The following is a 72,089-nucleotide window of genomic DNA, read 5'->3' as shown; positions in this document are numbered from 1 at the left end:
TCAGCCGTACTTATGCATAGATCATTTATCTAGAATAGGGCTCCGAGCCGATGAGTGTGAGTTACAAACAGACAACAAGCCGTGGACATGATGGGATCAAATAGGGCCTAGGATTTACATTGTTATTTGGGTGGGACTGTGCGGGAAGGAAACATTTTTTGCAACACTTTTTTTAGTTATCCATGGTAAGATGGCATTAGGTATAATATTTTTTCCGCGATTTAATGTTCAGTCAATGTAGGTTGGTATCATATGCGTGTGAAAAATTTACTTACCAAACACGACATAACGTGGATCAAACTGTCTGCCACTAGCTTTTATTATAGCGGATAGCGGTCGATGCAATTATGATTCAAACCAGGTTTTGACCTTTAGCTTTAAATTTCTATTCGCTACTATTACTCGGTAGCATTCATGAGTCAGCACATTCAAGACCAGTGAACATCAATACGTGGGGTATTGATGTTCACTGTGTGATGTGACTAGCTGGTAATCGAACTCGATACCTTTGGCACCGCTGTCATCCACAGTATCTTTACCACTTAGCATAGACGAGCTTCAGTTTCATGATTTCAGCCAGTGTACAAAGGGGCAGCAATAAAACTACAATATATGTATTATTACAGCAAGTAAGCAGACGTGGTCGTCAGTATTGGGGGTGTCGCCATTCGATTTGTTTTACTCGCGTCTGCTGACCACGCCGCCGCCGCCGCCTAGACGTGCCGCGGTTGCGAAACTAAGCTTGTTTTACTTTAAAATTGGATCTTATTTTATTGATATCCCTTCGTAGGATTTGATTTGGTATTCAAACTTGTCAAAATCTTGTTTTATCGAATTTTCATAAAATTATTTATTGGGTTTGAATTTGAAATGTCTATGGCTTTTATTGTGCTAAATCACCTACAATAGGTAGGTACCTTAAGCACATCGCTTGAAATCAGTACCTATACTAGTCTTATGTTTTACCTAAAACAATGTAGCAAAAAATCGTCGCCTCCAGTAAATCCCTTCAGGGAGGCTGGGGAGGCACTAAGTGGCTCTACATTTCCGCCGCCGCTTTCCCGCCCTTACATTTTTATTTATTTTTCATCGCCAGAGGGAGCCTCGATATTATATCGGCCATTTTATTATGATGTAGCAACAAATGCACCTATTACTTTTTATAGAATACAAAATGAAGATGTGTTGCGGTGGGTTGTGGTTTATTAGCGTGTTGTTCAGTTAGCGGTTTTTGGCTTTTGATTTTCTTTTGTGTTTATGCATAGATATACTTGCTACTAAGTTGGTAAGTTTGTAGCAAATGAAATAAGTATAGTTCTTAGGAAGGTAGGTACCTACCTATAATTTTAAGCATTCAATGATACGTACAAGTACCCATGTTATCAAAAGCTCCGAGTTCCTTAACAGTAATCATGAGCGCAAATAAATCCAGATTTCCTTGAAGCTTTTGTTCCATTGACACGTCATACCAACTTTCCCGCTTGTTTCCCGCTTGCCGCCATCTTTGTTGACATTCTGATTGCATTCGGAACTTGAACAAGTTTCAACAACTGATTCAAATTGGATTGTATTATTTATGACGCCGGCGCTTGGCGTCTTGGGAGCGGGAGAAGATGCATGCGTCTTTTGTGCTACGAACACGGAATGTACCATCCGTGTAAGTAGTTTTAGAACTAAAATAATATATGGCTAGTACCTACCTAGTTCATAAATAAGGACTTCTACAAATAAATATGATAGGTATGCGGTATGACATCGTACTAAGGCAACTGATTTCAATTCCGAGAATAAGTTGACGTATGACGTTGGTTACTCTCGCTCGAGTAAATAGAAGACATACTTTCGGAATAGCCTTTGCTTTTCAATGGTAAAATCGGGCCTAGGTAAGTACCTAATATGTATGACAACTTTATAACCACTAGGTAGTAAGTAAGTAAGTAGATGTTTTAAAATTGTTCTCCTTCAACTATAACCCTTGATTTATGACGTGTGTAGGTCGGACCCTCGCCATGTTTACAGCAGATAAGGGCAGAGTACATTATTATGGCAGATGCGTCAATTACAATACTATAACTCGGCGTCGATTGCGGCAGACTACTAACATTATCGCACCATCTTTAACTGTTTAAATTATTACAATGCATTCATTGAATTGATTTACCACCGGTTACGCAAGAACATTACTAGTTTTCTGCGAGCTGATGAATATAAAAAAGCATAGATTAAGCGCGGTGAATGGAAGTACTGCGAGTAAAGTGTCGGATGACAGACATATCTCGAATACAACCGAAATAAAGATAGGAGATAAGAATAATTGAAACATGTGTCGCGGGCGTCAGCGGCTGACATGTCGGCATTGTTTACGGCTCTTTCAGCGGTTGGCGAAGTCTGTAAATGTTATCTCTATTTAATATAATAAAAGCTGTTAGTGGGCATTAAAAGGACACCTGTCATTTATAATATTTGGCCATTTTTGGTGCTTATCTTTGAACTGGCAATTTAGGGTTGAGAGCGGCGGAGTGTATCATAAAATGATGTGACGATAAACCTTGATGGATCGCTCGTAAAATTTTGTTTAGACATCATTTCTATGCATTAAATTTGCAGATTAAATACACATTATAAAATTTGTATGCTGATTTATTTATAGATTAAAATTATGGTCTGTAAATTTCCTACTACTATGCTTCTTTAATGTTAACTGAGAATCTTTAACATAACTTTAGCCTGAATGACTATTAAGAAATGTTTTATTTTCAACTCATCAATCTAGCCATTGTTTGTTTTATAAAGTTTCCTAATATGAAAGAAGCGTTGCACTACCTCCGACCCGACACTTCACATTATAATACACTTTTCACGACCATTAAGTAGGTACTGATAGAAAGCAATACCCCGAGCCGCCCAAATCACGCATTTTCGCCGCAAAGTCATCAATAAATGCACAAACTAATCACAGTGCTATCTCCTATAACGACTCCGGTCCGTCAGCGGAGCCCTAGGGCTTCGCCTCCCCGAGGCGCGCCTCCCTAGTGCCTCGTAACCTTAACTACTGCAGCTGTGCACTTTTAACTCCATTCTATTAGGACCTCGCGCACCCCTACGTCGAACTCAAAGTTATCAGCAAAAGAGAGGTCTATTTACACCGGTTTTTACAAAGTTTCGTAGGTAGCTAGTTGTTGTAAGATGGACGTCGGTTTGTGATTATAAAAAGTGAATGTTCGGGAAGTATTGCTCGCCAGGGTGTCCTAATTGAAAATGTATGAAGTGTCTGTGCAGATATTTCGTTGATGCGTTGTGCTTTGTGATTTTTATGGCTTTTGAAATGGGAGGGGTTGGTAAAAATGTTGGTGCAGTGATTAATTCACCTTTTATTTATTTATACAATATATGCATGCTGTGGAGGGGAAAGCCTTTCTGACAAACTTCTTAAAGATCCTACCGTAATGACAAGTTATGAAACTGAAGATTATCTTTTAGTCCTTAATATTTAATACCTACCTAAGTCTGAGCATTTTTACAAGATCTAAATTAATTAATTTATCAATAACTAAACTAGGAGCTAAACAACCAACGTTTTTGTTGGTTGTTTAGCATCGTCAGTACATCGTCATACTAAACAGAATTACAGAAAAGATTTCCCTCGAATCCAAAACAAACGCAGCGTCCGCAAAAGCTACGGAATAAAAATCGCTTCTTACAACCACTTATCACTCATTGACAGTAAAAACGTTCCACTACAGACTTCTGGAGCTTCGCCCACACCCCCTCCCCTCTCCCTTCCCCTGGGGGAGGGAGAAGCTATTAAGCCAAGCCAAAACTAATTTAAATTAAATCCTAGTGAATTACCAGAGGAGGAAATTGTCGAGAGCACCCTCCAGCTCGGAGAAGGGACTGGCGGGCGCGCAAGTGTCTTTAAACGAATTCGGTGGGCATTTATAAAAAGTGGATTGGTTTGATTTTTTGGTTCCTGTTATCAACGTGGACGTTTTTAATGAGAACTAAACATTAAAAGCAAATTTTATGCTTTGCACTCTGTAGAGCGTTACTTTTGGGGGGCGTAAAAAATAAAAAAAATATAATATTTGTCAACTAAATAAAACAATTTAGAAGTTTTAATTTAGAAAGAGATACCTATATAATTTCAAATAAAATATAAATATATCTCTCCAAAGCTCCAACAACTTTTCACCTAGACAGTACCCCCTATATTGCGAGAGGCGGCGGTGGGGGCGTCGTTACATGTACCATTTGAATATTATCTAACTTTGTCCCCCCCCCTACCGGGCTAATACTCGAGTAGGTGTGGAGTTAGGCTCTCCAGGTTTACTCTCGCAACTACTGCCATATGTGAGGATTTCTCTTAAGGAGTTCTAAAAGAGTGGTTGTTAGTACGTGTAGCTACTGGTGAAAAAAATATTTTTTTCGGTTAATAAATATAGCAATACGTATTTAGTATTACTTTTAGTAAATCAAAGTTTTTTTAAAGAGTGTAATGCCGGATTGTGCAACCGGCACACGCGAGAAGACCGCGAGCAAAAATAACCCAGCTTAGCTCGTTCTAGTTTAGTTTCGCTTAGCTAGCATAGTTTAGCTATAAATCAGCTTAGCTGGTGGTGTACTGCACTGGTAAAAATCAACCCTATCATGAAAGTTCAATAGATTAATGCTTACGAGAATACGTAATCGCAATTTCACAAAAATAATAATATTCCACTCAGTCCAAACATGAAGTCAAACGCGTCCTCGCCCGCGAAAGCTCTTAATTAATGCAAATTTGAGTGCTAACAAGATTATGAAGCATCTTCCTTTTTGAGCGCGCATATTTGAGCAGACAACTTTCCACTAAGTGGGGTTTGTCGCAAGTGTTTCTGCGGTGTAGGTAAATTGCTTTCATGTTATAAGTCCGCTCCCGCTTTAGGTACTCAAGGGATGTTATGTAGGTTCTCTGAGTATGTTATTTAAGTTGCTAGGCAATGTTGAGACTACTTTATGTGTTTAGTTACATTAGGTAGCATAATTGCTAGAAGTATGGTTGAATATTAATGTATTAGATGTATTGTAATTTTAAATAATATTTGACGTTTATCTGTGAATATCAGCAAAAAAAACGCCTCCACTACTAGAAAAAATCCTATCCAGATCCAAAATTACTCGATCATAAACCAACCAGGCTTCTTCATTTATTATTACCGGCTACTTAAGGTCTTCGGTCTAGCCTAGCAGCCTACGCAACGTTTCCCTATCAGGGAACGCGAAAATTGCAAATTTCCACACGGGAACTCCAACAAAGAGAGCCCTGGCGTGAGCCCTACGGAAGTTGGGGCGTGACTGCGACGCACATCCATCATCGACGTAATCATTGTCATCAAGTGTTGGGAGCATTAGCCAGAAGCACCTATTCAGGGTTAAAGAACGTTTGCAAAACTATTGTAATCGTTGATCGTCGATATGTTATGTTCGTCTTGTGATGAAAGAGCGCTCGACGTTGGTCTTCTTGAAGAAATAATAAATCAATATTTTACATGATTTGTAAATACCAAATTATCAAAAGGCGCTACATGGACAAGCTTAGGTGAAGGATGCAGCTATGACGCAAAATTCCAGACTTCGTTATGCCCTTTTGTTCTTTAATTTTCAGACTGTATAGTGAGTGACATTTTCATATCTGTAGATTCCAGAAGATGGTTTATTAACAGACTGTACCAATATACTGTAATGTACTGTATTAATTAGCTGTGAGTAGAAATAGAGTCACTACGTTGTCCTGAATAGCCTCTCGGCTATAATATGAAGCAAAGAACAGCTAATGAGAGTTGTGGATTGCGAATTTTCTTAGGTGTGACGAATCATAGCTTATTTGTGAAAATATTCTTATCATCTATACGTAGTTACTGTAATGGCGTGCATATAATTATGAACTAATCATTGCGAGGTATTAGTTGAAAAAATCATAACTTAATCATTGCCTGTTTTGCAGCTAATGACATACCACTGATTTTCAAGTTGTCTATTGTAGTAATTACTTATACTATTTTTAATTTAAACCTTAAAAATAAAGACGATAACGAAAATGCATTATGCAGTCCTAATGCTACTTCCGCAGGCATTTTGGAATTTTGACACGGATCAGTTAAACTGATTTCAGATAGCTGGATATGCGAATAGTTTCCATTCGAGAGAGTTCCAGGTGCATGTATTTACACCCCCACAAATAATAGGATAGAACCCTTTAGCTGCTAATCCCGAGTAGGTGCTATACTCGGACTCTTAACCCTATTTTAGTTTTTTGTACAGTATTACAGCTTAAGGGTTAACCCCATCATGCACCAGTGAGTCTCGCTACGGAACCCGGGGCGTGAGTCGCGAGTGTCAACTCCATCATCAATCATTGGAAGTATTCGATTTAATTTTAAATCAATTGGAGTCGGCCGCGTGTCCACCATCCATCTTTTGTTATCAAATGTTTATTTGTGTATTATAGTGATTGAGATTTGATAAGGAGCGGGTTAGCGGCATAGAAGAGATTTTGATTGAATTTCTAAGTTATTTTCGACAAAGAGCAAGACGTGTAGGGTGGTGATATTTTGTTTTTCTTATGTTTAATTATTCTAATAAATTTAATTAATTAACTGTTCATATATTCAAGAAGGTTTGATAGATGTTTTTTTTGCAATATATTTTGTAAATAATGACAAAGTATACCTAGGTTAGGTAAGTAAGTATAGAAACAAAAAATACCCGAAACCATCTAATCAATCGATTAATATGAAACACATAATCTTATTTAATATCCGCCTTTGTAAGTAGGTAGGTACTTTGTGTTTAACAACGACAAAATTCAAGCACGGTAGACGAAAAAAAAACAAAAACCCCACCAAGGAGGCCGACACAGCGGAGTATGCAAACATTTTCCCATTTGCAGCCTCATTACGGCTTCATTTTAGAAAAGCTGGCAACATTTTTTGCTGTCAGTTTGTGAAACAAAGCACGGCGGCGCTGCAGCATGACTGGGCAGCTCATCCATCACCCCCCCGCGGCCTGCGGGGCGGCGGGGCGGCGGAGGGAGGGGGGAGGTGCACCCGTGCCGTGCTGACAGACTGAAAATGTTACTTTGCTCATGGTTTTAGGTGCAACCGCGTGCGACTTAGTAAATAGTTACAGTTAGGTGTAGGTACCAACTTAACTGATTCGGTATACCAACGGCAGCCGCAGAGGTATGATTTTGTGGCTTATGAGGATCATTCAGTTATCTGTCGATGGCCGGACAGTTACACCGTAGCTAGAATAGTAGATGTTAATTGTGAGCATGATCGCGGTTGACTTATATTATTATTATTGCTCTCTTCTTCTCTAGTTCTTAGTGATGTTTGTAATCAATAACTGAAGCTATGGTATCTATTCAATTCGTATTCGCCACATGCAAAACATTGGTGATTGGATACGAATGATGAATTAGTGTAGCATTTTGATATTTTGAGATAGTAAGTATTTTCTATCCATAAAAATATAGCTATTATTCATCATAGATATGAGTATGGAGCTATTTTTACTGATAACCTAAAGTTATAAAGTAGAGTAGAGCCCACGTCCCACAGCAGGCCATCAAAAAATAATATCCAAAAACAAATGACAACATAAAGACGCACACACCCCGTTTTTGCTTAAACCATGATCTTGTTCATATTTTCCGTCCTTTTCTTTCTTCAGTTTTTCAGTGTTTGTGTCCTTCTCTTAGCATTAGGCGGGCGGTACACGATCGAACAGTTATTCACAATTACGTGAGCGAACGCCGTGAATGTGTTATGTATGTGAGTTGTGCCTCGTCTGTTGTAGCATGTGTCACTGTGTGTGTGCTTCGACTGAAAAATTTCACGTACCTACTAAATGTTCTGACAGCGCTTTGGGAGAGCAGTGATAGCTTCTACTTATATCAATTTGTAAGAAGAAGGCTTTTAAATTTGCTACAGTTGCAGGATGATTATGTTGAAAGATAGTCAGAAAACCTGAAAACCTATTAAGCCAGACATGGGCGTACAGTTGTAAACTATCACTACAATTTGTTGCAAAACAATGAATTTAAGAATGTGCGTCGTCGAAAATCAATGAAAATGTTTATTCTTCGTTGTATAATAACATAATTCTTAACAAAAGTTGTTCAGTCATACCACAAGGTAGCTACTTTACATAGGCTGAATGATGTGCCTACGTAGTTATGTATGTACTTATATTATTTAGGTATGTATGTAGGTATAGGTGCAGACATTGACTATACTTATGTACCTAAATGATATAATTTACCTTCCACATGGAACTCATGGAGGGTTGGCAAATTGTTCCGCCAAAATGGCTTCTTTTGTTTTGCGACTTAGAAATTACCATATTTATGTAAATGAGACATGACGGTTGACTTGTCATTGGGCTGTCTCTTGTATGGTTGGGTAGAGCTTAGCTAAATATATGGAAGCCATTTTAAAGCTGGTTTGTATGTACAAAATGCTACATAGAGTAAAAAAATATGTGAATCGGCTGTACGTATAAAAGGTGTTGCAAATGTGGCATACCTACTAAGCCTTGCATTTCAAACTTGACTTGGTTCACAAGTTGGGAAACGGTCGAGTCTTTGCTAATTGACTAGTTACCTTCAAAGTTTCACTACCGCATCTTAGCTGCCTTGTACCAGGTACCTATCGTACCTATCTACTGTACCGCGTACGTAGGAGGTACAATAATAAGAGAAACAGTTTATAGTCAGAAAGATTTTATAAGCGCTCGCGTGGTACGTATTCGCCATCAATGAAAAAGTTTTTGAAAATTAAATTAAAACATCAACCTAAATCAAAATTATAGGGTATCAAAAGTGTGCTAAATACTGAAATATATTTAAAAACGTTTTAATAAAATTCACAGTTATTGCCACCAGTATACAGTAGGTGAGACAATTCGTGAAAATGTATTAAGCTTTCTTTTTTACAACATTGTGAGTATGGATACCGTATACCGATACGCTTTATACGGATACGGTATGCTGATACTGTATACGGATACTGTATTCTGTATAATGTCCTCCTAGCCGAATTTCGACTACGGCGGCCAATCTCAATTGAGATCAGCCATCTACGCAGGAGTAGATTATAGTGCCCAAGTGTGTGCGCAGTACACAGGAGCACTCTCTGTTCCATCACTCTCATAGCCCAATGGGACGGATTGACCGACACGACTGGAGAGAGCTAGGCGCAGGACCGACTGCTTTACATGCCCATCCGACAGCATGGATCGTTTCACTGTTTCGGACATCAGGTGATCAGCCTTCTATGTCCTAACCAAACTCAGAACCACAATTTAGAAACACAAATTGATGGTCCCACCCGGGAATCGAACCCGGGACCTCTGGGTCATGAAGCGAAGCTTCTACCACTAGACCACAGAGGCAGTTAGTGTATTCTGTATATTGATACGTTGTACTGGTATGTACATTGATACTCTATACTGATGTTGATACAGTACACTGATACTGATACAGATACTGTATAAGCGCAGATACTGTATGCCGACACTGTATATTATACGGTACCTAATGTACCTATACTGTGAACTGTTACCATTACGACCTTTTATGCCCTATAATTATGGTTTTGATTTTTTTAATATCGGAAGATATCTGTTTATATATTTTTTTTTTTGGGTAATACTTAATTAAAAAAAGTCGGTCCATTCTTACGAACATTCTGTAGTTACCTATATGATCTAGTACTAATTATGGTAATTATCGGAACATGGAATCTAAGAAAAACCAAATAGGTATCGGAGACGGCCCGACTACCTGAGCTCCCTGTGGTTAATCCCATGAGGCTTCTTACTGGATAATCTAGATTACTCTTGGGCTCATCATATAAGACTGTTCCTCACGGCGCACTGATATTTAAACTATCCATCTTACAACACCTACCTAACCTCCATCATAGCTCATCTAACCCATGTATTATTAACGCACACACATCAAGAAATCAAAAGCATGACTTTAACACACACCAATAAATTTATAAAAGACAGGAAAACAGAAGCTTGAAAGGTTACTTAGCTTTGGACTCGCTGTATCTACTGCCTGAGCCGAGCCATCACGTCGGCCACGCTCCTTGACCGTCTCAGCTCACCACAGCACACCACTGGATCCCTCGTACTCACAAAGTCACAACACAACACTGCATCAGTCTGTTGACTATCTCAGTCAGCCCAGACTTGCGACCACGCGGTGCTTGCTTACGTGGATATTTAGTTCTACCCGCAACTTGACAATATTAATATAATAAGGACCGTCTACACTCTCAATTTTTTTTCCGATTAGGCTGAGCTTAGTGACCACGTGGGCGCACGACAACCTGAGGTAGACCGCTTGATGGCAAAACTATATATATATATATATATATATATATATATATATATATACAGTTCAGTTCAGATATTCTTTTGAGAGTTTCGTGCTCTTTTAATGCACTTAGTGTGGACTTTTCGGATTTAGTCATTTTTTAACCAATAAGTTTGGTTCATAATTTTGTTTTGTGTTTAGTCACGTGTTTAGCTAATGCTACATTTAGAATTTGTAATATTCCGTTGGTAATAAGTGAAAACTTGTAATGGGCTTTCAACTAGATACTTGTAGCATAAGTTTTCAGTAAGTAGATATACAGGGTGTTGCAAAAAGGGTATATCAAGCCGAAACCAGCATGTGCAGCATGTTAAATCTAAGCCCGGGAAAGAAGTCAGAATCTCAAAATACGGTACCGTTTTTGAGTAATTAACGTCCAAAGTTTTACTCGAAAACTGGGTACCAACAACCCTGACGTGACACAGTGACCTACATATCAACGAGTGTCAACGACCTTATAAAATCACGTACCAATTTTGCAACACCCTGTATATTGACTACACTCGACTGTGGTCGGCTGCAGCTGCGATCAAGACTGCATGAAGTCGAACCTACAACTGCGCGCGGTTCAATTTAACGACCGGTCGCTTCGATGCAGTCCGTCTGATTTCAGCCTTATTTATTAGCCAACGATCGATCCAACAACTCATAAAAAAAATAATAGATGGCGCTCACAATCAAGTTTTTTTGTAGCAGTTCTATTAAATTTATGCACATGAATTCTATGATTTAGTATTTTTTTTTTACTTAATGAGATGTCAGAAAAGGGTAAGTAATACGAGGTATAAAAACGAATGGTATAACATTCACAAGGTATACGCCCATATGATATAAATTTATTAAGTATAACGATCACTGTGCATAACAAACGAAAGGCATAATTACTAAATACATAATTTCGTAAAGAATAACGTTCAAAAAGTATAATTTCAATTGATATAACGATTAAAATGCATAACGTTTATAATATATAATAACGTTTATAACATATATTCTACAACGGATATAATTATCATAATGTATAATACACAAAAAGTATAAAAGATTGTCGTATCGTATTTTCATTATTATTGATGTTATGTGGGGGGAACGCTCCGCTCCGCTTTGGTTTCGACGAACATGTGCACCTAACACGCTCCTCCTCGCTTTGCTCGTCGTCGCACCTATCTTTAGGTTTTGGTGCTAAGGGGTTTTGACATTATTATTATTATTGACGCTATGTGGGGAGACGCTCCGCTCCGCTTCGCTGCGCTCCGCTTTGGTTTCGACGAACATGTGCACCTAACACGCTCCTCCTCGCTTCGCTCGTCGTCGCACCTATCTTTAGGTTTTGGTGCTAAGGGGTTTTGTCATTATTATTATTATTGACGCTATGTGGGGAGACGCTCCGCTCCGCTTCGCTGCGCTCCGCTTTGGTTTCGACGAACATGTGCACCTAACACGCTCCTCCTCGCTTCGCTCGTCGTCGCACCTATCTTTAGGTTTTGGTGCTAAGGGGTTTGACGGTGTTGGGTAATTAAACACAGATTATTTTATTGTATGTTAGTATGTTTTATGAACTTTATACTAAATGATAGTATATATTTTAAACGATATCCGTAATGTATGTTATACGAATTGATATTAGTCCTCGTAAGTATTATATATTTTGATATTATATAAAATGTACGTTATACCAATTGAATCTTATACCTTATGAAAATATAAATTTTGTTGTTATACGTAACGTTCATTATATGTTGTGAACGTTATTAATGTGAAATTATACATTTCGTTTTTATACGTCGCAATACGCACCCGTCAGAAAATCTGCCGCATAAAGTAACACTCATCCTATCTAATATACGGAGACATAATATACCTACACGTACTCGTACCTTACAAATTAAATCTTTTTATTTTATTTCTATAAAAAAATATATTATTCATTCGTCATCAGTATGCAAATTGTTCACCGCCTACTAAATTAGTAGGTTCCTATAGGAAACGGTTAGGTTAAAATCAACGCTAGTTTGTGTGGTATGGGATGGGTCAGAGCTAGTGCAGCGCATGTACCGCTAGGTGGCGACACTGCCGCGCCATATAATAAGAAAAACTCACATTGTAAAAGCAAAATAACTTTGTTCAGTATAAATTAATACATAATGCTAAAAATATAAATACCTACACTAACTATAAAACATGGTACATATTTTTAAAACATGGTTCATATTTTTTTATTTTTATTTTAAATAAAATAAAATAAAAATAAAAATAAAATAAAACATCGTATCTACATAATCTACATCAAGTTAACAATCAGAAGCCAGACAAATAAAATTATGAATGAACCTAGTTGAACCTACCTACTGACTGAATAAATTATGATTTACGCACAAAGGGTTCTGTTAGATACATAAAATGCCAATTGATGCTAAAAAAAACCAGGGAAAGACAAGAATGGAAACATGTTAAAGTATGTACCTAACCTACATACAAAAAAAAGGTAAGTAAATACAGTGCTCCAAAATTGATAATGCGCATAGAAATCTTTGACAGATCGGTTGTTTCCGATTATGTGACACATGATATTGACTCCTATTTCTTTCGAACAAGGTGCAAAATGCAAGTGTTGTTTTTAAGGCTCATACGATTTAATGATTCTTGTGTGAAGATCTGCATGTGCAATTGTGCATTATTAATTTTGGACAAGTGTACATTAGGTACATAATTTTAAATTTACCTACCACATGGAACTCATGGAGGCAAATTGTTCCACCAAAATGGCTTCTTTTGTTTTGCGACTTAGAAATTACCATATTTATGTAAATGAGGCGTGACGGTTGACTTGTCACTAGGGCATGCAATACCGTAATACCGGTATTGCTAATACCGGGATCCCGGACAAAATCCACGCTTTTTTCAATACCGGTATTGAAAGTTAATACCGGTATTGAAGTAATACCGGAATCGGTCATTTTTTAGGCTATAAATCAAACGATTAAGATATAGTTGGCCTTGTGCTCCCATATACTATGAAAGTGCACTTGTTTTCTAGCGTTACATGTGGTTTTTGGCCTTTGGAAACCTACTTATTGGCCATGCGTTCTAAAATTTTACTTCTAATACTCAATTCTCGTAAAAAAAATTACATAATACAGAATTTGATTGCTTTTTCTTGTTGTATTTTGCCCTATACGACTTTTAAACAAAATATATGCCATTTATAACAAGGAAGTCTAATACCGGTATTAATACCGGGATCCCGGTATTGAGTTCTAATACCGGAACTCAATACCGGTATTTAAAATATTACCGGTATTGCATGCCCTACTTGTCACATTGGGCTGTCTGTCTCTTGTGTGTTGTGTGGTTGGTTGGGTAGAGCTTAGCCTTAGCTAAATAAATGGAAGCCATTTTAAAGCTGGGTTTTTTGTTATATGTACAAATCTACAAATGCTATATAGGGTCTAATACAGGTGTTGAAAATGTGGTATACTAAGTCGACAGGGGGTGACTCTGATGGGGGTCATTCTTTTCAAAAGTGGTAGAACACAAGTAGTTCAGAATGACTACCAGAGTCGTGCCTGTTTGGCTTTGTTTACAGGGTGTTGCAAAAAAGGTATACATACTAAGCAAAAATTCAAAATTCGCTGTTCAATTAAGTATATTTCATTTTCCATAGAAACTATGTTTGAGTCGTGACTTATTAAAGAAAGTTTGTACCTTTTAAAGAAAGTTTGTACCTTACCATGTAGGTTTCGGCTTAGAATACCCTTATTGCAACATCATGTATACCACTTTTGCAACTCCCTATGAGTACCTATAGGTACAGGGTGTTGCGAAGTAAAGTATCCGTTGCTATAAAATTAATTGATAGAAAAGAGAGTTGCCGGCAGATAAACAGATTTGCAGTCCTCACTCCAAGAAGTCGCAACTCTGAGCTATCCAATCTCAATACAAAACGTTCCCCAGGTCAACATATCGAACATACCCACCCACTCTCCCTAGGTACCAAATATAGAGTCGGAAAAACCGAAACCCACCCGAAGCGAAGTCGCAAACTCTCATTACCCTCGCACTAATTAAAAACTAATTTAATACGTGAGAGAAAAAGAGACCGCGACACTTAACTGATACTAATAAGATCGTCAAACAATTACGGCCGGCTCATCCGCCGACAGAAAGAGACATGCACATACAAACCTCTCTTTCACCCTACACTCTCTATTTAACTTTTAATTTATACTCATTCCTTTATATCTTTTATTGCTTCGCCCATCGCGACTCCTAATGCGCCTGAGGTGCCGCTCACTCTAATTAAATTCATGCAACACTAAGCTTTCTGAACACCCCCTGTAGGAGGCCCCGCCCCCTCCCCCCTCCCCGGCCGCTCGGCCAATCAGAGCGCGGGACTGCCGCGAGGGGACGTCCGGCCACTACGGCACTCGTACACTCAGTACCAGATTCCTGATAGAGCTGTCACGTCGCGTCGCTCGTTACGCCGTCTTGACATATTTATTATTATTTATGTCAATTAGGTTATTACTTTTTTGTTTAATGGAATAAAGAATTGGTTGTGAAATTGATTGCCTTTCGGTCGCTTATGATTCATCACTGTCAAAAACATAATCTGAAACGTGTTTGATATGATTGATTATTCGTCCATCGCTGTTATTAGATGTTGGATTGCGGCTGTAATCTAGTTTAGCTATGGCCATTGTCTATTGCAACACATCATTGTCTATGATGAAGCATCCCGCTGATTGCCTATCAGCTGTCAAATTACTCCACTAATGGAACCTTCAGTATAAAATCTTGGATATTCTAATTTAGAGATGAACTTTTGTAATTATCTCTGAGAATCAAATGAAGTCATATTAAAAGCCTACCTTCCGGAGGCACAACTATTGATAAATGTACCTATTTGAGATTAGTCAAGTCGATAAACACCATTAGGTACCTACTTAGATTAGCAACAGGCAACCAAATTAATAAGATGATAGAAGAGGATTATAGAAGACTGTCAAACTTATACTAACATAATATTTAAAAAAAAAGTTTAAAATTAATTTGCCATAATTTTTTTACAAATTTTTACAAAATATGTTTTTTATATATAAAAACATCAGGTGATACTACTATATTATATTTATTACCTAAGTAAGTAATAATACATAATTTTTAATCTCCTTGAATTTAAATTGATTATTTTTTTCTGGTAAACTTAAATCACACATGTTTTGAAATAACACCTAGGTATAATTATTTTGGTTAGAATATACCAAGATGTTTCAGAACGTTCTAAAATATTGTTGTTTTCATCTCTATTCGTCTCTATTTGCGGTGAAGCTGCGGCGGCTCAACAAGATTATGACATTCCCGTAGCGCCGACTGTAACAAACGACGAGCTTATAAATCCAACATTACCGCAGCCACTCGCTAAAATAAACCTTATCACTTTCCACAACGGTCTACTTCCCCTCGCCACCGAGCATCTTAAACGTTGTCGCTTATTCAATGTATTCCGAGCGGTAACTTAGCCGCCATAACTCCATTATAGACTTTGGCTTACAAACATATGGTCGAAAATCGTTTAGTTGTTGCGCCGTGTGGAATAAATCTATAATATGAAAGGGGCGGGCGGCGTGTTGCGTCGGAGGTGGGGGTAGGGGGGGCGCCCCGCCTTGCCGCCCCGAGCCGCGCCATGCCAGTGCCGGGCCTGGAGCCACGCGTGACGAGTCGAGTTGCCGCGAGATATGTGTTTGTGGCCAGTGGATTCGACTTTGGTTGTGTTGTGAGATGACTCGGTGTTGATTGTGGACAAGATAGCGAGGATGGTGCTGGAGGGAGGGCTGCCGGCGCCGCTGCAGCTGTACGCGGCGGCGGCGGCGGGGCTGGGCCCGCGCCCGGCCTGGCCGCCGTTCCTGCCCTTCTTCGGGGTGCCTCCGCCGTTCCTCACGCGGCCGCGGCTTCCGCACCCCATGCCGGGCCGCGCGCCGCACGGGCCGCCCAGCGAGGACTCCAATGAGGATGGAGGCAGTAGTAAAGGTAAACAGATTGGCTGGTAGGATTCTAATTTGATTCTGAGGGCAGAAGGATTTGATATAGGAAAATGAGAGAGTGTATAATTATGTATTATGTAAGGACAATGATAACGTAACCGCATCCTATTTTTTCCCCTGATAGGTAGGCACCTGATAGGTATTTTATGCATTGCGTTTGTGACTGTTTTATACATAATTAATAATAATATTTTAGGTTTTCTTCTAAATTAAAAAAAACAATAATATTTTCTTTTAATTACTCATCGTACCTATAAGTCAATTAATATATTTTTATAATAATAAAAAAAAATGAACTATTTGTTTGAGCGTTGAGTGTTTTTACGTCCGACGCAACGCACAACGCAAGTCGACGGCGGCGACGGACGACGACTGTCATTTTCCTAATTGCCTTTATGCCAGTTTACCCCGACTTCCTCTCAACCATTTCAATCGAAAAATCTACTTCGGTAGGTTATTATAATAGATAGTTAGGTAGTACAATATAGGTATTTTTTATTTCTTAATCTAATTCTCAGGCTTATGCTAAGTAGGTAGCAATATATTTGTTAGATTGATATTATTTAATTACCTAGGACATAGGTAGGTATAATAAAATCTAGTAGTCTAGACGGTGCAATAAAATTAACTCCTTACCTATTAATTGTTAATACCTAGTCTTTTAAAACACTTACTGCACCTATTAGGTACCTATGTACCATTATGACAGCAAGTTAAAATGTTATTTAACGGGATTTTAACACAGTGTTTGACATAATTATTACGTTATTAAAATTATGCTCAAATCCTTTCCGTTATTTAACGAGTGCCTGTTTTTTGGTGGCTTGACCGTAACGTTCACTGGTAATACTGGTATCTTTGAATATTACCTACTTAATACTAGTTAGTATGAGTTTTAATATGTAGGCCTAGTAACTTGTTCAAACTCGGAAAAGGTACCTACTTACATATTACAATTGCATGTTTATAAATAACCTTTTCAAAGTTTCAAATAAAAAAATGATATTAATTACCTACACTCGGTACCTACCTACCAATAATCGGTATAATTGCCTAGACGAGTTCGTGTCTAAAGTGATAATTAGGTACCATTACTTATCTTTATTTTTATTTTTATGTTAAGACATAGGTACTCGTACACTAATTATTAGTCTATGGTTAAGATCTTAATCTTAGCTTATACTAAACTTAAGTACTTACCTGTGTACGTACATACATAACGGTGCGATGCGGTTAAATAAATAGGTATTAGTAGATAATAAAAGAGTTATTTTGTATCTGTTTTAAAAAATTAAGTTTTATTCCAGTAAACACAAACAAGTCAGTCAGTCAGTAGCAGTACCTAAGTCATGTTTTCTACAGTTTTCACACATTAAAAACATTGAACTAGCTGTAATGATAGGATTAAGTTATTGAATAAATATTGGAAAGGTAGGCCCTATACACTTTAGTAAATTCATTCATTATGCTTTTAGCAAGTCCACCTTTTGTACACTTAGGTAGATCTCATATTTGTGCAATAAAGTTTATTAAATAAATAAATACATAAATTCATGGCAGGGTTACACGTGGAAGTGGAATTGGTTAATATTCCTTTACCTACCAAACTAGCTAACATAAATACCTACCTGTATGATTCCTAATTTCCAGTGCAGCGAGCATAGGATTCGATACTATTTTCGAATCTACACGAAGGGTCACCAAACGCTAAACGTATTTAAATCAAAAATATGGAAAAAACAAGTGTCACTTTTGCAGCTAACTTTGTCTTACATTTTGACAGTGACAGTTGACGATACGCAACCATAACGGAGGATCGAAACTTGTGCTCGCGACTCTGATCCTGCTGCGTATAGGTATAGCGACAAATACACCATAATAAATGTTCGCCTATATAATAAATGTTTGTGATTTGTTTAACTTTGGTATTATGCTACCAATAATAACGGAAAGAGATCGGAAATAATTATTAAAGCCGTATTCAATGGGGACTACCGTTTTTTTGCTCACCAGTTGGCGCCACTGTCGACTGAGGTCAAGAGGTACCATAGCTGTCAAACTTATCAAAGGCGACTTTATCAAAATGGCGCGAAATAAAGTTTTAAAATCTTGAATCTTATAAGCTTATTAATTATAAAATAACTATCATCATATCGAGTTACTATGCCACAATGTTGTGCAGATCCGTTATGTTCGGAAAGAAAAGAATTACATAATGTTACCAAGTGATAAAACTGTTCTAAAACAGTGGCTTGTCAAATTATTATTATCCGACAATCTCGTGTTTGTGAAAATCATTATAACCAATTTCAGAAAGAACATAATGTAAATAAGGATTAGGCATTTAATAAAAACAATAAAAATAAAATAATTACACACTGATTTAACTTTTATTTATCCTTTCCGTTTAAACACACTGCTATACAAAAAATATAACACATTAGTAATCCACACAATGAATGCTGGTTGAGTTGTTAGTTGAAACTAAATAATGGTAGTATAGTACGAGTATACTAAGTATTATATTATTTGTGGGGGTGTCACTACCTGCACCTGCCCCCGTATTATGTAACTCCGAGTGGGGTTGGTTGGTATAAAATGGCTGTCAACTTAGAGCATTATTAATTAATAACTTTTTACTGACTTATCTGATTTCACAAACGCTTATGTTGAATGTAAGGATGTATTGGTAGGCTTCTTGCATATTTCTTTCACTAAGATTTTTGGTGTTTTCGGTTAATAAGTCTCTAAGTTGATACCAATTATCACCGGTTGCTAACTCTCAAAAAGTTACAAAATACGGGGGTTGGCTCACTCGAATGGAGCCTTTGTGCATATCGCCTTAAGGTCTAAATTCCACTCCTAAGCTTGTACCATTTCCTACCACGCTGGTCCTCTGCAGGTTGGTGGGTTCGAAAATCTAGATGTGCAGGTTTTATCACGATGTTTTCATTCACCGTAAGAGCGATGGTAGGTACACTGTACATAAATTCCAAAGTACTCATTGGTGACAATATCTAGATCTGGAGTTTCGTTTTTAGTGTTCACACTGCTATACAAAGTTTCTGAAGGCCACTCAATTTTGTTGTATGATGCTGTCCTCTACGTTTCCAACCAAGTTACTGTTACGGTCATAGTCTTGGTGTCTGTAAAAAGAAAAAAACATAGCTGTTACCTAAGCAAACAAGCATACATTTCGTAAAAAATAAGTTTGTAAACAGTAAACAAACTAACCTCTGAATTAGCTGCTCTTTGAGACCGCTTATTTTTGCGCCTCTTTTCCTTAATTCAGCTTTCAAAGCGTGCATATTCATCGACAAATAATCCATATTTGCGATAATTTCGCGAAAAGAGATCACTTTTCAAGTTTTTCAACAGGGAAATGAACGAAAATATAATTTATCACGAAGCCCGCCAAACAAATTATATGAAAAGTAAAATGTCACTTGACCTCAGTCAACACCAGCGCCCCTAGCGGCAAATTCACACGCGTTAGCTCCCATTGTTGTAATACCTTTATTGAAGCAAAACTTGCTTCAAATATATTATCAATCGGTATTTATTTTTTACAATTATTTAACTATTAGTAAATAACGTCAATGACAAAAAGTCGTAGCAAAATCGCAATATTTATTTTCATGACTTTATAGAAGCACAATACATAGTGTGTTTAAGTATCTCCGGAACAGTAGATATCTTACTACATGCCTACTTAACATTTAACTAGGTAAGTAGTTAAGTATTTAAATTTAAACTTTAAACCTCGAGATTAAAGAAAAAAAACACATACAGAAAAAGTATTAAAAACATCCATGAAGGTCCAATATCCCCAAATCGTTTTTATGCCGGTCAAGGGACGAGTTCCTTTCGCCGCTCCCCGCCGCCTTTCTGTCTAAAAGTCTCTCGCCAATAAGCATAAATTATTACCTTAATATTATTAAGGTATCACCTCCAAATATTCTCGACAATCTCATTTAAATAAATTGTGTATTAATAAAAAATAAACGTCGGCCATGTCGCGGGCAGCTAACGAGCGTAATCCATGTTCTGAGCATTTGACAAAGTTAAATTTGGAACGCGGCGGCGGCGTGTTGCGTAGTGTTGGCGATTAGCGGCCTTGTTTTAATCGGATTAAATACATTTGTATTAAATTAAAATGTGGTCCGACTAATTAAGATTTGTAATTTTGGCACATTATGTCCATATCTCAATCTTGCTCAATGGATTCAATTAGTTTAATTAATCTTAAGTATAACAATTCGTATACCTAATTAGTTATTTGAATTTTACCAGTACCTAAGTAAGAACTAATATTAAAAAAAACACAATTAGGTACTTAAAAAAAAACACTTACACACATGCATTTTCCCCACTAGCGCCGCAATCGGACCGCAACCAAAGAAACATTCCGCTAAGCTATCTGTAGAGTAAGTTATTATCCGTGATACCCCCTGCTGCGCCCTCCTTGTCGCTGGTCCGATTCCTTTGTCGGTGGACAAGGTGTGATGTGGTCATGTGGCGGTGTGAACCGGTGTCAGTGACGCATGGCCCGCTGTGACGCAGCGGCTAATCGAGAAAAAAAACCTAAGGAACTTTGTTAAAGATGTTCGTTTGTGGTGTTGTGGGTAAAGGAGTAATTAAGTAGGTATTGTAAGGTGGAGGAAGGTTATTCTAGGTTTTTGCTGTGTGTTTAGAGCGATGTGTACGTGAATTTAGTTTTAAGGTAATTGTTTTAACTTAGATAGGTAATTTAATTTACTAGGTAGGTAGTGAACTTTTTAACCTGAAAAAAAAATCTAATATACTAATTTAAATAGTTTACAGCTATTAATACTTAGGTATACCTACTAGTTGTAAAAAAATAATCATATTGTTTGAAAAAAATATTAAATATAACAACTGGGTCTTTGTTGTTTAAAATTTAATTATTGCGCGATTTTGAAGAAATATTGCTCTATAATTTCACAATGCTCTTTCGATTAAATTGTAATTTTTCTCAGTTAGTGTGGGAACAGTTCAAGAAAACCTGTAATTTGATGTAAACACAATGGTTAATAGAATAACTACGGTGTGAAACCATCAACAAGTAAATACAAAAAAAATGAGTTTTTTATACCACTTAGTGTGTAAGCGCAATGTTATACGAATTAAATTTATCTAACAAGCAAGTAAAGGAAAATAGTGAATAGGTCTATATATTATTTTTTCACAATTATAGCATTTCAGGCTAAAGTAGTTTTATAGTACAGCGAATAATAGGGAAATGTTCTGGTCAAACTCAACAATTTCCCCCAATATGTTATTTATTTATTTAAACACTTTATTGCATAAAAATAGAAACATACGAAATAAATACAGATTTGTACAGTTAACTGTCTATTTCATATACTTTTTGGACCTTTAATTTTTTAAACGGAGATTTTTATAAAATACTTTTTCAATGTGGAAAGTTGTTTATTTTGAACATATTATGTGCACAACGTTTGCAACAAATGAAAATCAACTGCCAGACAAAACCTCATGTGGGCTGACGACACGACGTTGCAGGAAACGACGACGCGACTTGTCGCAACAACACTACAGTTTAAAAAACAATCTGTTTCCTTCAATAAAAAAACTACAAAATCTTTAGACTTTTGATATTATGAAGCTCAAGATGTTACCCACACATAGATTGGTTAGTTAGGTACATGTAGGCTTAAATGATTCTATCCTATCTCTAAAGAGATTCATTTGGCTGCTGATATGATGCTTGACGACACATCCATGGAAATACATGGAAACCATTAGTGACTCTGCAATATTCTGCCGCCAATTGCCACCTTTATACCTAGTAATTATTAAAGATTTATTGTGAACCATTTCTGAACCGACTGTGTCCATGTAAGCGACCGACGCGACTATCAGTAACTCCGCAAATAATTATAATTATAATAACTTATTACACCCGAACCGCTCATTGATTAATCATTATGTTTACTTGTAATAATTGTGATAATTGCGTTTGCGTTATCACTTTGACATTTAGTTAGTGCCGTTTCTCAATGATTTAATTTCCATTCAGCTCGGCCGTTCATGATAAAGTGTGTTGCGGCTAGTTAGTTCAAATAGGTATTTTACTAAATTATCAGTTTTGACATTTCAACAAATGCTTAACATGTTTACCTCTACCTATGAAAATGCTTTTAGCATTATGTAAGTAATTTTCCTGCACATCCTGCGGGTTGACTGGCTGAAAATGCTTTTAGCATTAAGTCCACCCTTTGTACTTTTATTTATGATATTTGTACAATAAAGAGTTAAATAATAAATAATAATAATTAAGACTCAAATTTTCACATGAAACTATAAAATTTAGGCTCGGTGTTATTCATAGGACGTAAGGACATATGTACACTGTGGCTTTGAACACAACAATTTAATTTATTTAATTAAACTACATCACATAATAAAATTAAGGCTTACTAAAACTAGCGACTATTACAAAAATGCAGTCCAATAATACAATCTAAATAACTTATTAAAAAAAAACATATTGGACATAGAAACAAAGAAGGGTGTGTTTTTGGACTTGCTAGTTTTTCCATGGGACCACAAATATACGTATTTATGTGATTGATCTATTACCCTTGTAAATTATCTATATTGTGTATGTTATATGTATCACTGCTTAGACAGGTGGACCGATTGCAATGCGATTCAGTGTTTTTTCAGGCCCCGACGGCGACAACCGACGACGGCTGTTTTTCTTAGTTTTCCGTTACAACTTGATCCTTCTTATTCTGATTAGGTGCACTTTATACTTGTATACCCTGTTAAAATACCTATTTAACAAAATAACACTGTTGTACCTTGTCTCATAAACTTCCTAATCAATCATTCAAACATTGACGTTTTGTTTTGCAGGTAGTTTTGACAAGGTACAGAAGTGTATAGCTACTTATGCAGCTGACTGTACAAAAGTGCATTGCTCTTATGAATCTGACTGTACCTACTTTGTCTCATGCCTACAAGACGTTGAATGGCAACACTTGTCCGCAATTAGTAAGAGATATTTATTGCTTCTGTGCGTCTGCTGATAGCGCTCCAGATATCGTTATCTTTCAGCCTAAACGTTCAGTAGGTGCATAGATAGCTTGTAGGCATACGACTGACGAAAGATAGGCTATGTATGTAATTGTGTATATGTTTATGTAAAGTTTTAAGTAATTTTGTTTTAATTATAGAAAAATCTATCAATTTGCAAGGGGCTTCCAGCGTCATTTTGATACTATAAGTTCGATTCTCTGTGTAAGTCAAAAACTGAAAATACGAGTAGGTATCACTATAAAGCTTGCAAAGCTCTTGTAAACTGTCTGAGTAAATCAAAACAATAAATAATTACGTATCATAATTCTCCCATAACCAACACAATCGAACCACAATAAAGAACATCACTTAAAATCAGGAAAACAAACGCCCCCCAATAATGACAAAACCAAATGGCCTAATAAACAGAAATCACAACCAGTCAAAAGTACATCAATAAAAGGGATAGGAGCATTGAGCGGGAAAGGGGAAGCGCGGCAAACGTACACCACATAAATTAAAGCTAACACGCCTGCGCCTGGGGTCACTCTATACGTCAAACACGAAGTATCGGAGCGGTACCGCTATCTTGTTATATTAAAAAAAACACGCACTCACGCCTTGTACTAATGTACTGCCTTGCGGGGTAGGCAGAGGTGCGCAAAGTGGGTGCATTGCTGCACCCACTTTTCGCCAGAGTGTTATGTTAGTCCCAATGTAATAGGGGGCGGGCCTATTGCCATTTTACGGGCACATCCAAGACCCGAGAACAAATATCTGTGTTTAAACAAATATCTGCCCCAGCCGGGAATCGAACCCGGGACCATCGGCTCAGTAGTCAGGGTCACACCAACTGGGTCAACCACTACGATTGTTATATTAAACGCTCGTTTGTTTTTCGTCATTATAGAGTAAACCTCCTGCCCCCTCCCTCAGACACAATCCAACGAAGATATCCCCTGATGTGGAACGTCATAAGTTTAAAACCAAGACCCGGCAACTGAGGCTAGCATTTTTATTATTCTTAACTTCGCCATAAAATTATTCCTATTGTTGGGCAACAATTTTGCAGCAAAAGCAATAAATTAAAATGAACAGGTAAGGAATAATATCCGACGCAGACAGTAATTTAAAATTCTAAATATTCAAATAGTTATGTTGCAAGATTATTTACTACCTTTGACCTGTGACTATTGTCATTCATATTTTGAGTTTCATGGCGATTATGCTCAACTACACGGATAATGCGTTAACAAAGCAACAAAGAAAACTACATTTCATATTAAGTACCTATCAGTGTCTATTTTTACAAAGATGTTTGACATTTTAAAGAGTTATTTTGATAGGAAAATGAATCAAAAACGTTTTTTTATGACAGTAATAAGCTTTTTGATCTATCCAAACAAGCCACAGTTCTCTAGGTGGCTTTCAAAGTCATTAAAAGGGTACCGAAACCGTAAACACTGTTTTTGTTGGTGCTGAATAGAAAGCTTATTCCTATCAGAATGTTTTTTTTTTCATTTCTCCTATTTACCTCACCCATGAATCCAGCCCCGCACTTTTAATTACTCTGTGGTTTTTGTACTACATGATGATAAATAACACCCATGTGCATTGTGCAACGTGCCAAGTGCGCTGTAAAGAAGTGTTATCAGTCACGCCGGCAGACACTAAGGGCCTGGGCTCATCACTTGCAAATATTCACAACCACCGGTAGGAGGCGCGCGGTCGCGACCAATTTCAAGGGCCATTTGCTCATACGCCCTCTGCCGGCCCAGAATAGCTTTTTTAAATAAATAATTCAAGATAATATTTATTATGGAGGAGTTTTGGTTGAGTTTACTTTTTTCGTTAAACATCTGCTGCTGTGGATTAAAGGCAGGAAGTACTTTAGCCTTTAATCAAAATGTGGTGTTAATGTTTTGTAGTTAGTTTAATGGATAATTTAAGCGTATTCTGGTCAACATTGTTCAACCTGGGAATGTAGTCATTACAGTAGAAACTTTGCTACACCATGTAGATATTTTTCTTTTTAAAGTAACAATTGACCCTTTTAGCTATATTAATTTGTATTCCCCAAAACGTTTCATAGTCCAATTGTAAATTGTAACCCGTAACTAACCCAAAGTCGTGTGCCCCAAAACAAGCATTTATCAAATTAGTTTTGCTTTTTTTCCAATATTTGCTTTTTCATAGTGTGCCGTTTTTGCCCTCTCACCCCTTCTGCAGATTGGTCACGGGAGACTCGACTGGATGGGTCTCCAATATGTCGCTTAGTTTAGCAGTTATCGGTTACCTATCCCGATAAAATTGGACCTTGGAGATTTGATGATTTAACCGGAATTAATTCTGTTCGGGAGATGTTGTTAAAATAAGATAATAATAGTACCTATTATGTATGACGCCAGTTTACGACTTTATTATGTGTCATACATGCGTCACTCAAACTAACACATGACAAAAATACGAGTCATATCTCTAAACACACTGATAACCCATGCTTATTTATTTTATTTTATCGATTTTAGAATGAGATATAATTTGAAGTTTCATTACTCAGTTACATCTCAGTTGTAAATTTATCAAACTTTCCTTTCTAATTATTCTTTGGTGTGATTAATTATATTCGTTGATTCAATGCTGTGCAAACAATCAGAGCATTAAGTACCATTGTTCAACGTAAAAAAAACAAAAGAGTGTTACTAATTGGCATAAATAATAGCATTTTTGCGTAACAGTCGTGGGTAAGGAAATAAAAAATGTCACCCACGTTTTTTTTTAATCTTTCTGCTCCAATGGCAGCAATGAATAAAATTATAACTTTTATTAATTAATTATTTGTTTTACCGTGCTATCTAAAAAGCTTTTAAAACAAGCATTGAATGTTCTGATTTGTATAGATAGTAATAGAATGAGGACAACCATTATGAAAAATACTAATACAACAATTGTCTTGAATAAAATAGATACAAAATACTTACATCACAAATAAAAAAACAACAAAACAATTTGTTTAACAAAAATATTCCCTTTTAATGGCTGACAAGATAACAATGAGCACAAGCACACCATGCTAATCCTTGACTCATGTCCCCGCTATCCTCTCATGCTATCATCCGGACATCGGGCGAAAATCCTCGATAATCCAACGCATAACATATTGCTGCTCCTGAGAAAGCAAACAGAAGGGGTCTTTTAGGCCCACCGTAACTAACCCTATTAAAAAGTGGCCTACACCCCAGGGTGTTTTAATGTAGCATAAAATTAACCCGCCTCGTCACGCGCGGTGCACCGACGGGTTAACTGGCTGACTTTTTGGTGGTTTGTGCTTTGCACTTTTCTTGCTGTTTATAAGGGATTTGGAGTAAGGGTTGCTCTAAACGCTATTTTAAGTTTAGTCAGAATAAAGTAAAAAAATAATAGAGTATGTTTTACATCAGTTTTTCGGATGAAATAGTATTAGTTTAATATACTAGGTAACTACTGTATTATGATATTTATAATGCAATGACATAATATACTATATCATAAAGTGGGTTCTGCAATGCTCCTGTCCTTACTTTCCTGGTATTACTAAGCTTGTATGTTTGTCATCGCCTTAGTTTGCTGTTTAAAGTAAAGCTTCCCTAATTCAGTGTAATTCCACACAGTAAGCACTGTATAGGTACTTTTATTGAATTTCTAGACACCACTAAGATCTAACTAACTTACCTATATGAAAACATGGTTTTACCAAGCTACTGAGAACTAATTTACAAAATATGATTTGACAACAATGAAGATTAATGTACTTAGATAGACATATTATGAGTATTATGACCCATTTGTACCAAAATAATACCTATACAAATCGATGAGTAAAGAACTAAAGACAGACAGTTACCAATAAGTACATACACATGTATACACAGACAAACAAGCCCAAGATAGTGTCATAATAGCAGTCTGCGAGCCGCGGGCGACCCCGATAATAGTTGTCATAAATAAATCTGGCATAATTCGAGTCGAGATAGCGGCCTTTGTTTGACTTCGGGAGAAACATTGAGTAGCTTAGCGACCTCACTTGGGTATGCGAAATATGATTATCTACTTCTTCGCTGAAGAGCTGATCTAGGGTTTGTCACCCTGGTGAAAGTATGCCCAGTGAAAGTATGCATCATGATTATTATGAATAGTTTTTTAGCGGTATATAGCCGCTAAACGAGATCACAATAAAAATTCAAAAATAAAGAACATAGTAAGTTTTTCAGCTCACAATTTAAAGCTAAAACAATTCTGTATAGCATCATAGCAGAGCAATGATTTTTGAAATGATGAAATATTGTAAAAATATTTATTTAGTAATAAAGAAAACGTACATTAGCATGCAGGATAGATTGACATACCATTTTAAATGTGTTTGTCTTAATGTTCATCGATTAGACTAGAAGACTAGGTACATTTTACATCCCATGATATTGAAATATAGCATTATTGAGTGGCCCATTTCTTGTATTTATGTTTTCTAGTATATAAAGTTATCTAGACACGAATAAACAGAACTTTAACAAGTTGTTGCCGTTGTAATGTTGAAACTATATGCTAAGAGAAAGTTCTTACTAAATCGTACTAGTTTTTGCAGAATTGTTTTAGTATAGGTTTTTCTTAGCTGTAATCTAGAAGTAGCTATTTGAAGTTTCTTGTAGTAGTTCACGTTATTATTAATCAACACTTTTACTGTAACTCTATGAAACTATAACAGTTGTACCCAAAACATGGAAATTTACGTTAGTTTTCTTTACATTTTATCACTATGATCTACTCTGTCTTAAAAAAATAATTACAATGTAATATGGAGTCTTTCCATTATCAACTAGGCCGACTAGGCCTAAACTCTGTTCTTTTAAAACTTTTTTATAACTACAATAATTTGCTACGGTGCAGCGTAGTAGGTGCTACGGCGTAGCGCTACGCCACGCTTACATGTAAATGAAAACGAAACGTTTGTTTTTGTTTTGTAAGCATATATGGCCCATCGATAATATTTTTAATAACATCTGTGATATCGTCAAAATAATGTGTTTTTCTATGTATACTATATTCGGTGTGAATTGGATTTTATGTCAAGGTATGTTGAACATTGATCGTCCCCTGGCGGTTACTTTTCGAACAAAAAACTTTTATACGTGACGTAACGTGAGACGTGACGCGAATTCAATGAAAAACTTACTGTTTTTTTTACATTGCTTCAAATTTATCAGTACCTAAACAGCCATTTTTTAGATTTAAATTCTAATATGAAAAATATTATTTCTATATTATACTTATTTAGCTTTATTATCGTCCATACATTCGATGACAAATAGTGACTTGCATCGCCTAACCATAACAACCCACCATAAGTACCTATCAAGTAACAAAATTAAAACCAAACCTCAACATACTTCGCAATTAAATGGGTCCACAAATCGCCCTATGATAGGAAATCAGGACCAAATACCCCTACGAGCGTGCGGTCGCGGCCCCGCCCGACTGACGCATTGCACCCTCGGGACCGCCCGTATAAACAGTTGTTGTATCTGAAGATTACTTCATTTATACACTGATCCAGTCGAAATGGGGACAAATATACTTTTTGTCAAACTTGAAGAGGTGTATTTAAATGATGTCTAACTTCAGTTGGTGCATGTGTAATGGGTATAGTGTGCATATAGTGCATTCAATCCGTTTTATTTTCTGCATAATAAACTTCGTATTTAAATAAAAGCAGCTTAAAACCACATAATCACAGTCCTCTTCCATTCTCTTATACCGTTATAAATACATATAAAGACAATTATTTTCAAAGCAAAATACAAGATTACGTATAAACATTTTAAAACAATAGACTACGACACAGAAACCCCAGTTCTCCCGCCTACTCCCCGCGTGGACGGCAGATAGCGGGTGCGGTGCAAAACCAAGTTACAGCCAACAGCAGTTCATAGGTAGACTCCTCCAGTGAGTTATTGGTCGCCAGGGACCCGCGCGCGATACCAGTTAACATACGAACGCAACTGCCAGCTAAAGCTACCGTGATTGTCTCTTTTTCTGTGTTCCAAGTTTAAATGTTTGAGTTTTAATATTACGGCGTGTCTTTCTATCAGTGTTATAGGCCTGCCCAATCGGTTAGTAGATTTATCAAGTGAAAAGGTTATTTTTCATTTCATCTTAATGAAACTTGTTTAGGACACAGTCGGGCACACATGTGTGCCCTAAACAAGAAATCAACAAGCTGGTTCCCATTTTGAAAATAACGTAAAACTCATAAATAAAACATGGATGCATCAATAACAAGGCCTTAATTCAAGGGCATGGAGTTCAGAAACTATTATTTATGTAAAATATATTTAACATTACTGTTACAGGACTTTTTCACGGACACAAAATGGCTGCTAAAAATAAAGTAGGATCCATTTACTTATCATGTTTCAATCTTCGAACACCGCTGGTCGCCTAGAGGCATCGATATGAACCACTGCGGCCAAGGAATATGCCAATACATAATAATGTATACAGATTTTATACTCATATATATCGCCTTATTGATAATAATTGTTAATAATGTAATTTCACATCAGACGCAATTTTATTATACCTTCAATTAATTATATGATATTACATACCTACACTATGATCGCCTGTTAGATGTATCTCCTCTTCAAAATTAAAGTTAAATAGAATAAATTTCTACTTACTAAACTTACATACCAGGTAATATACATTAATTTGTCTAAGAGATAGTGGCGACAATTACCATTTCAACACGGTTCTATAAAAATGAATTATTTTGTCCAAACAAAGGCTGACAAATTCTGCCTCGTTAGTGCTTCGATGAAAACCGGTCGAATTACCAACAGCTGAACACTTTGTTCGCCCGACGTGTATTGATAACGCAATTTATAAGAATTATGATAGGTAGCCACTTCGCCATTGATTTATTGTAAGCAAATTAATTAAAATAGCAGTTTTTAATTTGCATTTAGTTTGGGAAAGAGTCATAAAGTTGATATAAAATTTAATTAAGATATTAATCAAATGTCTTGCTGTTAAAACGGTGATTTATGCCATTACACCTAAAATTAAATAACGTCTTCATTATCACATGCGGTTTTAAGAGAAATGTCTATAATTATGTGTTATATATCTAGAAATTCCCACGGCAAAACCTTTTAGGTTGAAACGAAGCTTGCAGGAAAGGCTAGTATTGAATAAAGCGTAAAAAAATTCCAAGGTGTCATTAATATATTTTCAGAAGCTATTCTTTAAAATAATAAAACAAACTGGTGACAAAAAGTATCTGCCAGTATTTCTTCGGAAACGTTTTGCCAACCCTGCGTGTGGAGCTCCTAATACGGCGATTATTCCTCCAAATGATATGTATATTGCTAATAATTTCAAAACTCCCCGTAATGATTCGCCATTAAGCCGGCCACGGTAATTATTTTAAAGGCTGGATAACGCCAGAGAGGCGAGCTGATATAAACGTAGGTATATCTAAGTAGACATGCATGATGCACAGTCAATCAATTATAGTACCATCTTCATCAAATTGAACTTCTATGAGTTAGTTCCTCATTAACATGGTTTTACAGAAATTGACTTTCTTTAACTACAATTGGAAAACATTGCAATGCTTAGTTGGAAATTTTTCATTGCCAATAATTACAGTAAAGAAACAGACATATCCCAGAAAAGGAAATTCATTCGCTGCCACAAAATATAAAATCATATTATAATACCTTGAACTATAGTTACTAAGGTAGTAAATACTTAATTCTCGAAAGTCTTACGATGACACTAAAGTGGATAGTCTGAGAAGCCGACAGCTATAAGGTCTCTTTTAGTGTAAAGTGACACTTTTTATGTATATTCAATTAGGTCGGGTGTCGGCCTTCGAGGAACTACTCCACGGTTTTCTTTAATGACGCCTCTCTCGTGATGAAGACATCCAGTGGAGCAGGGACGGACTCAGGCTTGCAACTACACTAAAGTCACGAGACATGAAAAAGTTTCACCTGCCATTGATGTTCCATATTATGTCATTGGATCTTAATCATTGGTCGTGAGTGTATGTAGATAATAAATGTTCCATCCGGGCTACCGAAAAGTACTTTTGTAAAAAATTGGGCAAGCTTTTTTATTTAAAAAAAAAAACACGCACTCACGCCTTGTACTAATGCACTCCCTCGCGGGGTAGGCAGAGGTGCATTGCTGCACCCACTTTTCGCCAGAGTGTTATGTTAGTCCCAATGTAATAGGGGGCGGGCCTATTGCCATTTTACGGGCACATCCAAGACCTGAGAACAAATATCTGTGTTTAAACAAATATCTGCCCCAGCCGGCAATCGAACGCGGGCCAATCGGCTCAGTAGTCAGACTTTTTTATTATTAACGATTTAACATCAGTCATTCTACACTGAAACACAAACGCAAACCACAATAATATTACACTAATGTTCCTAAAAAGGTTTTTAGTTAAAAAACTATAAATTCACAATAATATACCACGAAAAAAATATATAAATTATAATGGGTAACTTTATAATTTGTTTTTTTATTAATATGTTAGTATTACTTATATTCACACGGGATAAAGCCACAAAGCGACAAACAAAGATTGACTGAATTTTCATATTTCTTCGACCCTAAGGGCGTTTTGCACAACAAAGTTAAATAAAATTAAATAGTTTGTCTCTTGTTCTGACAGTATAATGTCAGAGCAAGAGGTCATAGATTTAATTTTATTTAACTTTGTTGTGCAAGACGCCCTAAGTCCGTCCCGGGCACGCGTGCCTGCCGACGCATCCAAGTACCTATTTGGGGTCAAAATTATAACTTTATTATTGCTGGTGATTTCAGAAATTAATTTCCCCGGATCGTGGGCAAATTACAGGCGGAGTCGGCCCCGGATGGTTATCTCGCTTCGGCGAACGCTGGCTGCCAACAAAAAAATGGGCTACGAAAACTTGTATCGTTTTCTATATTTAAATATTTATGTGAGTAAAATTTTACCGGTCGCTGGTCGCTGCCTAGGTCGATGCTGTTGACGTTTAAATTAATTATTCCCAAAAACGCATTTTTTTATTATTCTTTAAAAACTTTAGTGTAGAGTAATAACGATATCTACTTATATATTTAGGTGCAATGTCTAGCTAAGTATAGATATATTTTTTTAAAGTGTTACATAATTACATTTTACACTGTTTAGAACTCTGGAACGGCTGAACCGATTTGAATACAAATTGGTAGGTTGCTAAAAACCTGGAAAAAGACATAGGATATTTTTTATTCCGGAATTTAGAGAGAAAACTTTTTGAGGCGAAGCGGACCTCGCAGGCAACAACTATTTTATACATAATCAATACCCATAAAACCTTACCACCGCTGTATTGATTGATCGGTAACCTCAACTTCGATCATTCGAATGAGTATTTAAAACCTCATTCACGGCGTGTACCTACTTAACGACTAAATCGAGTGGAATCGATTCTTAAAAGTGTCAGATGACTGAAGTGCGTCTCACGGGTATAGTGTGAACATTATGTTGATTGATCGCGGGAAGCGAGTCTGCACAGTCAGTGTGTACTCTACCATTAGGTAGTTACAACGGTATCTTATTACGCGAAATTTACCGAATTTTTACACCCGCGCCCGCCTCCGATCGATAGCCAATTGATTCGGGGAATAATGAAATTATAAGCGAATTCTGCGGCACAACCTGCACTTGATTGAGCCGTCTGGTTCGTTGGTAGGGTTGACACTGAAATGTTTTTATAAATTTGGTATACGAGTAGGTACTTCAATATTTTTAATTCATAATGAAGAAGAGCGATGTGTTCAATATAATATCATTATAACAAATTTTAACGGCTCTGTCTTTTATTTATAATAGGTCCAAATTAAAACCCAAACATATAAATAACAATTGCATCATTCATATTTTTCATGACGTAACGTCATGAAAAATATGAATGATGCAATTGTTATTTATCATGTTATTCGTCATGACGTAACGTCATGAAAAATATGAATGATGCAATTGTTATTTACGGGGATGCTACTTTTTACTCTATATACTAGACAATAAATACAAATATAATATAATACAATAGGCGCGTTTTTATAACGTTATTTAACGTATACCTGCCTAATATATACCTACCACATTTTCCTTAGTTACAATAAAAGGGTATTTAATTCATGTAATTTCCCGTCGGATGGTTATTTAACACCTATGGTTATCATTGTGCAGCTTTTTACTCAAATGTCTAGACAATTCTCGTAAATATGCAGTGTATAAGCATTTTCACGATACAGCTATCAATTAAATACTTATAAGTCGATCAAAAGTAAGTACTGTTTAATGCACTTATGGTAAATGAGCCCGTTTGTAATTGTAGTAATTTAATGCAACATTTCCATATAAAACATTTAGGTTCTTGTAGGTACATTTATTGATTCCAGTAAACGACCGTGAATAAGTAATGGACGATGCATATTCAATGGTGTGATTATTGAATACATTTAGGTACTTATACAAGTTTGGTGTTTTTCTTGTTGTTTTTGGATTACTTAAGTAAGATAGGTAGTCAATACTTATTATGTATAAAAGTAAGTTATAATTATTATGTAGAGGTATACCTACAATATATTATAACCCACTTTATAAGTAATATGCGTGTCTTCAAACTTTATTATTGGTCCCACCGGAGATAGAACAGCCCCAGTTTCCCAGTACAACAGTAATAGTTCGTAACCTGTTCCATCTGGTCGTCTATAACTTATTTTTTCTGTAACTACACTCACGGGCAATGAAATAGTTTAATACCTACATACTATCAAATCAAATAATAAATCTTAAATCTACATTCAGGCAGACACGCTAAACATTTATTGAAATTCGGCACGACATGGCGACGGCACAGTCTCCCGCCACACAAACAAAACAAAAGATAAACATCAGACCAAATATAACCTATAAAATATAATTTGCGACGAATAAACCAACTAGATATCTGTAATATCAATTCGTTTCACTTAATAGAAACATAAAGGAGACTCGGCTAGGCGACATAAAACTCTTCTTTTATTGAATAGAAATATACGCTTAATACGATCCGCCAGGCGATTGTGTGGACTATGCATAAAATAAAAATATTGTTTAGATTGTCTTTGGCCTGGTGGAGGGAAGCGGGAATTATGACAGATGTTTCATCCAAGGATTGTTGCTAGTCTTTTGCTAGTGTTACCTTATGCTTGCTGTTCTCCACATCTTTATTCTATACATATAAGTCGCATAAACAGTCCATTTGGTTATTATTGTTTTCAGCGAATGTAAAACGTCAACTTCTGAAAAGTTAACACCTTTATTTATCTGTGAAGTTATCAGTGAGATAAAATTAAGCTATCATGATTTTTATCCCCTGGATAACATAATCCGCTAGACTATCAAGTTTATTCTTTTATCTCCGATACTATTTACAAGTGCAACTTCACTGTTGTGAAAGTACTAGATATTATGCAGACACACTATGACATTTTATGGTGAAACGCTGGCGTTAGATTAGAAATATTGTATGTACCTACATACCTAGACTAGACGTATAGTATTTCTTATTATAACTGTTGGTAATTAAGGGTCATCAATATGAAGTCAGTGAGTTACAGAGTTAAATTATTAACTCAAAACCCTCAGAGAGCTACCCCTCACCCCCTTCCCTTACGACATTAAAACATGATCAGAGACTAAATTAAAGCGCGCCAAAATTGTTGTCTGTGGACCCAAGGCGATCGTTTGTTTTAATACAATAACTCTACGCATCTCTTTCACTTCCCTCGCAGAATATACATTTCCGTCTCTCTCGGGCCCACACGAATTTAGGGGATTCTATTAAGGCAACACCGCATTATAAATTTCCTCCGATGCTGAACAAAACTTTGTCTTAATCATATTCGGTCGCCTACCTCTGGTAATTTAGGACATAAGTTTAAACAGTCGTGTAGTTTGAAATAGATAAATTATGCATAGGTATTTATTTATTCATATTTGTGTCAGGCAAACAAGGATTTATTCTTGAAATATGAATAATTATTTAAAAATATACATGATTGCTATGTATCATACAAAACATGATCGAATTTGAAAAAGCCAGAGAATTCAGGCAAAACTGACGTGCTACCAGAAGCGCGTTCCTTTTAATGACTTCAAATTTATTTAGCCCCTTTGAGGGCGGAAAGAGTAATTTATAGCTATCTCTTTCTCCCCCGAGGCGGAATGATACAATGCTCTCACTCTAACTGTACCATTTTTAATTAAAAACGTCGAGAGAGAATTAGAAATTATATTCTATTTTCAAAAACTTGTTTTGACGCTTTGTCGGAGATTATGTCTTTTTTATGAGCCCCAAGCCGGGCCTTTGTTTTAACTGTCGAGGAATTGTCTAAATTGACTTTGTTACAAAGCTTTGAGGCTCTTTGAGGCTCTTTTATGTTTATGGTTATATCTTGTTCATTTCAATCTGCTCTTTGATTAGAATTGTTTACGACTGTGAGGATAGAGCACTGTTACGTTATCTTTGTAAAATAGTATTGACAGACATTGTCATACAAAATTTTATGTGCTCAAAGCTATTTATTTAGATTTATTTTATATTCTTATTCATCGGTCACATACTTATTACTATTATGCTAGGTACTTACTTAAATAAGAACCTCACCATGACACAACATAGTAGTCTGCTAGTCTGTAATGTTGAAGAACATATTAACTGCGCATTAGAATAAAAACTAAAAACGTAAATACACTCACGAGCAATGCATAAGTTCCAGTGACATATGGAACGACAATAACAGATGTAACTTATTCATTGCTCGCCAGTGTAGGTATATTGAATAAATTCTTAATTAAATATTTTTTTTAAATTGGTCATGGTGTTGAAATTTTGTAAAAGGAACTTTTCCATTCCTCGCCAGTCTACAACCAACCTTTCCAACACCAACCCTCTTACGTCCCTTTCTCCCACAGGCGGTTTAAACGACGACGACGGCGACAGCGGCAAGCGGCGGCGCTCGCGCACCAACTTCAACTCCTGGCAGCTGGAGGAGCTGGAGCGGGCGTTCCTCGCGTCGCACTACCCCGACGTGTTCATGCGAGAGGCGCTGGCTATGCGGCTGGATCTGAAGGAGAGCAGGGTCGCTGTGAGTAGCTATTATAAATAATAATAATAAATATATGGGACATCTCACACACGGCCATCCGACCCCAAGCTAGGCAGAGCCTGTGTTATGGGTATCGGACAGCTGATATATCTACACAAATACATAGATAGATACATACTAAATATAAATATCAACACCCAAGACCCGAGTACAAATATCTGTCTAACAAATATCTGTCGAACCCGGGACCTTCGGCATAGCAGTCAGGGTCACTAACCACTACTCCATTCGTAGCTATTGTTCACCTATGGTTAGACACTCTAGGTACTTAGACAGTAGGTAGTGTTGAAGATCAGTTCCTCGCGTCGCACTACCCCGACGTGTTCATGAGAGAGGCGCTGGCTATGCGGCTGGATCTGAAGGAGAGCAGGGTCGCTGTGAGTAGCTGGATTTTTTAACCTATGATGAAAAATAGGGTGTTATAAGACTAGCGTGTCTGTGTATCTGTGTGTATTTATCTGTCTGTGGTAGCGAAGCTCCCAAACGGATGAATCGATTTTCGGATGAGCGTTATGACACTTAGGTACAAATTGTTTTCAAAAATATTTCTAAAATGTGAAATTGTAATGCAAGTTTTATATTAGGTATAATTACTTACCTATGTACTACACATATAATAATGGACAACATTTCATTTTCTTTACCCTATATTTTTATTAGTTATTCGGAAAGTTTATAGAAAATTAGTGGACCCGTATTTTTTTATTTTGTTTATACATAAATTTTTGCATGTTATTTTTAACTTTAAAGTTAATTATTTTAAAACCGGAAGTGACGTCACATATTAGGCTCAATTTTTATTTTTGTCTATTGCCTGAGTCTCGAAAAAACAAAAATGACACTGACAAGTGACATTTAAACTTTGTTTACATGCCAACCAACAAATGGGTCATTTTCAAATGACCTAGATTTTTCCAATGATAGAAAGTAGGTACTTATCATGTAAAAAAATAAGCAGAAGCATTTTTTCAGCTGTGTAGGCGGTTTCATGCTCTGGGACATATTATATAGAGGTCATCTCTTATTAATAAATAAAAAAAATAGTCAGAAAGTGTCAGAACAGAATTAATGAAAATGACCCAAATAAACAACAACGTCACGATAAAACGTCAACGTCAATCAAAAATGAAAGTGACAGTTACTTTGTTTTTAAATCTATAGGCTTTGATCATCAAAATGCATCGCACCTGATGCATGACGTCATCAGCACTTTTTTACTATTTTATGATTTTCTCGAAAATGATCCAAAAAATACAAAAACATTTTTTTTGTGGCCTTTAGAGCTAAATCTCGAAATGGTTTTCGATTTATAGCAGCTTTAGTTTTTTGAAATGTTGTCCATTATGTCTTCGACATGGGTGGGTACCTTTAGTATGGTACAGACAAAGCAGGGTTAACATCGCGTGTAACTTCAGTGCAAAACCGTTAGAATTAGAAACACCTGAGACCAGTCAAAACTTAACTAATATCTAATTATAGCTGTCAGCACATCACAAGTATAATAACCACTTATCAAACATACACCCGGTGTAAACTACAAAGCTCAGGCCGTTTATAATTAAGTAAGTAAGCGTATATTACCGCTACAAAGGGTGAAAACAGAGTAATTCCAAAGGTTAACAAATGATTACAGTACGTAATCTAAATCTGAAAATGTTTCAGGAACGTAACATTAAAATTAAAATAAAAGTTGAATGTGTCCATAAGTGTTTAACTTTAGTTAGAACGCTTAAAAAGCATGCCTTTTTAAGCCAAAACGGCGTCGGACACCAAAATAACACCTCATATTTTACAGTCATATCCTATGCCTCTTACTTCGAGCGGCCACAACGTCTGCGATTAGACACAGGGTGTTCAAGTTCAGGCGAATAAAGTCGCTTTGACAGGCAGTTATTAAATATCTATACTGGGCCCGTGAGTGCCGTGACCAATCCGCCAGTGAGTTACGTCTTCATTTGGTCCGCTCGTATTATCGGCCCTGTAACATGTTATTTTCGGTGCAGACGTGAAATCACATTTATGACACGAAGCGTGTGTGTAATTTGTTTGACAGTAGATTATTATTAGTCAAAATACGTAAGTACCTATTTTGGACAGTCTTCTGAGGACCTAATGAACTGCTATTAAAGAATAGGTGAGAGGTGAGCTGGGAGGATCGAAGTTAAGACGATGCAAAGCTAGTTGGTTGTTGAAAGTTTAAATACTTGTATATTTATTTATTTATAAAATCCATATTTTTTGGTTTTTAAACATAGTTTCATTACCGTTTTTTTGTCGGTCCATGTTTTGCCGAACATCCTGTAAGTATAAATAAGAAAAATCCCTTCTATCAGGTTTATATCCTGATTGAAACAAATACAGAACATGAAAAAGGTCCTCTAATAATATCCATTGAGCCGTCCTAATACGAGTAGCTACCAGGAAATCACGACCGTAAAGAGCTGAAGGTTCTGTTCAATATAGATGAGAGACGATTTCCCTTATACCCGGACCTTTCCGGCTAAGCGGCCGCCGGGGACCGCGGTCAGTCGCCGCACAACTTTTTATATAAAACTGTACCAAATAATGCTCAACTTGAGATAATACAGTTTTGAATGGTCCCCGTTTTGTTGGGGTCGCGACCTTTGCGGATAGGGATAGGGATGGATTGGATTTGCTTGCGCTTTTTCCTTGACGTTGTCAAATGAGCTGGAACAATGCGGTGTAAAAAAATGCAGCGTATTGTATACAGGTAAGGACGGCCGAATGGCGTAGTGGTTAGTGACCCTGACTACTGAGCCGAAGGTCCCGGGTTCGATTCCCGGCTGGGGCAGATATTTGTTTAAACACAGATATTTGTTCTCGGGTCTTGGCTGTTGATATTTATAATTAGTATCTATCTATCTATATATTTGTGTAAATATATCAGCTGTCCGACACCCATAACACAGGTTCGGCCTAGCTTGGGGTTGGATGGCCGTGTGTGAGCTGTCCCCACATATTTAAAAAAAAAAAAAAAAAAAAAAAAATGGTATCGATCATGATACTATCACTTACAGTAGGTCGATTAAATACCACAGTTAAGTAAAACAAAAGCAACACGGCATGTAATATTCCTGCGATCATTATGCTGATACGGAACTCATCTGTATAATCACAGTATTAGCGTGTATTGTGCGGAGGTTTATCCGGGAAGATCTCCGAACAGACAGACTATCCCGCAGCTCTCCTAATAGTTGGTATAAATCAAAAGATTGCAATCTCGGCGGCACTCCAGGGACGCGAGCGAGACGGCACGATTGAATAGCATAGATTTAAATGGCCGGGTCAGATAAGGATGGATGCAGATGCCGCTGCTCCGTCTGCGCGACGACGACTAGGGACGTCACAATTCGATTACAGCTCAATAAAGTTAAAGTGACTTGTTTGTGTCTATAAAGTGGCTTTTTTCGTTTTCTCCATTTTCTTTCGTTCGCCTTGCGCTTCGATCTTTACGAGTATTTCTGATTGAAATAGCTGGGAATGCTATTAAAGGATTGCTGTGATTTATCGGGAATTATATTTTATTGGTTCTGGTTAACAATCGCGTGGTAGAATACAGTTCATAACTCTGTTTTAAGTATCTTCCAAATTGGCAACGATTGAATTACATACGATTTATAATAACTTACCGTTTGTCGTTAACCAGTTGCCAGAAATCGTTTTGAAAATATTAAACATAGTATCTTTCATTCTCATATATCAAGTGAGGGCTTCTGTCCGGGCCATGCATTATACGAGGGTTCGCGGAAGAAGCCGTTAAAAGGCCATTCTTTGCCGCAAGTGGCGTATTATTATCTAATTTCATCCCCACTCGAAGTAAAACTCGCTAAAACGGCTCACTCGTCTCGCCATAAGCGCGGAAGTATCGACTCCATTTTAAAATTCATAGCATAAAATTTACATTTATATGCCAATTTCATTCCGTAACAGGGCATCGGCGGTCTCACGCACACATCTGCAGAACCCTGAATACATGCAGCCCTTGGATACCACCGAAAAAAGTCAGCCATAACCGCTGAGATTCTTTATAGAGGGTTCCGTCGGGAAAGTTTAACGGAGATTTATGGAGGAAGAGATAGGTAGACGCGAGGTACCACGGTTGTGAAGTGTTTTCACTTCATAGTGTGTTCCAGATGAAGATACCACAGGACTTTCCAATAGTTTAAAGAAAGTTCAATGATGTCGCATAGCCTTTGTTCTCTTTCAGCTTTTAACAGTTACCTTAGAGTTATCTCCATAATAAACCACCTCCTTTTAACGATTTTCTCATTGGAGATATATATATTATATAAATTCTGTTTTATAATTTAATCAAATATCGTTGGATCCCTAACAAAATTTCCTTACATTCTCCGCACGGCTGAGAAAAAAAGAGGAGTGAGGTTTAAATAAAGAACACTAAATGGAACGCTTAGGCGAGAAAATGTGGATAGAATATAAAATTAAAGGGAAACATCTATCTTTGTCTCACGCAAGTGTTTTCAGTGTTGGTGTCTCGCTCCACGAGCTCGTATCAAAACATAAGCCGAGCCTACCCCGGGCTTAGCGAGATACACACCATCCGCATGGACGCCTCCGGATACACATTATCTTTGTTTTGAATTATATTAAAACGGCTACCATGCATTTTTATTAATAAAGTCATATTTATTGACGATTAAAAGGCTAATAAAATTCAATGCTACAGTTTCACAGATAACTAGGTAGAATTAAACTATCAATGCTGTTATTGAACTTTAGCTATCTAGTTTATTAAATTATAGTTGCTATTTCAATGAAAACGTTGCAATAATTTAAAACGCTTCGAGCGATTTTATCGCTGTGACAACCCTTATCAGTGAAGCACTGTGCGCCATTTTCAGAACGCAACGTGAAATATATCCTTGTCTCTTTTCCTCTTCACACTTGCCCGTCTCAGTTTTCCTCAAATTAATGATTGTTTGAGTTATCGTGAGGAATAGATACCTAAGTAATGCCATCTTCTCCTTAGCTTGTCGACGACAAACTAACTAAGTCACAACACTACTCTAGTATACTGCAACTTTTAAGATGTGGTTTATAATTACGTGATTAGCTTCCTTTTTAGGGTTCCGTAGCCAAAATGGCAAAAACGGAACCCTTATAGTTTCGTCATGTCCGTCTGTCCGTCTGTCCGTCTGTCCGTCTGTCACAGCCGATTTACTCGGAAACTATAAGTACTACAGTGATGAAATTTGATGGGAATATGTGTTGTATGAACCGCTACAAAAATATGACACTAAATAGTAAAAAAAAGAATTGGGGGTGGGGCCCGAAATTGCTCCGGGACATCAGTTCTGAAATACGAAAAGCAATCAAGGAAGAAGTAGGACCCATACAAAGTTCATTGGACTTTCTGAGCGACAGATTCGATGATTTCCAGGAACGCATTGAAACCATGGAATCGAAGCTGAGGAACCTGGAAGGTAAGAATTCCAATATTCTAAACAGCAACAAAAACATTGAGCTTCGAATGGCTGTCCTGGAGGAGAAGCAGCAAGAATTCGAACAGAACCTTCTTTGCAACCAAATTGAGATAGCCGGGATCCCCAAATTGCCCAACCTGACCCCAGATGCAATGGTGAAACAAATTGCCAGGTACAGTAAGATCGAGCCAACTGATATGCAGCTCATACGTGAGGTACCACCCCGTGGAGAACGTAATGGCAGCCTTATCGTGGAGCTGAAGTCCAAGAACATGAAAGAGTCATGGATCAAAGCCGCTCGCAACACCCCGCTCTCTGTAGGCGAGGTGCTTGAAGACACACCTAAAGAACTGGCCGGAACACCCATCTACATCCGCGAAGCACTAACACAGTACAATAAAACCTTACTGTGGAAAACTAAGCAACAACTTCGCAACTCTTTTAAATTTATCTGGACGAGCAACGGTAGAATTCTGATTAAGAAGAATGAAAATGCTAAAGTAATGCAAATACGAACCGAAGTGGACATACTATCAATGGCTGACAAGTAACTTACTACCAGATAGATTATCCATCTACTCAACCGCAAGTATACTTAATGGATTTAGAACCAGAAATTACAGAAATCTTTGATTGCACTAACCTAAATAATTTAATTGCACAGATACCTAAAACGAATTGTAATCTAAACCTAAGCCTTACCTGTATCCATATTAATATCCGATCAATGATTAAAAATTTCCCTAAATTAGAAAGTTTAGTATCATCTAGCCCTAATAAAATTCATATTATTGTTATAACCGAGGCTAACATAACTGACAGTATTTCAGAATTATTTAAATTGAGAGGCTACACAATGCACACGGAGTTACGAAAAAAACAAAAAGGCGGAGGCATCATTATATATACGCTCAATCCACTTAAATTCACGCAACGAATAATTAAAACGTACTCATTTGAAAACCTCATCGGCACTATTGTATCACCAGACAATATTCCCATAACACTGTGTGCACTGTACAAACCTCCTATAAAGAATAAATCCTGTTTTATCGACGAACTGAATAAGCTTGTAAACAAACTTAGCCAATGTATAAACCTCATACTAATCGGCGACATGAACTTGGATTTAAAAATATCTAACTCTGTTACAGACTGTTACTTATCGACCCTTCACGGGCACGGCCTAGCGAGCGGAATCTCTGACTACACCAGAATTGAGGAAAGAAATGGAATAATAAGTAAATCGTGCTTGGACCACATATTCGGACGCTTCCACTCGCTTGAACCGTACACCGGAGCTATCGACACCGTACTGGCCGACCACAGAATGACTGCGATTGTATGCGTTAATAAGGTTCATGTACAGGCTGCTCCTTTGACCATTACAAAAATAGATCAGAAAAAAGTGTCGGAATATCTTAGTACTTGCGATTGGAATAAAATTAAAGATTATGATTGCCCTAACACAATTTACAACTTCATTAGAGACAATTTTAGTAATGCATATAAAAACGCCTCTTCGACGCTTAAGTTCAATTCACAAAAAACTAATAGGAGTGGTGAACCTTGGATAAATAGAAGTATCAATAAATTATGTGAGCATAAAAATAAGTTATACCAAAAACTACGCAAAGACAGTAACAATAAACTACTTAGATTACAATACAATAAAATTAGAAACCGCGCAAATAAGATGTTACATCAATGTAAGAATAATTACTTTAAAAACGAATTTAAAATTAATCATGGAAACTCACGTCGAATATGGGAGCTTCTTAATAGGATTACTGGCAGAATTAAACCTACTCTAGACGAAGCCATAAAAAATAGCTTCTCCTACCTACTAACCGACGAAGAAATTGCCAATAAGTTCTCAACGGAATTCAATACTAACGTGCAAACGACTATACCAAAGTGCAAATCCCCCATACTAGATGAAACATCATATCTAAAGCCCACTAACGCCAGCATACGATTCAAAAAGGTTACTGCAGGGGATGTTCATAAAATAATAAAAACACTAAAACCTAAGAAGGCAGCAGGCATCGATGGTATTAAAACCATTGACGTAATAAATTTAGCACAAAATATATCTATCGCCATAGCCAAACTAATAAACACAAGCATACGACAGGGACATTATCCTGATGAACTAAAAGAGGGTTGCGTACGACCTATCCATAAAGGAGGTAAACGAGACGATGTAGGTAAATACAGGCCCATTACCATATTATCCTGCATAGATAAAATTGTGGAAAAGGCAGTCTGTAAACAAATGCAAGAGTTTTATGGTAAGCATGACGTACTGACTAAACTACAATACGGCTTCCAACCTAACAAAAGTTGCACCCAGCTACTGTCGGACTTCACAGATAGCGTAAATGCCCACCTTAACGATAAAAAACACGTTTTTGCGCTGTTCATAGATTATTCAAAGGCGTTTGATGTCCTGGATCATAAAAAACTATCACAAAAGCTCCACGCTAGTGGCATCAGGGGCCCACTGCTTAAGTGGTGCGATAGTTATGTCGCGAATAGGTGTAGCTATGTAAAAATTTGCAACTCACTAAGTAAACGAAGCGTGGCGACCCATGGTACAGCACAGGGTTCGGTAATCGGACCCCTTCACTTCCTCGTGTATGTCAACGACCTAGTTAATGTCCTGAAGCACTGCCAGGTATATCAATTTGCCGATGACACATGCATCATATCAGCTGATCGTAATGTCAAGGATGCAATATCAAAATTACAAAAAGACTTTGACAGGCTGTGTATGTGGTCTCACGATTCTGGACTTGTCCTCAACGCACAAAAGACTAAAATGGTTCACATACACTCACCTCACATTAAAAACGACCAACTCATCGAACTGAAAGCACATAGTCACAGCTGCCTACATTTGAGGACTCAAAGCTGCAAGTGTGAGTCAATAGAGCTAGTCAAGAGCCAGAGATACCTCGGCCTCGTGATTGATGAGCACTTCAGCTGGGGTCCCCACATTGATGAAGTCAATAACAGACTACGGGCAATACTAGCCAAAATATACATCATCCGCAATAGGTTAACCTTCCACACATTGATGACATTGTACAAGGCATTAGTTGAACCAGTGGTAGATTATGGACTCAGTAGCTACGGACGCACGTTCAAGTCATACCTCGAGCCCCTATTAAACCTGCAGACTAGAATCATCAAAAACATAGTTGGCCCTAAAATTAAAAATAAGTTCAGAGAAAACTGCAACGGCCTATTCAAGCACTGTGGTGTTCTGCCCGTGGACTTAAAATTTAAATACGTGCTTCTCAAAGAACATTTTTTTAACCAGGAAATCCAAAAGCCCATATCCCACAAAATCTTTACTCGAAAAATTGCCAATAACTTTCTCAAAATACCCAAACACAACAATTACTATGGAAAACGCATAACTGCGCAGCAAGTACCTATCATAATAAATAGTATTCCAAACGAAATCCGGAAAAAAATTACTCCCTTAAATATAAAAATAAAGTTAAAAGAGTTTTTCCTACAATCATTAGAAAATAATTAGCACCCTGTATATGTCGTCAATATGATAAATTTTACAATGTCGGTAGTTTCTTTAGTGTGATCGCCCGTCCTGCAAGTGTAATTAAAAACCACTCTTATTACTATTCTATCAAGAGCTATGAAGAAATGAATAGTGTTATCTGCCGGCCGGCACGGTCTCGCTCGCTGTATTTTTTTGTGATCGTATGTTAATGTGCTAGAATATTTTTGCTTATATGGCTTATACCTACTTATATTGTATGACTACGTTAATCATTACTTAAAAATAACTTGTATGGTAGATTAAAATCGCATCACACACAAACCTTTGAAGGCTTATGTGGTGTTGTATACTGTTAATTATATGTACCAATATGTGTTTGTTAATAAATAAATAAAATAAATAAAATGTAACTGAGGGATGAAATTTTTTTTTTCGATGTACATACCCGTGTGGGGTATCAATGGAAAGGTCTTTTAAAATGATATAAAGTTTTCTAAAAAACATTTTTCTTAAAGTGAACGGTTTTTGAGATATCAGCTCTCAAAGTCGTAAAAAGTATGTCCCCCCCCTCTATTTTTATAACTACGGGGTATAAAATTCTAAAAAAAATAGAGGTGATGCATGCTAATTAACTCTTTCAACGATTTTTGGTTTGATCAAAGTATCTCTTATAGTTTTTGAGATAGTTTGATTTAAGCTACGGAACCCTTTGTGCGCGAGCCCGACTCGCACTTGGCCGGTTTTTTAATTTTTACATTACCTAGTTTTTATGAAGATTTAAAAAGACACAAGAGCCAAATCGAAGTGTCGTAAACATGAAACAAAAAGGGGAGAGGAGGCCCAAATTGCGTATTCAGCGGGAAAAATGTACGAAAGACGAAACGACCGCTGAATGTCAATATCAAGATACATGGGTATCTTTAGTAGATTATGATTTAGGTATTCTATCAACATTTAGTTGAGTCATGAGTCATTTTCTTTCAAAATCATTTCATAATCATGATTTACTGCATAAAAAAAAGTTAAGTAACTATATTGCACGGTGGCACAAAATAATGTGGATAATTATTTGAATATAAAAATACATTGTAAAGTTTTAGAACTTAGCAGAACTTTTATAGGGTATTTATTCATAGTACTGACACTTAATATCCTATACTCAATATCCTAAGTAATTGAAATCGTTGCAAACCATCCCAATCATGACTTACACGGTCTACTAACTCTACTAATTTAATCCTGAAAATGTAGGTAGTCAATTTGAAAACCATATTTTAAATCATTTTAGCTTAACGAAACAAAAAGGTTTCCTCAAAATGACTGGTTAAAGTGTCTTATTTACACAAGAGGAATCTTTAACAGGGGAGAGGGAGAGGGCTGCTAGCGCGACGATTTCCACAAACGCTCCCCGTATGAATCTTGTTACGCAGTCGTTGTTTAGTTTTCTGTCTTTGGGGAGTTAATGGAAGCGGTTTTTTCCGGAAACGGATGTTGGTTTTGTGGGATAAATGCGTCTTTTCGGCGCGAATGTGAGGGCGTATTGTGATTGGGTGTCGTCAGGTTAGGGCGGCTGCTCACTCTATTCGAACTTGTGTTGAAGTAATCAGGGCCCACTTTTCTTTATTGCTTCAGTTTTTCCCTTTTGTTATCTGTGCGGTTGTGTTTATGTGTGGATTTCAGTTTATGGAACTTGTTTCGTGACAAGTACACATTTTAGTGTGAAATCAAAACAATCAGAGTATAGTTTTATAGCACAGTTTTGTACGTAAATTGTTATACAAAATATTTACCTGTAAGTGAGGATTAGACATTCTGAAAGTGTAAACATATGTGACTGAATTTTGTAATATAAGTACAAAATATTATGTTTCTTTTATGTTTGGTTGATAAAAGTATACCATAGTGATAAAAATATACCATATATTATAACATACCCTAACGTCTTAAAGCAATACTTACTGAGACAAATACTACAAATCAATACAAACTCACTTCATTATCTCCCCACACATCTTCGCAACAGATTCGTACGAAACCATAGGTATTAATGACATCTAACCCCAACCTCCCCTGAGGCAAGAAGGGGGGGATCTTCACGAAAGTAGAGGGGGTTTTCATTACCAACTGTTCATCGTAACTAGTCCTCTATCAGATAAATAACACATTCGAAATTAGTCTTTAAGTCACAGTCGTAAAAGCGACAAGCTGCGGAAAAATCGTTTTATAGGGTTCTATCGGTGAGGGTATCATTCGCCAGGGCCATTACACGCGGTCGTTCCGAATCTATTCCTTAATCAATAGATTTCGATTAGCCACTGGCTGTTTGGAAGTGAACCTTTGCCAATTAAAAAAGTTGGGTGAATTTATACGAGATTAGTTACGTTTTGCGCTTGAATGAAAATTTCAGATTGGATCGTAATTAATAGAAAATAGGTTTTAAATTAATAAATCTTATCAAAGTGTAAGTGTACCATGCCTAATATATTCGTTCCGGATTAAGTTGTTTTAGTAACGCCATAATTTTATTGATTTTCATGAAACCTTATTTACATATATACTAGCTGTTGCCCGCGAGCTTTGCTTTTCCTTGCTAATCCAGTGTTAGAGCTTTCTACATACTTACAAAATTTCGTCAAAATTGCAATAGCTTTTTTTCACTAGGTACATAGAGTAACAATAACAAACAACCATACTTCCAAAATTTCGCGTTTATAGGAAACGTACTTGATTTAGGTTAATGAATTTTAAAAAAATTGATCTACTAATAACTGGCAATAATTACGCATTATTATTACAAGCGTATAAGAGCTGATTTCTCAATAGTCAGATAAATGCTATCTGAGGGATAAACTTGTTCCTGTCACTGTCTAATACCAAAATTCACATACGACAGCATCAGCATTATTCGTCAGATAACTTTTATCTGACTATTGAAAAATCAGCACTTATAAAAATAAATAAAGGTATTGATTGAAATGTCACGAAGGTAAAAACTCTCAATAAATAAAGTCATCTGAGAGCCAATAAACTGGTGTCGAGAAGGACCAGCCAGATGGCCCAACTGAAAGAGTCTCATCACATTTTATTAAATTAATCCAAATTAATCCGTGGAAATGGCCGCTTTAAATTATATGTTTTGCCATAAAATATGATGGTTTGCTCGTAAAAAGGATAGCGGCATTTGGCGGCAATGAGTTTTTTTTACGTATTTTTTTAACAATGGCTGTTGTAGGACTAATGTTGTATCCTCTATTCGAAATTTCAAACTAATTTTGTCTTTATACACACAAACACATAATTATATATACGTAAAACACACTATAATTATTACTCTACGAACATACAAAATCATGCCTACCTAGACTTCTATCTTTCTGGCTACAAATCTTTACATATTCTAATTTTTTTCTATTTCCAAAAACAAAAATGTATAAAAACATCGACAGAAATAGCCCTTTTAAAAAGCTTACAGTCACCCATATGGCCGGTTAGAACCTTCTGCCCTTAAGCTAATTTAAATTCCCATTATTTTTGAATACACTTTTAAGTAAGTTTAATATTTATAACGGTTCCTAAGAAGTAGTAGTTTTATAGATGAGAAATACTAAAACTTGTCTGTTTAATTGTAGCGAATATAAAGTACTTACCAACGTATCTAAATCTCTTAAGTAGGTATATCGAAGTATTTATAGGTGGGCCTGAACATAATAAGATTGCTTCCACGTGTTTATTTTATGTTCATTCCAGTACAATGTTTTGTAATGTGCGAGTAGAAGTATCATGTTAATTAAATTAATTAACGTTCAGTGTGTATATATGCACTTATAGCTAATTAAGTAGCTACCTCATTAGCAATTATCATATTAATAAGTGCCTAATACCTTACTTTCTATTCAAAGTGATGATGGCCGCTGGCGCATTGTTATAAAAGCCTGTTGCAATTTTATTGAATTAAAAAAGCGAAAAAAAGTGTCGGTGCGCGTCAAGGGCGCATCAGATATGCGCGCACGCAGCACGGCATACCGCATCAGTATGTAAATTGAGGACCTCGATGCGCATTGAAAATTAACGTCTCAATTCATGAGACTTTGTATCGTCAACCCATGTTCCGTCACCGCAATATTAACCTTATATTCATCCACGGATAGAGATCCCTTTCAAACGGCATAGCTTCAGCTGGAAAGCGGCTTTTAAAAGGCGTTGAAATATGAAATTTTATTGGTAGTGCGTTAGGCTTTCACCATTTTGACACTTAAATTGGGAATAGTTATCCGTGAATGGGAATTTGTTGTCGTTAATTTTGTCAACAGACATGCCTCGTCTGGGAACCAGACCTATCACGTCTTCATTTCATTAATCCACCCATTCTGTTACATTCCTATTTTAACCAGCTTATTGCAAATAGGATATAAAATAAAGACTACAGAGGGTAAAACACTGTCGACTTGAGTACACTTTTGAATCTTGAATTCTTAGTAGTTGATAATCTATAATGTTTCGTAGTGGAAACTAATAACTAACGTTTTCCTTCTCACCACCAGGTATGGTTCCAGAACAGGCGGGCGAAGTGGCGCAAGAAGGAGCACACGAAGAAGGGCCCGGGGCGGCCGGCGCACAACGCGCACCCGCAGTCCTGCTCCGGGGAGCCCATCCCGCCGCACGAGCTGCGCGCCAGGGAAAGGTCAGTACGCTACTCTCATTGTACTGGCATAGGTGAAGAAGGGCCACACCCGATCTCCATACCTATAGCTTGATGGTATTTTTGGTCAATAGCAGACCGATAGCAGACAGATAGCATAACTGGCGATATCTACATACCCTACAGTTACATGCTACATCAATAAATTATCTTACTTCCCGTCCTAATTGTCACTCTCCCTCCACAGGGCGAGACGAAGGAAGAAGCTGGCCAAAGCACTAGACCGCCAAGCGAGGAAGCTGCGAGCCAAAGGCATCGCCGTGGACCTAGAAGCCCTCAAGAGCGAGTACCTGGCGCAGCACCGCAACACGGGGCTCTACTCCGACTCCGACGGAGACGAGGGGGAGGACAGCATGATCGACGTGGTGGGGGGCGACTCCTGCCACGACTCCGGCCCTGAGGACTTCTCGCTGACCGGCCGCCTGCGCGCCCCGTCCGGAGCCGACGGCATGAACAACAGCGACAGTTCCACTTCAGATGCGCACTCCGGACGACACTTCAGCCCCACGCCCGACCCCCAACCTTCCTTCTTCAACAACTTCGGGCCCTCTAGCGGCAACTACGAGAAGTTTGACTTCGACTCGGGTCGTGCCGTCTCCCTCGACCTCAGCGGCGGCGGCACCGCGACAGAGCGAGACCTCGCCAGGAACGGGGGAGTGAGAAAGCACAACCCCTTCAGCATAGAGTCCTTGCTCAATAATAATACGTGAAAGTGACTGTCGGTAGATGTAGGTTTGACTATAGAGGCTCTATGATCTGATTTGTGAACTCCAGTGGTTCGAAAGTCGCTCTTGCGAATATAGATTATCTACAATTTTTATGTGTTTGGGCGTGAAGCATTTCGGATAATGTTCCTTTGCTTAAATAGTACTACTACCTATAAATATGATTGGTTTTAGTTAAATATAGTCAGTGGTTAGTTTGTATTGGTAGTAGAGTTCAGCTAGCTGGACACAGGATAGTTTTCGGTATTTTAAACAAATATTTATTTTCTTTTAAGTTTTCTTTACCAAATAGCAATATTCAAATGTTAATAAATTTCTTTGAATTTTACTTCCGAATATGACTATACCGTTGAATTGTCTATAAATACCTATATTATGTTAATATCTTATACTTACATAAAGACTTATAAAATATGTATCATTTAACAACATATCCATGTGAATACTAGAATTAGATTGAAATGTATTATATTAGATAGTTGTGTACATAAGCTTATATACTTTTATTTATTTTCCTCTTGAATGTTAATATATTCTTATTTCTATACAATACCTGGGGCAATAATTCTTTAGATAAAAAATGATGGAGTACATTAGGTACCTAAATCTATACTTTTATAAATAAAAGCACCATGCGTCAATTATGTACTTATCTATGACATTATTAACGAATCAATGAGTTTAGATAACACAGTAGGTATGTAAACATCGATTAAAACATACTTATAGTTTTCTAATTTAAACAAAATAATGATATAATTAAAGTGCAATATTTCATATTCATATAATATACGTACAGAGTTATAAAGTATATCTATATGGATGGCGACGATTATCATTTCATATCACCCGTAAGTGGCCCTTCAAATGACCTAAACCGACTTATTTAAAAAAATAGACCGAACATGGTCCTGGTTTTAGAACTGGGTTTGGACTGAAATATTTGTACTAAATCTCGTTCTAAGCCAGAATTATATTTAGTCTAAGTTTTATAATAAGAGCGCTGGTAACCTATACATTTATGTATTGCTGACTATTATACTTTCAACATAGCAACATGCGTCTATATAATCTCCGTACGTCTATTGGCCTAGAATTGCCCTCTTTAACTCAAGTGAGCAATTATAATTAACTTAATTAAGTTAGTATGAAAATTCTCGTTGCTAAGCATGTAATGTGCAACTTTGTTTGTGTTATTATAACTGAGCTACCACAGATATAACCGGGATTGTAATAATTATTTATCTTACAAAGTATAATTGTGCGCTATCACTAGATTCTAACTTACGAATTCGAACTCAACTTCTGCTTTTACTAAAAATCATTTAGAGAGTGCTGAGCAATTTATTTTTATACTAATCTTGAGTTTTCACTTTGAACGTGATTTAGTTATGTCTACGATTCGTTCAATGTTTGTATGGTTACATAAGTTATTTTGAAAAAAAATAAAAATATTTAAAATGATCTCTTTGCCTTTATTATATGGATTAAAAGATCGCATTTCTATAAGACAATATTCATTTTCTTCTTAATTTCTAATATTGTAGAACAGTTGTTACTTATTCCTATTTATTAAGATTCATCACACGAACACATCTACATATAATATCCTAAAGTATGTTAAAATTGTAGTCGACAACAATATCTTAGGTACAAAATAAGAGTTAAGTTATTTATATAGAAATTAGATGAACGAAAATGATGATTTGACTAATATTTGTAAATTGGTTAACACAATGCTAAGTGTAAGCTGTACATAGTTATTATAAGTGGCGAGTAACTTATTGAATCAAAATAATTACAACGTATTAAAAAAGCATACAGTTTTATTATTTCATAGAATATATTATTAATATAGGTATTTGACTACGTGATCGGAGTGTACTTAGGTATAACCTAACTTCCTAATGTTCCTATGATCCTTAATTCCCGACATATTATTCATATATTCCCTTCTCTACATACTTATACACTTACGGGCAATGAAAAATTTCACAACAGGAACCCAATTTTTTCAAACATTTAATTTAAACTTTGAACAATATATTACCGTTTTTAGTCGGTAATATCCTGATGCTCTGTTAAATGTATTCCAATGTTGCAGAAGGAGTCATTAAGCAAGCCTTTTCCGTTTAGAAGTAATTTGGTGATTTTTTTAGTGGAACCTTTTCATTACCCGTGAGTGTTAAAAGAGCTCATAGACTCACTTAAATAAATAGACAGTCGCAGCGATTTAAAAAAAAATAAGATAAAGATAAAAAATATTTATTCGGTGACCAGCACCACACACCAAAAATACACAAGGAAATACACACAGCAAACAACAAATAAAACAAAAGAACTTATATGGCTAAACTTATAGGTAGGTAGGTACTTAATATTACACATAACAGGCATACAAGTTATAAAGGTGTGTGTTTTCCAGCACCGAAAAGGCCCGCGCCTCAGCTCGTGTCACTTAAATTCCAATGGAATTCGTTTTTCCATTAAACTTGTGATTATTTCCCATGGAGAAATCAGTAACGTTTACTAATAAATATTTTACTGCCGATATACTTAAATAGGTACTACTCTTCAAAAACAGCGACTTAGAAAACCAACTACCCCTTCAGGGATAACAAGCATGAGCATGTGTTTAAAATCATATTATGTGTGCTGAATTTACCTACAATCTACATGTTATGAAATAAAATGGTGTAGTTTTTTTAAAGAACCCTCTTCAGAGAAGAACGCTTCAGCTCCTCAGAGTAAAGTTTAAGATGCAGTTAGACAGCTCGTTGCATCTGATAAAGACCAACATTACTGATTCGCCGCGGTCGTCATCGAGCTAGCCAATATCGGAGACTCAATAGGTTCCTGTCTTTCGATCAAGGAAGTGCTTGATCTCTGGAATTCAGACCCTACGGTTCACAAATTAAGAGCCCTCAAAACATTCTACTTGAAAACTCTAGATGCATAGATATGTATAGTACCTAGGTACTTAGGTATATTATTTTATGGTAACCAATGATGTAGGAACATGGTCGTTCCTACATCATTGGTTACCATAAATATAATACATTCAATACCTGAAATAAATGAGGTTCTAACTACATAGTAATATTCAGTAATGGTGAAGACTCCTTTAATAATACTTAGTTATTGATCAGTAAACTGCAAGAATGTGCTGGCCATTTCCATGAAATAAAACACACTTGTGTTGCAGCAAGGAAATTTAAGCACTTCTCACACACACACACACACACACGCACTCACGCCTTGTACTAATGTACTCCCTTGCGAGGTAGGCAGAAGGAAATTTAAGCACTTCTCATTAAACCTATTTCTATAAATTTTAATTTTTAGTGTAGATGTAGGTCTTGTACCTGTCCAATGAGTACCCAAGTAGTGACTACTGCTGTGGACTGTGGCAGCTATGACGAATGAACTCTTAGCTATAACGGGCTAGTTCTGAAGGGCTAGTACGTACGGGGCGCATTTAAAACGTGACAAGAGTTTTGCATCGCGCCCACTCACATCGCGCAGCCTCAAGTGCGAGCGCGACGGAGAACGTTTGTCACGTCTTAATAGCGCCTCGTGCTGCAGGGCCTGAAAAGGATATAGTATTTATTATAGGTTTGTCAGATATAAATTTATTTGTAGCACTTTACTAACTACCACCATTTAGATCAGATAATATCATAATTCATAATTGTAAGTAGGAGTCTATCTGCGTATATTTTAGTTTTTAACTGTGCAACGCAACGTCCAATAGGTTACTTAGCTTTAACAAAATCATTAAATATTTTCTTTTTCATTCAAAAAACGTGTAAGTACAGCATATATGGTGGTCTATTACTGTATATCCAAAATTTTACACTAAATTTTGGCCACGTGTCCTTAGCTTACTTTTCTGAATTACACGACCATTTAACGCAATGTTATTCGTGAAAGTATCGTTTGAACACGCGTATCAGGTATCAAAGTCGGCGATTCTGCGCGGTGCTAAACTCGTAAATAATTTAAGAAACTTAAATTTATTTATGGGTCTAAATTGCGACGCTTTTTAAAACCGTTTTGCTTGTGGCTTTTAACTCCTCACGGATATGAATGAAAAATAACATTCTATAATGCCTCGTGTATGTACCTACCTATACCTGGATCTTTAATTCGACGGAATTCTGACATTTCAAAAGTGATGCTACTTAAAAAGCTCTTAACCGAAAAAAGGAAAAAATTGGATCCATTTCTGGGCAATAAAAAAATAAAATGACAGATAATGTATCGAATTCATATTAATTACTTTATTTTATTCTTTAGCTGGCATCACTTCCTACTAAATTCAGGGATAGTAAACCTTTTTAATCGATTTCAAAAAAAGATTCTCTATTCGGTACATACTCGTATGTACTTATGTAAGATTATTGGAACTGCACAACAAACAAATATACTTGCAAATTTTTATAGATGTATGTATGTATGTTTATAATGTTTGTTCACGCATATCTCCGAAACGATTGAACCGATTGCCACTATTAATATTTTTAATGGCTTACATTGAGCAGTCTAAGTTTCATCATAATCGGTTAGTATTAATAATGATTAGATATTCTATTCTATTCTCTTTGGGTGTGTAAGTACCTGCACCTGGCTCTCTCGAGTGGAACCTTTGTGAATATCCCCAAGGTCTAAACTGCCTCCCTAAGCTTGGACTATTTCCCACCACGCTGGTCCACTTCGGGTTGGTGGGTTCACATATCTAGATGTGCTAAATCTAGGTTTCCTCACGATGTTTTCCTTCACCGTAAGAGCGATGGTATACATTGTACTTAAGTTAAAAGAACTCATTGGTACCTACATGTCAGCGCCGGGATTCGAACCCGCATCTCTTGCGTGAGAAGCGGGTGCTTACCCGACTGAGCTACCACCGCTCTTATTATTATTTAATAATCGATTAGATATTTTAATAATCAATTATATTTTTTCTTTATTTATTAATTTATACTTTAATTAATTATATTATTTTTGTGATGTAAAGGGACGTAATTATTACTCACCGTAGGTAAATCCCCTTTTAATTTGGGGCACCGCACTTAATAAAATGGATACATTCACTATCAAATAAAATGTATAGAGTAGTTTAGACTTAGATGTTCAGGGGGGTCACTCTCTAAATCGACGAACGAACGAACAAGAATTGTCACGCAATCGGCACGCTTAATACAACGAGATAGAGCCGAGCTCTTGTTCGTTCGTTCGTTTGATTTTGGTAGTGGCCCTCCAGACTCGTATTGAAAAAAGGGCTCAGCCAAAAAAGGTTTGTGATCTCTGATATGTCAAAAGTAGATAACTGTCAGAATTCCGTCGAATTAAAGATCAAGGTATACGTATGTTAGTCGGCAAACGAAATGAATCTACTGAATGCAGTTTTTTTAAGCGTAAAAAGCTGAAAGCGGAAGGTCTTAGATTGAAGGGTCTTAGATGATATTAGTTTACATGTGCCTCCGGGCCATGTTCAGTAGCATTACTTCAGATGATGATGATGATTTAGTAGCTACGCTATAAGAGTTAAGGCTCTCATCATCATAATGTACCTATGTATTATAAAGCTGATTAATTTTATTTAAGGGCGCGAAAACTTTTTTTTACTTTTACTTTAATACAATAATTGACTTTTTATGTAAATTTAGTTATTTGATACCTATTTAAATATAGGCTTTTATTTACGCAGTTAAATGCCTCCATGTGTTTAAGTATGTAGGCAAGTTATTAATCTAACCGCGTATCAACATTAAACTGATATACCGGCTCAAAAGCCAAAACTTTCAAAACCCGAGCTGCGCAAGAGTTCACGAGAAACCGCAATAGCATTCGTGATAAATAATATCGCACGATGGCAGCACCGTCGTTAGCGGCGCTTTCTGGCATTAGTCGCCATTTGCAGGGAAATTACACAAATTACCCCACAACGGGGGAATTACCCCGCCATGTGAACCAATGGGTGAGGCTAAACGGTCGGTCTGACACTGCGCATGGATCGGCTATTCATTTTCTCTACCTGCCTTGTTAAGGAATTGGCGATATTTTTGGAACAGTGAGTCGAAGATATCAAATTGTGAACCATAGTGGTTGTTGAGTTACCTACATGTGGTAGAAATGGTAGGAGTATTTATATTAATCGTGATCTCAATGTACTTTACCAATGTGGTAGATTAGTCGTCATCTTTCGGGCATCTTCTATGTTAAACTAAAAAAGAGTGAAATCCGATAGTACCTACCTATAGATTTAAGAACAATTTAGAAATGAGCTATTTTCGGCGAAAATTATAATTTAAAATTAATTTGTTTCAGTGAGTGAGTTCACTCAGTTATTTAAATAAACTACCGAGTAATAACCCAATCCACTTTTACCACTAATTTATAATATCCATAAGGAATTAGATTCGGAATGATATTTCAAATGCTCAGTAGCCACACCGGCCTCAGTATGAATTACTAACAATTATCGTCTATGCAAATGAAGGCATTTATTTCCAAATGATTCAATTCAAAATGGGTTGAGGGGCGATTCTTGGAGTCCGTTTGAATACCTTTATTTTATAGTTGGTAGATAGGCGGGATTTTCTGAAATAGCTAATTATTACATCTTAATCACATGTTCAGAATAGAAAGAGGCGGTACCGATATATTGTATCATGTAGATCTGAAACATATAAATCGAGCTATAAGAAGTAACTAAGCCAGCCAACAAAATTATTCTACAGGGTCGCATACAGCTACGCCTATGTTTTTATTATATCAATTTGTGCTCATTTTAGTCCCGCCGTTTTGGGTTAATACCGTTATAATTGTGGGATCGCGCTATTTCGGGCGGATACATAAACCCCCACACTGGTACACTTACCCAACTTTATCAGATTTAAAAACAAAACGACACGCAACACAAATGTTCTAGTTTTTATTTTATAGCTTTTTTGGGATGCGGCTATCGTCATTTCGCCGTAAAGCGCTTATTTCACCCGCTAATGGAATAATTTATTTCCAATACAGCGCTTTATTTATTTATTTGGATTTAATCGGTCGTGTGTCACGCTAACGGTAGATTATTAAGTTTACAATTCATTTGTCGATGCCTGGATGCCTACTTTTATCTTTACACTGAAAGATAATCTTTGATAAACAATTTTAATGTTTGAAATTGTAATGGATGGATTAGATTAGTGTTTATTTCATAGATGGGTATATTTACAATGTATACAATGATGATGAATGTTTTAATATACAGATTAGTACCCTTTTTGCAACACCATGTATTTTAATGCGCATTCCTGTTTCTATGAATAACTCTACAGCAAATTCTTACAAAATTAGAGCAATTTCTTAATAAGGGCCCATTTCGAAAATTTGGTGATTGAAGGTTGCGAAGGATTGCCCATTAGGGCATCTGTCGTCTCGTCCCAGTGTTTGTCAATTTGCGGTTAGAGGTTCGACGAATTAGCAATGATTGCCCTTCCTTATGTCAGACTGACATACCGCAATATTATGTCTACATAATAATTATGTATGCCAAAATAGTATGAGTTTTTTCATAAAGAGATTCTTAAGCTATGCTTTAAAAAATATATATAATTTTATCAGAAATCAAACCATAACTTTTCATTTTCAGTGTCAGTGAAGGATAATGTATATGTTCCAAAGAATTCTTGCTCGCTGTAGAAATCCTGAAAAAAGCTTGAAGGAATATGAATTATACGAATATGAATTTTAATATGAATCCACATTGAAGAATGTTCAACATTTGCTATAATAGTAATTTATTTATTTTTCAACCAACATGGATCAAAGTGTTAGTAATACATGCTATTACTTACTACCTTTATATATGTGTGTGTTTGCGTCAAATAACATCAATTTAATTTTTTATTGTTTCGTGGAGGCATTTTGAAACACACGTTGCTTTCTATTACCAAATAGTGCGTTCAGAAAATAACACTACACTGTACATACCGTACTTATATCTATTTATATTTGGGATAATTATATACGTCTAAAAGTAATTAATTGTTGAAATAAGATCTAGAAGACTAAAATTGTCTAGGTTTTAATATTTACACTGTTGTTATACCATAAGGTTAAAACCTCACTCAACTTTTTTTTTCGTTTTTCTGTTTTCTTATCCACTGTGGTTTTCACATGTTTATCGTTTTAATAATCTTAGTACTTTGTTCTTACAAACAACAAAAAAACTGTTTTCTGTGCTTTACCGAACGTGCCTCATGCACTAAGGTAGGGGGTGATTTCAGATTTCTATTTTCTTCGCCCACGTTGGGTGAATTTTCCGCCGTTAGAGGGCAACACTAACTATAATTTAGCGAGACATTATCGTAATTGGTTCGCTGGCAACACAGGGAGTCGTAAACTGCCTTTTTAGGGCTCCCCAGCAGAATTAGCTAGGCTTCGTGTGTTATGTGATTCTGTTTTGATGATATTGGATACGATTTGCTCAAATGATAGGGTAAAGTAACTAGGAATTGATATTTTGATCCGTTTAGCAATTTATGCCGTAGGCATAGCCACAGATTGTTGTGCATTTATGGCCCTTTATGGGAAACCAAATATTTACCTAGTTTATTTAAAATATTGTGATTTAGAATTTATTCAAATTATAAAGACGATAAGCACAGAACACATCATCTCTAGTACTCATTTCATCCAGACCTCCTTCTTTACCTACGCTCACATTTTTTAGATTAGGTATATTATTTTATCCTCCACATGTACACAGTACTCAAACCCAGCTCCGTGCAGGGCTATCAGTATCACCATCGCCGTCCGATACGCCGTAACAAGGACTCATTTTTCACCATTTCCACGCGCCCCAAACCACCGGAAGTGTAGGGCGACCATTTTTGCACACTACTACCGTACTGACACTTCCTTAGTTCCTCATTTGTGTTACATACAAACATACACTATGCAGAGTCTTCTTCTTCTTATCGTGACGGTGACAAACACAAGAGCTACACTATGGTTTATTACCTGCCCACATTACCGAAGCGAATGTGTAGAAGGAACACGTGATACCTTACTGGAGGAGTTTGCGGAGGCTCCTTTCGTGCACAGGCATTTAGAGTACAACATTCACGGGCAATGAAAAAGTCCCACTGAGAAAAACACAAATTTACTTCTAAGCGGAAAAGGCTAGCTTAATGACGCCTCCTGCAACCTTGGAGTACATAATAATAGAGACAGATACAGATACATAAATGTAATAAAGTAAATAAATATAATTAAGACAGTTTTTTTTTTTAATTTATTGTTACACACATAGAAATTCGCCAAACCATAGACACATAGTTTGTTGGCGGAGAGAGCTCTCTTAACATTACCAGCTACATCTAGAGTACCTATGATGTTAAAGCATTAATCAACGACACAAAAACTCTAAGAACCATGGCTACCCCTCTCCTTGGTGTATAATTGCGCGGCGAGGTATGATGAAGTGATTAGGCCGGCCGCACACTCAACTACAATTTTCACTTACCTTAAAAAATGCCCCTCGTGATAACTGATAACTATACCACAGTTATGCTAATGGAAATTACTGAGACTAATAAGTAGCACAACTTGTACAATTTCGCTTTGTTTAAGTTTAGTTGCAGATTCGTGTGTAAGTACGGTTGTGAATAGGGCTTTACGTGTAAAATAGTTTTTTTATTAATGAAATAACTAACAAAATTTTCATCTGCAGCGTGCGTAGAGGGGTACTTAAGAGTTTTATTATTTAAATTTAATATTTAATGAGTATTTTTGAGGATTCGCAAAGATACAGAAACACATGATATTCAAAGATGGAAATGTAAAGGATTTAACTTACCACAACGAAACATAACACCCGTGACCAATAGCTGAACCAAAGCGTAATAAGGAAACAACTTTATGTAGGGTGTTACAACTTATTCTCCATTCACATTAGATATCATTATTTACGTACATTGCTTCATCACGTTTTTTAACTAAAAAGCAAAACCATTTAACTCCAACTTCAAGCATAAGAAGCTCAATTACCCACAAGGTTTTTTGTACTGAAATCAATTTAAAACGAAATCAAACGTTACACCCAACAGATACAATAACTACATTCAATAATAGAGCACGGCCCACTCGCCGTACCAAAATAATTGTATCTAACAACTGCAAAACCTATAATCAAAAACGTATCAACCAAAAATCAATTTCGACTTCGGACCGGCTCGATTTAAAAATTATCATACCGGTCGAGGTGGCTACGACCAGTCCAAGTTGACCTATCTGAAGCCCAATCTTACACTAGTAATGACTTTAATTTTATATTCAAAGAAAGACCTTGATCAAGTGGTACAGGTGTAATTATTTAAGAAGTGAGCGGCGCTAACTGGCCGCCAATAAAATTGATTTAGATTCACAGAGTAATGGAAGTAATGACTACTCGCGGGTTATGTCTTAATTTAGTCTGTGAACTTGTTCACTTGAACGTGTGTGATGTGTGTGTGTGTGTGTGTGTGTGTGTGTGTGTGTTGTGTGTGTGTGTGTGTGTGTGTGTGTGTGAGAGTGAGCAATGGCCGCCGGCTTTTATTAACACGTCTAACGATATACGACTGGAGTGAACAATAAATAAGAAAGAGAGCTTTTAATCTTCTCAAAAATTGCGGACTTGCGCCAAATATGCCTGCGTTTATTTCAGTTGAAGTTACAGACACCAGAATTCATGTTTTCATAAATACGTACATCAACAACTCGCTTTGAAAATATAAAGCAAGCATTTCCTGTATGTGTTTGATTTCAAGTAAGTATTTACAGATTTCTATAAAGAAAATTTTTAGGGCTAACTCCAAAATAAATCCTTGAGCAGTTTCAGACATACCTACCTAATTTAACAAATTACCTCACACATGATTAGAAGTAGGTATCAAGTACCTCTATTTCTTCGAGTAATTAGAGCGACATTTTCACCATAATCATTTAATTCGCCTCACCATCGGCGTTCACTTTGCTAGCGGTTTGCTACCCGTCCTCCCTCAGCTATACAGCCTACGGGTTTAACACGATTCTATAGCAGTATACGTATGGGTCGAAGCGGCCGGTCCGAGCGGGCCACGCCTGCATAGCGTGTTAGGGCGTGCTACAATTTGCACGTCGGGCCCGAACACAATTTAGTTGTCAGACGAAGAAGTGGCGCCTTCACAGCTACAACGCTCCCCGTGTGTCGACGACCTAACGTGCTGCCAGACACACGTTGTGTGCAGCCACTCACGTTTGTACTGTAGTGTACACCCGCCTTTATGTTGAGCGCTACAAAGGGCCTAAGGAGCTCTAATGTTGTCAGTGCACTTCCGTGACAAAAGACGTTGCTACCTCTTTTTTAAATGACACTATTTAAGAATGAGAGAATTTCATTTAAATATTTCCAGTGAACTCCCAAGGAAGTAAACTGTCGGTACGACTTTAATAAGAGTGGACAAGCGAGCATGATTGAGGCATTGTGAAGCGAGTCGTTTAAGAGACTACAGAAACCGAAACTGATGCTTTACAAACCAAAATGATCGCTCGGATAGCGGACACTCATTACATATATTACAAACGAGCACAAAAACGTTCGCCAACAAATTACAATCCAATTTACAATATCAAAAGCTGGTCCAGCTTACGTGCGCCGTAGAGCAGCGAGCGCTTCCACACTACCCGACAATTTGACCGCGATCTCATTCAATCACCTACAACTAACGACCGCACACAAAAAACCAACGACAGACGCTCTCAGGAAGTCTCTCTCAACAATAAAAAAACAAATAAGTAACCCGAGCAAATTAAGTTATAACCTAAAACACGTATGAAGCCATCATCCCAACGGTGTAATCATATTAACGACTACAAAAGGAGCGGCAAAAAACCAAAAATTAGAGGATCGGAAAATGTGGGCCAAACAAAAACGTAACGTATAGCCTAATTATAGCTGTGGCCCGAAAAAACAATTTTATGTTCAATGCGCTGCTGCACACTAGGTGGTTTTGAAATATTTAATTCTAGAACATGTTTGATGCATAATATATATTTGTAGATACATTTTTTCTATATATATTATTAGGTATTTATGATTGACAGAAATTGGTGGAAGACCTTTGGCCAGCAAAGGTACACAATAGGTTAAATAACTTCCATTTAAAATATTATGTTTTTTAAATCATGTTAACATAATTAAACCTAATGTCACTATTAGACTATCTAACAAAACTTATGCAACATACAAACTAGGTTAGTACCTACATAATTTTGACTGAAGTGTTTAACCTTATTTTCTCATTCTTTCTTTAAATTCCCCCCGTGTGTCCCGACATATGGGCAAATCCTTTATTATTCCGACGTGTATATTTTTATTTTCGTCCGGGCACGATTATTATTTATGAATTAATATTATTTGAGGATTTATTATTATTTTCTTGAGAGCAAGCTCGTCGTTTTCAATTTGCCACAAGGTGCGGGGCATTAAGGCTCGCAGGTAACCAAATTTCTTTCAGACGTGTTTTTTTTCTTTTAAGTTAATAACTTTATGAAGATTCAGACATTTGTTTTTGTTTTGCCGGTAATTAAATCTGTTAGTTTCATCCCACCACACCACGGAACGGACTTAATTGATTTTGCCGTTAATTTGATCTCGGAATATATTCTCGCCATCTTGGAAAGAACATTATCGTTTTTTTACAGAGAATTTAGGCATTTTGTTCTGCCAGAATTCACGGTTAGTTAACGAGTTGAATATTGATTGGTGTATTCGATTTAATGAATTGAATTATTCAAATGCTATTGGATTCTCTATTTCTTAATAGAATCGAGTTGTGCAATCAAACCGACACTCTCGTCCGATACGCTTATAACATTTATTAGCTTTATGTATTAGTTAATTGGAACTTATTAGATTTCTTCGGGAATCCAGTTAGTCAATTAATATTCTAAATCACAATCAGTTACAAAAATACAGGGTTAAATTAACCGTTTAATAACAGTTTAGAAGCGAAAGTTTAGACAGGATTCCTGAGGCTCGTTAAGTTTCCTATACAGGATGAAATATTCACTAGATCGGTACACGTTTAGCCATCCACCAAGTGAATAATAGTGGGTGTTATCTTTTAATAACATAATGCGGCGGCGGCACCCAGGCCGATTGTTCCCGGCCGGGGCCGCACATTTCACGAAATGGGCCACTCTTCTCTGGTCTTGGCTGAACATACTACCTATAAGGTTGGGTTTACTTGAAGGTATATTTACATTGTTTATATGTACACAGTAATAATTGCTACAAAAGTGAAAATCCAAAGGCGGCGACAAAACATCTTCGATGTAATTTTCTGGGCACCTCCAACTTAACCTCCCTAACAACCGGCTAACTAAATAGCGGCTATGTTAGATATTAGCAATACAGCCACTATTCAGAATATAAACCTACTGTAAGTTCCTATAATCGGTGCTCAATAAACTAATAATTATTATATTCTATTACATGTATGTATATTAAAAGTACCTATGGTTTAAAATAAGGTAAGGGTGGCTAAGAGCGGCCCTACTCGCGTTGTCCGTCGGCTGCTATTTAATTTATCCGATAGCTGTCGCTACGGGCGAGGTGTGCGTTTGAGAAATCACCCACCACCGATACACCACACATTGTTATTGAGTGTTATAAATTATAACAAATTACTTACGCGGATACCGAGAGCTAAATACAATGTGTTTAATTGCCCTTCAAGTGTATCGGCGGTGTGAACTCCGCTTCGCTGTAAATGTAGGTTTTTTATAATTTTAGTATGTATTTATAGTAGGAGTTTTGTGTGGAATTTATGACTTTACAGACAAAAAATGGATAACATCTCTTCAATACATGATGGCCACAAATCTATGCTTGGTTTGTATGTGTTGTTGCTAAGTAACCCCAATAGTTATTAAAATCTTCAGTAGGTAAGTATTAACATTCGCAATGTCCCCCAATGTCTGTTAAGGCATACTTACTGTGTTTATCATAATATTCAGTCAGTAAGAGACAGGCACTATCGCTTCCCATGAGGATTTTCCTCCTCAACATGCCTCCAAAAAAAACATTCGCACTGTGAATGCACACTGCACCCACAGAGACGCTGGTAAAGGTAGCCGCACACATATCGGCGCCACCATCTCGGCGTATCTCCGACAGGCGCACGACCGCCGCCCCGTCATTTGTTTCACGTCGATATGTGCCGTACCGACCCTAAGGAATGCGCTGCTAATAAATGTGTATTAAAATAATTTAAAAGAACAAGTGCTTAAGTACAGTTAAATGTAGCAGTTATTGATGACCGGTGGCCTCCTTTGTAACCAAGGATTCATGCGCAACTAAGATTTGTGCTACCAACAGCATTGTATTTAGTGACTTTACAAAAGAATACTGCAGTGGATGAAATTAGATCCTCACATACAATACAAAGAGTGGATGAAGGTAGGAGTGGGAGTATAGCAATTCATGATTTTACTTGTACTTCAAGTGACTTCTTAGACAGCGGGTGTAATTGTTGTGGAGTCTGATAGAAATTGAGACGACTGAACGTTTCAGAAACCGTACTAAAAGAACCGTAACTGTGCACTGAAAACTGAATGTCCCGGATTCAAATTTTATTATTACGGAATTTACAAGAGTAGGTATTTGAATTTCTTAATTTAATTGGGTACCTAAATGTTATACTTCTCACTAGTGCTTATAAAAACTAAATGGATTATTTATTATTACAAACTTGCCTTATATTATATCACATATTCTGGGTCATGCCCTTGGAACAAGGAAATGGCAAAATAAGGATGCAGACATGTTACTAAGTTAAAGTCTACTAAGTAAGTGTTTCCATATTCTGTGTAAGTAATTTTATGTATTTTGTAACAAATTATTACGGATTACACTGTTAATAAAGATAAGTTCATATTGTTATTAGTAATCCATCACAAGTAATAGTACTAAACCACCTACAGACTTGTAATCTGAAATCAGTACTGAAAATGGAATAGCTGAGTCTATGTAGGTAAAGTATTATAAATACTTACCCGTTCCTTGTCTTAACCGCTTCGAAATGGTGCTTCGAACAGACAGCTCAGGAGGGTTACTCTATGATGAAAAAAAGGAACGAACGAGAGCTGCCGTGCAATCTGTACGTTTAATACAACGAGATAGAGTCGTAGTCGTGGCTCGCGCAACAACGCTCCGAAATTTCGTTTTATGTAATATAGAGTGACCCCCCTGTGTTCGATAGAGATGTTGCCAGTCTAGTGAAATTTCTGCTACACTGGTAGAAATTTAAAGTAAATTATTATAAATTCAAGAGTTAGTATGTATAACAAAATATTGTAATTTTCAATCAATGTCTAAAATGCAGCACATTAGCTTAGTAGAACAATGAGAATAGCAATTTCAGATTTACAAACAAATTTAATTATGAACACATACATACTCAGTTTTTTTAATAAAAATAGGGTTATAGTGATTTATATGTTCTTTTAGTTACTTTTAATTTCTGTGTGTGTGGTGTCGTTTCAACCACTTTCGCGGAATTTCGTTGTTAAAGCAGTATTTTATGCAAAAGCTGTTACAATTTTTAGGGTTCCGTAGCCAAAATGGCAAAAACGGAACCCTTATAGTTTCGTCATGTCCGTCTGTCCGTCTGTCCGTCTGTCACAGCCGATTTACTCGGAAACTATAAGTACTACAGTGATGAAATTTGATGGAATATGTGTTGTATGAACCGCTACAAAAATATGACACTAAATAGTAAAAAAAAGAATTGGGGGCAGTGGCGGCTGCACCTTAAGTGCGCCCGTGCAACGCACTACCATTTAAAAACCTTCTAAATATGTACCTTCCTTCTTCCTATACCATACTAGACTAGGTAGGTACTAGGTACGTCTAAAGAAAACTTCACAAAAATACCAATATAACAACCGTAATACCTACCCTAAACAGAAATTACATAAATCATTCGAACGTTACGAGTTAAATTAAATCGAGCTGGCCTATTTTGATTTCTACTGCGAAAGAATTAGAGCTTATTTTTGCTTGAACAAAAACGGCCTCGTGCGCTCGGATTGTCGCACGGAGCGAGCTCCTACATGTAGTATGAAACAGGATGGAAATCGCCCGGCGCGTGAGACGGAAGATGCTCAGTACAAACTGTATGCAGTTCTAGGATAAATTCGTGCGCCGCACGCGACCGGAAATTGCCGAAATCATACGAATGACGCCACGGGAGGCGCGGGCGGCGGCCTTGACCGGTGGCGTGACCTACGAACGATGCACTTGTCATGTCATTGTCGCAGTTTCACCTTTCGCGCGCGAATACGTAATTAATTTGTTACTCTAATTACTTATTAACTAAGAAAGTAGTAAATATTTCGTGAGTGTATATGTGTGTGTGTGAGTGAAAATGAGTGCAAAATACAATACAATATGGACTTCATAAAAAGCAATAGGACATTTCAAAATAGACTGGACATTAAATCTGCTGGGCCGCCTCGGCCTTTTCTCATCTTAAAACAGGAGTGCAAAACAAAAAATTAAACTTATACCTGAATTTTCAAAAGTGAAATGTACAATAAAAAGAAATGGTTATGTGGATGTGAGAGACTATGCTTTATTTTGCTTTCCGTGTGTTGTTTTCGTTTCGGCGGAGAGGCAATTTCGCGTCAAAAAAGGAACGCAGAATGGATTTAAAATATAAATAAGGTAAAATATACTTATAATTTTTTTTCTTTCAATTGTAATAGGTACCTAATCTATTTTTCTTCCAAAATTTACTAAACCCATAAAGTGCACCACCGGGTATCTGAGGCACCAGCCGCCACTGATTGGGGGTGGGGCCCCCCATGGGCATACATGTAACTGAGGGATGAAATTTTTTTTTTCGATGTACATACCCGTGTGGGGTATCAATGGAAAGGTCTTTTAAAATGATATAAAGTTTTCTAAAAAACATTTTTCTTAAAGTGAACGGTTTTTGAGATATCAGCTCTCAAAGTCGTAAAAAGTATGTCCCCCCCCCTCTATTTTTATAACTACGGGGTATAAAATTCTAAAAAAAATAGAGGTGATGCATGCTAATTAACTCTTTCAACGATTTTTGGTTTGATCAAAGTATCTCTTATAGTTTTTGAGATAGGTTGATTTAACTGTAATTTTGGTTAAGTTATTGTGCTTACACTATATTTGCTGCTACGGAACCCTTTGTGCGCGAGCCCGACTCGCACTTGGCCGGTTTTTCCAATAACTAATGAATTCATGTTTAATAATGGGATCTCGACAGAATTCTCGAGCCTCAACTGGCATCACCGGCCGTGCGAAGAATTGTTTCTTAACTTAACGAAATCTACGCATAAAATTTTATTTAAACAAGAGCAGTGCGAAAGCCCGACACAGCGTTGCGCAGAGCGCTCATATCCGGAATCTGGTTATTATTTTTCATTGTTATTGTTATTACTGGCTCGTTCGCTTATTATTCCCGCGTTACAACGCTTAACAAACTATTAAAGGTCTCCTCTTAACGCCTTATTATTTTGATAAGCCCGCCGATTGTCCGACGCAGAGCTCTTTTGTTTTTTTTTGTTTTCTTTTTAAATAAAAGAGGCAAAGGCTTGGGGCGTGTAATGAGTTCCGTAAACAGAAAGACGGATTACACAATGGAGGTGAGATCGTAATGGTATTATAAGCGGCCATCGCGGTGTCATCAGATATCTGACCACGAGTTACACAAGGACCGTTAAGCTGGTCGATAAGGCGGGAGAGTTTTGTTGATGATGATGCTGTATTGAAATAAGCATATTAAGTTAAAGACTTTTTTTAACTGTAGCTATTTTTCATATATAAATTTTCAGTTTTCAGTAAGGGAGTGTCTGGTTACATTTGAACTTACAGACAACGGTCAAGCAAAACCACTCAGTGCCCAAATTCTGAAAGAGAGAAATTCACTGTACTTACTTAGTTCATCATTTACACTTAGAAAATTCCATGTGTTTGACATGTTATTTTCATATTTATTAAAATTTGTCAATGAGCCATCGTTGAATTTCTCACAGTCTAGGTCTACCCCATACCATGAAGCCAACCTAAAAAATATTTTCATATTCCCACAGCGCGAGATCCGTCCAAGAAAGGAGCAGAAGAATAATAGCGGCCATTAATTAATATAATGCGATATGTTTTGTGCATCACTATCGCGGGTCGGCGATGCTATCTGCGGGGTCACACCATAACACTTTGCGCGGCAAATGAAACGCTTTTATGTAATTGGCTGATGTTGCCGCCGCACCGTGGTTCGAATAATCTCGCCGGGGACATATTTAAAAGTTAAGTATGTTTTTTTTATTTTCAATGTCGATGTTTTGTGAAATTACTCTTGATTTAGTGATCATTCCAGAATAATTTTAGAAGTTTTAAAAAAGTCTTGAAAAAAGTAGTAATTGAATTTAGCTGTGCATATCATAATGTATTGGTACGTTAGTATAAAAAATCATCCATCTAGGGCTTTGTAGAAGAAATTAACTGTAGTCTTTGCTACGCCGTAAGCTTTTTCCATAAAGTTCATTAAATGAAAAGTTTTTTTCCCTGTTTTAGTGATTTTGATAAAACAAAACTTACTTTATTATATTCTAGGTATTTGGGTATTTTATAAATTAAAATAACTAAAACAACTAAAACAGGATTCATAACACTTACTGGACCATTTTTTTTAATTTATCTTCCAAACTTCCTTGTTTCTACGGAAAATCCAAAAAAACATCGCTGAAAACTTTGTATAATGTTATTTGTGTCCTGTTAAGTCAATAAAGTAGTATTCTATTCCATTCTATAATATAATGTGATATAAATTTATTTCTCATTGCCCCGGCGGCGAGCCCAGTGTGCGCGGGGCGGGGCGCGCAGTTTTTTACGATTGCCATCGAACGTGCCGGCCACGACGCACAGCACGAAACTCTCGCAATTACAATACCTCATATTTTATTATAATTATAATTTTTCTTATTAATTAAATATGCACTTCATTATTTCAATCTGACATTGCAGATTTTATCAATTTCGTTGGAGCATTATGAAGTCGGGGAATTCCAGAAAAAAGTTTGGTTAACCTATTTTGTTTTTCTCTTGAACATTCATTAACGGCCAGTAGTGATTTTGACTCATAAAAGAAACATTTTAAAACTCATTACGCGAGGCTGGTGCGTTAGTAATTAAAAAAGAAAAAACCTTTTTTTAAACCCACGCAACACGTTCAGAAAGAGAATATTCTGCAACTGACAGACAAAGAGGTTACTTATTATTAAATTAGTGTTCTCGCTCGAAACAACTTAATTACACTAACTTGTAATTGAATCTTTAATTTATTGCTAATTACTTGTGTTGCGGGCTCATTCGTATTTGTTGCAATGTGTGTAACAGTGTGAGGTAGGAAATGTCTACAGTTACTGAACTAAACCCGGCGAGTGTGTTGGTGTGTGTTTGTTATTTATTTATAATTGTATATTAAAGTTGTATTTGTGCGGCTCAATTGATCTGTAATCATAATATACCTATGTTTTCATGCGTTAATTAAACCGATATTTGTTGTTGAAGTAGATTTTACTGTAACATTAGTTAAGTACATACATTAGGCTTTTATTTTCAAAAAAAGATTTTGCATCAAACATAGATTGAGGTGGAATTTCACCAAACGCTAAACGTATTTAAAAACGTATTAAAACGTCTGCCAGTTAGTACAAAATGTATTTAAAATTTGATTTACTTAAATACATTTAGCGTTTTGTAAAAGTTCTCTAACTTAGACACATTTAATATGTCTGTAATATATATGTCTACACATATAATTATGTACCTATAGTGTATACAAATACATTGTATAATTATTCATTAGTTACTTGTAGTATACATATATGCTATTGTGACTTTTATGATCACTCACCACTGCAACTTAAACTGTTGATCCCATGCCGGTCCGGGGCAGATTTATATCGTAGTTTTATAAATTGATAGGCATAAAAAAATCATAAATGACAAATCGGCTAGCTTTGTTCACCAAATACCTGTTTTTTGCCTGACCGCTAGGCTCTACTATGCAAGCCTAGATCGAGAAATCGAACCCTTACCCCAGGACCTTAAGCAAACCCTGTATAGTCACCGATTTCAATCACCGAGCCATCCATCGTTTCAAATGAACTACATTAAATACAAATTCTCGACATTATTCTGTTAAAATGAGTTTAACTCACAACCACAAAGTTTACTGTTGGTACAATCAGCCGCACAATACGTTGTAACGATTCTGGAGGATTACTCTATAATGAAAAACTAGCGAACGAGAGCTGTCGTGCAATGGGCACGTTAAATACAACAAAATTAAGTCGTGGCTCGCGCAGCTGTGTTCCGAGAGTTTTTCGTCTTAATAGAGTGACCACTCTAAGGCTGCGGCCACGACGCCAGCGGGCGGAGCGCAGGCCACAGACAAATAGAGCGGCACCGACTAGTATTATTAACTCTATGGCGAATATTTGTATAGTACCACAAACTTATCTGTTCCGGTGACAGTTAACTAATTTGGTCCATATCTCATTATTTACTAATAAATTATATATTGATATAGATTAGATGGGTTTATAAAAACCTCAAGGGTAATTTACCATTACGGGAAAATTTAACATCTTAAAGAATGAAGAAATATTAGACATTTACGTGAGCTCTCACCGGAACAGATAAGTTTGTGGCACTGTATGTAATTCTCTACCATAGAGTAAATAATACTAGTGAGTTCCGCCTGTCCACCCGCTCCGCCCGCTCCGCCCGCTGGCGTCGTGGCCCCAGCCTGATGTACCGATAGCAGCGG

At 36.7% G+C, this 72,089-nt stretch overlaps 1 protein-coding gene across 2 annotated transcripts; it reads left to right on the top strand.

Moving 5' to 3' along the window:
- Window positions 1-16,060: 16,060 nt before the first annotated feature.
- Window positions 16,061-53,017, top strand: LOC119691474 (homeobox protein unc-4). 2 transcript variants are annotated; one of them, XM_038109020.2, is made up of 4 exons: window positions 16,061-16,456; window positions 36,584-36,756; window positions 50,316-50,455; window positions 50,673-53,017. In XM_038109020.2, exons 1-4 carry the CDS (start codon window positions 16,243-16,245, stop codon window positions 51,181-51,183), a joined length of 1,038 nt encoding a protein of 345 aa, XP_037964948.1. In that variant the 5' UTR covers window positions 16,061-16,242; the 3' UTR covers window positions 51,184-53,017. The 2 variants fall into 2 exon arrangements, with proteins under 2 accessions (XP_037964948.1, XP_037964947.1); XM_038109019.2 differs by having other exon boundaries at window positions 16,074-16,456; window positions 50,661-53,017.
- Window positions 53,018-72,089: the final 19,072 nt, after the last annotated feature.

The sequence above is a fragment of the Plutella xylostella genome, chromosome 17, assembly GCF_932276165.1.
Source record: "Plutella xylostella chromosome 17, ilPluXylo3.1, whole genome shotgun sequence".
NCBI lineage: Eukaryota > Metazoa > Arthropoda > Insecta > Lepidoptera > Plutellidae > Plutella > Plutella xylostella.
Note: the sequence above shows the minus strand (reverse complement) of the source record. Positions and strands in the feature narration are given on the sequence as shown.

Excerpts from the sequence above, each read along its gene's own strand:
- LOC119691474 (XM_038109019.2), top strand. The coding sequence starts at position 16,243 with ATGGTGCTGGAGGGAGGGCTGCCGGCGCCGCTGCAGCTGTACGCGGCG. Across the intron at positions 16,457-36,583 it reads GGATGGAGGCAGTAGTAAAG|GCGGTTTAAACGACGACGAC; the intron begins GTAAACAGATTG and ends TTTCTCCCACAG. Across the intron at positions 50,456-50,660 it reads GAGCTGCGCGCCAGGGAAAG|GGCGAGACGAAGGAAGAAGC; the intron begins GTCAGTACGCTA and ends CTCCCTCCACAG.